The sequence below is a fragment of the Triturus cristatus genome, chromosome 9 (assembly GCF_964204655.1).
Source record: "Triturus cristatus chromosome 9, aTriCri1.1, whole genome shotgun sequence".
Taxonomy (NCBI): Eukaryota; Metazoa; Chordata; class Amphibia; order Caudata; family Salamandridae; genus Triturus; species Triturus cristatus.
This window is the reverse complement of record NC_140592.1, coordinates 655,465,618-655,537,706: the sequence shown is the minus strand read 5'-3', so window position 1 is coordinate 655,537,706 and position 72,089 is coordinate 655,465,618.

The window sequence follows — 72,089 nt, the reverse complement described above, 5'->3', positions numbered from 1 at the left end:
ATAAAGGGGTGGGTGTTGTCGCTTATTTCTTATTGATTTCTATACCCCGCTGTTCCCTCCCCCTATCAGTTTGTTGGGGTCCCCCTTGCTTGATTGGATAATTCTTCACAGCCCGGTCGCTGTGGGGGTTGCTTTCTTGGGAGAACAATTTTCTGAACACCTTGTCTTGTTTTTTTCTTTTTTCCATACCTTTATACCCAGTTATCTTCTGATTCTCAGTCTTTTCACCTACCCTTTTCTTGTACCTATATACACCTTTTCAGTTACCCCCTTCTCTCCGTTTAGTTGTTTTTTCCGAAGGTTCCTTTCATCTATTGATTCCAACAGTCCTGTCAAGAAATAATATACCCTGACCATTACTTCACTACTCTCCATATATATATCTTTTTCTTTTATAATATGGAAAGCATTAAAACGTTCGGTTTCTCAGATGAGGATTTTGCACGATTGATTGGTGCGACAGGAAGCAGTGATAAACATTTCTCGCTATCCAAGGGATTAGAAGGAGAATGGACCAAATTGCTCAATCTAAAGAAAAAATCTATTCGAACCGAGGCCCATGCTGACTTTATGCTCGAGTATCTCAAGGCAGGCATCATCCCCTTTGGACTACGAGTGCGTAACATCCCAGGCTTATTTATCGAAATTAAACAATTTCTGGAGAAATGGGCACTAATATCTAACAGATGCTCACGCGATTGGATGATGCTTATCATCGAGACGGCGAGAGAAGTTCTATCTTTAATGAGAAAAGAAATAGAAGAACTCGAAGAAAAACTCAGAAAGGACAACTCTGTTGAACTGGCCAAGAAAAAAATGGAAGATATTGTACAAGAACTTGACTCCTTTTCAGTCTACCTCCTTAAAAGAAAGACTGAAAAACTGAGGAAGGACATTAGATTGTTCTCCCAAGAGAAAACATACCCATATCTTATGTCCAACTTCTATAACACCTCAGATACCAATGGATCATCTTTTGGCCAGAACAGATGGAATAACAACAAAAAGATTACGACATTTTCGGATACCACGGATTCGGAGGGTGAAGGAGCCGCAGAATATGAAACGGATTATAACCCTAACTATCAACCACGACATGAACCATTTGATCGACCGATACTATCTGACCATTTTTTAGGCAGTCGCAGGGGGAATTACCGCCCAAGAACCCGTACACCTCGAATGAGGAATTACCATCAGGGTCAGGGACGCGGCCAACCACAAATGTATATCCAGACAAGACACAACCAATACTGGAAAACGTAACCAACATTCCAGTTTTTGACCTATCTCTGTCCAAGATTGACCCTGAGGCTATGACCCTCTTGTCTAGAGGTTTATCTTTTGTTCCCACTACTGTGTTCAACAAATTCGAGTTCATGAAAGATCTCCATTCCTTGTTCAGGAAAATAAGATTAAAAAAATTCTTCCTCAATAGACCTTCCCCCGATACCACTGAAAATCTATCTGGATTGAGGCCCCCATCTGATTTTACCCCCAGCTTGGACCTAGTTGGACCAGAGGTCGACATTTTTGAAAAAACTGTCTCCATGAAAATCGCTAAAATCATCAAATTTGTTCCTAAACCTGACAGCAACTTATCCCTTACTGAGCAAAATGCCTTGAAATCCCTGCAAGAGAACAAACTACTCACGATTAAGCCATGTGACAAGGGGGGTGGTATTGTCCTTCTGAACACCCCTACCTATATTGAAAAGATGAATTGTCTATTGTCATCTACTAGACATTATAAACGCATCTTGAGAAATCCTGAACCCAACCTTAAACAGCGGATTCTCACCATGGTTAAAAATGCAGTGGAGAGGAATTTCATCTGTGTCAAGGAGGCGGAATTTTTGACCCCACAATATACCCGTATGCCCATCATATACGGGGTACCTAAGACTCACAAGGACATCTGTGATCCTCCCCTTAGACCCATCGTATCTACGATTGGCTCAGCTCTGGAACCGCTTGCCAAATATGTAGATCGCTTCCTGAAACCGTTGGTCAGCAAACTCAAATCCTTTGTGAGAGATACTGGCCACTTTATCTCTAAAATTGAAAACACCCCATTTGATCAAGAAAAGGAGCTGCTGGTCACATTGGATTTGGAAGCCTTATATACCAACATACCCCAGAATGAAGCACTCTCCGTGATCCAGGAGATTCTGACTGCGGAAACCGAAATCACGAATGCCCCCTTCATCATACAATGCTTGAAAATTGTCCTGAACGAAAACTACTTTGAATTTAATAACAACTATTTTCATCAAATACAGGGCGTGAGCATGGGGGCTTCCTGTGCCCCTAGTATCGCATGTTTATACATGGGATACTTCGAACAAATTAACATCTACAACGAGCTCGCACCCTTCTATGAAAATGTTCGAGTGTGGTCACGTTTCATTGACGACATTTTTTTCATATGGGACGGCGATAATAGTCTCCTTGATGAATTCATTGCCTGGCTGAATGCCGCTAACATCAACTTGAGATTCACGGAACATCGTAGCAATCAAAAGGTGGAATTTCTAGATGTATGGGTCCAACATAACCAGAACACCATTTGTGTATCATTATATGTCAAACCCACTGCCAAGAACACCCTGTTAGAATACGATAGCTACCATCCCAGAAGTCAAAGGGACAGCATTCCCTTTAGCCAGTTTCTCCGGATTCGGAGAAACTGTTCTCAAATACAGGACTTTCTATTCCAGGCAGACATACTCAAGGAAAAATTACTCAATCGAGGCTACCCTAATAAGCTTATCAAGGATTCATTCAAAAGGGCAAGATACTATAACAGAGAATCAATGTTCGAACCAAAGATGACCAACTCTCTTGACAAACTGGTCTGCGTCACCAAACATTCCAATATCAATCATCGTATTCGACAAGCCATAAATTCATCATGGTTTCTTCTAAATATGGGAAATAATGAAGTCAAAATTCCCAAACCCTTGTTTGCGTTCCGTCGCAACACGAATCTTAAAAACTTTCTTGTTAGAGGGAAAATCATTGAGAAAAAGAACGCTTTCCAGACTGCTATCACTGGACTAAAACCCATCAAGGGGAACCATCACTGCGGCAACTGCCAGGCATGCCCAAATGCCCTAGTGGGAGACACTATTACCATCAACGATCGGATTATCACACTTCCCGAGATGACCAATTGTCGAACATCCAATGTGATATATATTATCACATGTCCTTGTGGCCTCATATATATTGGTGAGACATCTCGTGAGATTAGGACTAGGATGTGTGAACATAAATCCAATATCAGATTGAAGAAATCAGCTGCCCCATTAGTCAAACATTGGCTGTCGGCTAATCATTGTGACATGGACCTTAAATGGTCCATTCTTGAAAGAATTCGCTCCCCCCCTGGCAGAGATCCCAACTCCGTCAGAAAGAAAAGAGAGACTTTTTGGATCTTTTATCTTGACGCTGTCAACCACGGCCTTAACGAGATTATCCAATGGGAAAATGCTATCACCTAATCTGGCATCATGCCCATAGCTCGCTTCTTGTTCGTCCTTCTGTATGCTCTGGAAACTCTCCCTTGTATATATCAATGTAAACAGTGTCTCCTAACTGATTTACTTCATTTTACCTACCAAATAGGAATGTTTATATACTTCCGCTTACCATCTTTAATACTTTCTTTGATGGCACTTCACTATTTTTATTTATCTTTTGCTTTATCTGACCCTATTCCAATATGGCCACGTTTTACTCACTGGAACCCTGCTCATATGTGGCTTAGCCCCTTTTCTATTACGCTGCTTGCCCATGGTATACCCCATCCTTTGACATGATATTTGGATCGGCTCAGTCCACTTTCTATTACTTTACTAGCGTACGTCACGCATCTCCCTATCGGCGGGAGATTTACACTTGATTTCTTTAAAAATCTGAAAAATCCCTTACGGACTAAATTGATTGCAGATCGGCCCAGTCCACTTTCTATTACTCTGCTACCATACGTCACGCATCTCCCTATTGGCGGGAGATTCACCCTTGAACGTTTAAAACCTGAAAAATTCTTCACGGACGAAACTGATTGCAGACGCCTACCTGCTTGGATTCCGACGAACGTATGATGTTGCTCGGGTAGCACTGTGAGTATCCTGTCCTGTTCTTCCGCCGCGCTTACCTAGGCTACCCTTTATGAGCCATATAACAGCCATCAATAACGAGGCAGTCTTACTATCTTACGAGTTTCTAAAATAGAATTAGATCGTATTGACAAGTATTTCCATTTGGCTGCTAACCCTTACATCCTCTGTCTCCTTACCTGTAGGAAACGATTTATCACCAGAAACGTTCGCGCTGACACAGTGTCCTTTGACCCTTTGTTGCTTGATAAACATGTCTTGATGACTTAAGCCTCCAACCTATTCTCAATCATCATGATTTGCCGCTGTATTGTTTAAACAGGTGGGTGGTCACCCACTTCTCTTCAAACACGTGATTGTTTATCTTGCGTTTTTCTTTAACATGATCTTCCTGTCTCATTCTTTCTCCCCCTCTATCATTCCCCCTCCTTCTTTTAAACAAAACCCCCCCGCGCCCCCCCCCTCCCTTTCTCTATGCTCTAACTTAAATACCTTTTTGTATGTTTTCTTTACAGACCTATCAATACCTATTGCAAGCCGCTGCTGGTTGGAACTTACGCCTGCCTCTTCAACTAACAAAAATTTACCACTACATGTCCTGCGTTTATTTGAGCTTTTTTACCGGACATCTGAGTCCTGGTGGGTTCCCCTCCTCCCCTTTAAAACCCCCCCCTCTTTCCCCTTTCCTTTCCCTCCCGACCGCCCTTTCCCCTTTCCCTCCCCTGGTGCTACCACATCCCTGATTAGATATGAGTCTTAATGCCCCATGATTTCTCTCACCTTTACAGACCTCCTTAGTCCGGAGATGAAATACTAACTTAAAGTTACTCATCCATCTGATTGACGCCATTTTTAATTCGCTCTATCAGGACGTACGCCCCAACCCATACACGTAAGATTCTGCTGTACCTTTGTGCCTTCTCTGCGTTTAACAGCAGTCCTATTCATGCATTGTTCATTATCTATTGACGAGCGTATATATTTTATATTTTGTTTATTCTTTGTTTTTTCACGTACTCCTTTCTTTTTCTATCGCCTGTTCTCACATAGGAACCTCTATTTTGTTATATTGTTGGTATATCTCAATTGTGTATCCTTGAGATGCACCCGTTTCTATTGTTCTCCCTGGGTACCGTTTGGACCCTATTTTGTATCTTGATATCCATTTACGCACTCTGTTTTGAGCTGATTGCAATTAAAAAAAAAAAAAAAAAAAAAAAAAAAATGATATGTTTGATCTTCAACTCTGTAATTATCTGCACAAATTTGTTTTTGTTATTTACTAGAAATTTATAAACCTTACACGTCTTCCTTTGGATTAAATTTAGGTATCGTCCATGTCCCCCTCTATTTATCCACCCTGCGCCCTGATGAAGGTGTGACCCCGATTGGGGTCTTACTCCGAAACGTGCGTTGGCGCCCTTGTTTCTGGCACTCCTGTATCCCATCCAACCGTGTGTCTTCCAACCTGGATGATATACTTGTTCACCCTCCATATGACCTTTGTGAAGGAATTGTGCCAACTTTGATTGTTTTATATTAATTGATTTGTCCTGAATGATTGTTGGTATGTGTGTGTTGAATGTGGAGTGGGACATGTCACTTTTTTGAATTGATCAATCTTGTGTATTGTTTGTCTTTTATCTATTGGATTTCTGTATCCAATTTTATTTTAAAAAATTACACAAAAAGTATTCGATTATTCAAATCTTGTATCATATGCTATGAAAAAAAGTAAAAAAGAATCAAATAAACCAGAAAAATACATATATTTTTTGTTCATCACTCTATCATGTTACATATTGTATTGTTATACACCTAGTGTCATTTTGTAAATGCCTTCAGCCCAAATTGAGTGCGTTTTGATCTAGGGACCTATGCCTTAGGCCCATCTGTATATATATAAAGGGGTGGGTGTTGTCGCTTATTTCTTATTGAAACAGAAGAACACACCATCCACTCAGTTTTCACTATCAGCACTGCCGCCTCGACCACACGTTGTCTGCCACAATGCCAAGATCACTTCACCACAGCCTTGGTAGACACTGGGGTGACCATCAACATCCTGTCTGCAGAGGTTTCAACACCATGAAATCCACCCCAAAGTTACACCCCATGGATATCAAGGTGTTTGGTATTGGCCAAGACAAACCCCTGATGACGCGAGGCAAGTTCAAAATGACCATAACCTAAGGGTCCCACGGAGTGGAGTCCCATATCTATTTGGCAGAGGAAGGTCCCAAGCTGCAGAACGGCGGAAAATCTTGACATTGTGACATTCGCATTTGACATACATCAAGAAACCATCGCTCATATTCTGAGCAAATTTCTGGCTTTTTTTTAAGGCATCAGATGCCTGAAGGGCTAGCAGACCCACCCGCACATTGACTGGTCAGTGAGGCCCATCACTCTCTGTCATCGGGCCATTGCGTTTCCTCTGAGGCCACTTGTCAAGAAAGAATTGGACAAGATGAAACTGCAGGCATCATTGAGCAAGTAACAGGGCCAACTCCATGGTTATCGACAAATGAGGTGACACAAAATTCAAAGCAACCAGGGGAGATGAGAATACGTGTGGACATGCACATGCCCAATGTTGCAATAAAGAGAGAGAAACATTTAACACCCACCATTGATGATCTGATTGCTAAACTCAGTGGAGCCAGTTGTTTTACAAAACTAGATCAACGGTCAGGCTATCACCAGCTGGTACTCGACAAGGAATCCTGATACAACATGACTTTCTCGACCCATGTTGGCTTGCGACGCTACAAGTGATTGAGCTTCGGCATCTCCATGGCTGCCGAAGTATTACAAAACATCATTCAGGACCTCCCAAATGTCAATAATGTTAGTGATGACATTTTAATCTACACAAAAACTATGCCTGAACACAATACCCGATTGAGGAAGGTGCTCCAAAAGATTCAGGAGTCAGGTATAACCATTCATCCCAACAAATGTGAATTCCTGCAGCAAAAGCTAAATGTTTTGGATACATGTTTTCATCAGAGGGAGTAACTCCGGACCCAGACAAGGTTTACGATATCAAGGAGGCACCTGCCCCAGCCACGATGAGAGAGGTGAGAAGTTTCTTAGGATTGGTCAAATGTTGTGGCTGGTTCATCAGAGACTTCACCACCCTGGCTTAACCTCTCCGGGGAAGTGACCAAGATGTCTCTCAATTTGAAAAAGAGGCAATCACCATTCACTGGGGTTGTCGCCACTTCCACCTCTAAGTATATGGCAACTCATTCACCATGATGACAGACCACAAATCACTAATTCCCTTATTCCAGGGTACCGCTGCCAAGCCCACTCCCAGAATCGATGAAGTGGATGTTACAAGGAATACAACTGTCAGGAGGCGTACTGGCCTGTTTCCCACAACCCGGCAGACTATTTGTCATGCCATATGTTCACATTAAAGGATAAATGAAAAAAACTTTTTTTCAATACCTGGAAGGGTAGAGAGGTTACAGAGTTAGAGTAACTCCTCCTATTTATAGTCACTTAATCACTTAAATTACTCTAACAAATCAACCATGGTTGATATTGGTGCACTTCAGTGGGGAGAGATGTGAAGGATCTAGATAAGGTAAATTCTTACGTCTTCACCGAAAGGTGAGCAAGGAAAATCTTCCTTTTTGTTTATTTACCCTCACACACCCTAGTGGTGTCATGCTTCATCATCGGGTCACCCCGACGCCTAAAAGTCGGGGTGGGCTCAACCACAGTGTTGGGAGCTCTTGTTAGAAGTTTTTGACCTGGGGGGCTGAATAAGTTAAAATACCTCAGATAGATCCCCGGTATCCCTGTATTCTTGGGTCTGTCTGGGTAACTAAAAAACAAATATTGGGTCTTATTAGGAGTCTTATAGTCCTAAGACCCTAGTGCCAACATGTTTCAGTCCTATAATGGCCGTAAAGGTCCTGGACTTTCATCAGGGCAAGGTTGGGCCTCCCTAGGAGACAGGACAGACGGGAATTCCCTATCCTGTACGTGGTGCAAGGGCAGAGTAGCTGCTCCTTGTTTAAATGATTGATTATTTATCAATCATGTATTATACTCCATCTGTAAAGAGAAAAACAGACAACAAAGAAAAACAAAACAAAACAACATACATTTGTATGGTAATGTCATAGTATCTCTGTAATACTGTGTCCCACATTGCGTGCTCTGGAAATGATTAAAGAACCACACGTGCCAAATTGTGTCTATGACATAGTGGTAATCAATTTCTTCCAAACATGTGCCACTCATGTCCATATCTTCACATAATGCTATTACGTGACAGATGATTTGTGGGGTGGCAATTGCACTCAAAAGACTGACCAAAATTCATGTCAGTAAGTATTTATATTCACTAATAACACACTCCATGCCTCGCACTCACTCCACACTCATACCGTGTTTGTGAATAGAATAACGGTAATCTTAGTCATGTTCATTTATCATTAACCCTCCTCATCATGGTTTTGTGCATTAAAATTCAACGAAAAATTCCCTTACCCAATTCTTGAATGGTTTCTGTATCTCAGGGGACCGTAAAGCCTCTAGGGGTAGCTCTATAGTCAAACCCTAAAGTTATGACCCCAGGAGGTTAAGGGAAATTTAGGTAAACAGAGTAAGTGGTTTTTACTAAAAACCGCGTATCTAAACCCACGTATTCCCCGTTTAAAGGAACACGAAATGAAAACGTTGGCAATGGAACTCAAAATGCCTATCCGTAACTTACTTCTTCAAGAGTCCTGCCCCGCGTGCACACCTACTTGGCTTCGGTTCCCGGCTTTCGCGATAGTAATGCGAAGGAGCCGCGTTTTTGTACCTTCGTGTTGTCAGAGGCACTGATTGGTAGGCGACAGTCGGCGCGGTCAGAATGACGTAATGGCGCATATGACGTACAAGGAATCATGGGAATTGTAGTTCCTTATGATATTAGTGAGACACAACGGAAAATAAATGTATATCTTCCGACATATTGTCTTAATTTCTTATCTTAATGTAAACAGACAAAAGGTCAAAATAACGCGTAATACGTAAGCGTTAGATTCAGTCTATTGTACTGTGTGAGTAAGTTATGTGAAGCGCAGTATGTTTTCCTGCTTCTCCGACAGATGACAACGATATGTTATGCGAAGCTGTTTGTTTAAATAAAACATACACGGGTCCGAAATTTCGAAAAGGGATCGATACTAGTGGTAATTATTTGGCTCACGCTGTAGGTGAACCTAAATAGATGTATCGAGCCGGGTATGTAACCAATTTTATGTACCAAGGATTGTGGGGATTGTAGTTACCCAATTTTTGGAAAACCTTTTGATGCATTAAAGTCATTAATACTTATGATCAATTCTCACTTATCCCCTAGGGATAGCCATTAGGGGAGTGTTTATTTGAATCGTGGTTTTCAATGAGAGTTATTTTCCTCGTATCGGGACTGATAAAACGTCATAGAATATGCGATGGTCGTATTCATATTCCCTTCATGAAAGGCCAATGTACAAGCCATAAAATAATGTATTCTGGTACTGTTATTTTAGAAATGAATCAACGCTCGTATGGCCATCTTGTTAAGGTCCCTAAGTTGGATATACAGTTTTAGGGGGCATATTAACACTCAGATATAGGGCCTAGTTGTAATTGAATCCCTTTCCTTCATCTATTTAATTGGTTCCAGGGTATGCAGTCATTTAGGCCCCTTTCATGAGTTTTTAATCGATGGACCCAACGTTGTTCACGTTCCAGGAGTTTGCGTTGGAGGTTATTCACATGTTTGATTTTTTCTATAATGGTCCACTTTATCTCTGTGTCCTTGTGTTTTTTATCATTATAGTGTGCAGTCAGTTTAGTTGCTGTTATTGCACGTCTTATTGTGCTCCTATTTTCACTGATGCGCACTTTTACTTTTCGACTTGTCATTCCAATATACATTAGGTCACATGGGCACTTGATCATATAGATCACTGCTTCAGAGTTACAATTGGTATGTGATCTCTGTTCCCATGGAGAGTGTAATCCTAATTCTATTGTTTTGGTGTGTTCAGTAAATGGACATGCTACACATGAACCACACGGGTAGTGTCCAGTAACCTGGGGCATTCTCCAGAGAGTTAATTGATTGGTAGTTTTTGGTGTGTATGTGTCAGTATGTACCAGTACATCTCTCAGACTTGTGTTCCTTTTGAATGAGAACATAGGTTTCTCAAAAGATATTGTTTTAGAGGTCAAAATGGACCACTTTTTGTTTATTATCTTCTTTAGATCGTTAGAAGATGTATTATATGTTGTAACACATATCAATTGGTCAGAGTGTTTTTTTACATGTGTCTCCAATAGAGCCTCTCTTGGTGTGTTGCGGGCTCTCTTGTTTGCTCTATCTACAATCTTAATCGGGTACATTTTTTGTTTGAGTTTGTTAGTAAGGATAGCTGCTTCCTTTTTGTATGTTTCGAGATCAGAACAGTTTCTACGAACCCTTAAGAACTGACCTACAGGTAGATTTTCCCTTAGTGAGCGTGGATGTGCGCTATCAAATCTAAGTAGGCTGTTCTTATCTGTAGCTTTAGTAAACAGAGAGTTCTTAAGGGTACCTTCACTAGCTGTGAAGATTACATCTAGAAAGGATATTCTTTCTTTGTTCATTGTCATTGTGAAGTGGAGGTGGGGATTCAAACTGTTGATCCATGTCTTAAAGGTTTCAAGAACAGCCGTATCTCCTTCCCAGATCAGGAGGACGTCATCAATGTATCTATACCAACAACGTATGTTGGCAGAGAATGGATTATGTGTCCATATATGTTGATCTTCAAAATGCCCAACATATAGACAGGCCAAGCTCGGGGCGAATGTACTGCCCATCGAAGTGCCGTGGGTTTGAAGATATATCTGGTTTTCAAACTTAAAGAAGTTTTCAGTGAGTGCCAAATGGATAAGGGTGGTGATCCATTCAATTGGCGCCGCCCATGGCCATTCTTCTTTTTTGAGAATCTCTTCAACTACCCTAATACTCTCAGCCTGAGGAATGTTTGTATATAGCGCCTCAACGTCAAGGCTGACCAGGATGTTCTTATCTGGATTATATTGTATTCTATCCAGTCGATTGAATAGATGTTTGGTATCCTGTACATAGGATTTGATCTTCGTTACAAGAGGTCGTAGGAACCAATCTGTGTATTTGGATAGAGGTTCAAGAATGGACCCTATCCCAGAGACAATTGGTCTGCCTGGCGGTGGTATTTTCCCTTTATGTATTTTCGGGATTGTATAGAATAAGGGTATTCTTGGATCCTCCTGATTCAAGAAGTCATGTTCCTTCTTGGTAATCCACTCTCTGTCTAATGCATTTGCTGTCAGCGTAGAGATGGTCGTTTTAATCCGTTGTGTGGGATCTCTATTGATCTTTTTATAGTACTTAGTATCTGCTAGTAAATTCATACATGCAGTCCTATAGGCACTAGTGCTTTCGATAACCGTGGCTCCACCTTTATCCGCCGGTTTTATAATTATATCCGTCCTGGATTGAAGAGTGGTCAAGGCTTCTCGTTCTCTCTTGCTCAGGTTGTTGAATGTGTTTTTCCTGATTTGGAGTAGTTCTACCTCCTTCGTCACAGCTTCTTCAAAGGCGAGTACCTCCGGGGGCATCATGTTGGTTGGGGGATAAAAAGTGGATTTTCACCTTAAATCCGTATGGGTTTTATCCTCCTGTGGGTCCTCTTTGTCCCTAAGGAATGTTTTTAAGCGGATCTTCCGGAAGAAGTCTCCCAATTCACAACGTAAACGGAATTTGTCCAAGTGTGATGTAGGTACAAACCCTAGGCCCTTTTCTAGTACTGTTTCTTCATCTGTAGTGAGGATGATGTCTGTCAGATTTACCACTAGTCTCTCATGTTGCTCGTTCCTGGTTGTTGGTCCCTGGTGTTGCTCCGTGTGTTCATGGAGCTCCGATCTTCTTCCCATTGGACTCTTTTATTCCCTCTTCTTCCACGTCTGCCTCTCCTGCCGCCCTGTCCTAAAAAACGTTGGTTGAAGTCGGGTTGATAGTAAGGACCCATAGGGAATTGGGCAGGGCCATGGAATGGGATTGGTCCAAACGGGGCGGGCCATGGGTACATCTGCTGGTGTCCATATCTTTGATTGTAATTGCCTCTTCGTGGTCTTCTGCCCCTGCCTCGCCAGCTCTTATTTGATCCATCACTAGACCAGTTGTCATAATCAGAGTCCGATGATACCGTCTGTTCACTATATACAGATCCTGAGTCCGAATTCTCTTGACCTTTATAGTCGTCTCGGATGTAAGGGTAAACCTTTTCGTGACTAAACTTTTTTAGGTCTTTTTGTAGTTTATTGATTTTGCTTTGCATGAGATAATCTTTATGTTCACTTATCTCTTTATTCACTTCCTGGTCAGCCTTGACGTTGAGGCGCTATATACAAACATTCCTCAGGCTGAGAGTATTAGGGTAGTTGAAGAGATTCTCAAAAAAGAAGAATGGCCATGGGCGGCGCCAATTGAATGGATCACCACCCTTATCCATTTGGCACTCACTAAAAACTTCTTTAAGTTTGAAAACCAGATATATCTTCAAACCCACGGCACTTCGATGGGCAGTACATTCGCCCCGAGCTTGGCCTGTCTATATGTTGGGCATTTTGAAGATCAACATATATGGACACATAATCCATTCTCTGCCAACATACGTTGTTGGTATAGATACATTGATGACGTCCTCCTGATCTGGGAAGGAGATACGGCTGTTCTTGAAACCTTTAAGACATGGATCAACAGTTTGAATCCCCACCTCCACTTCACAATGACAATGAACAAAGAAATAATATCCTTTCTAGATGTAATCTTCACAGCTAGTGAAGGTACCCTTAAGAACTCTCTGTTTACTAAAGCTACAGATAAGAACAGCCTACTTAGATTTGATAGCGCACATCCACGCTCACTAAGGGAAAATCTACCTGTAGGTCAGTTCTTAAGGGTTCGTAGAAACTGTTCTGATCTTGAAACATACAAAAAGGAAGCAGCTATCCTTACTAACAAACTCAAACAAAAAATGTATCCGATTAAGATTGTAGATAGAGCAAACAAGAGAGCCCGCAACACACCAAGAGAGGCTCTATTGGAGACACATGTAAAAAAACACTCTGACCAATTGATATGTGTTACAACATATAATACATCTTCTAACGATCTAAAGAAGATAATAAACAAAAAGTGGTCCATTTTGACCTCTAATACAATATCTTTTGAGAAACCTATGTTCTCATTCAAAAGGAACACAAGTCTGAGAGATGTACTGGTACATACTGACACATACACACCAAAAACTACCAATCAATTAACTCTCTGGAGAACGCCCCAGGTTACTGGACACTACCCGTGTGGTTCATGTGTAGCATGTCCATTTACTGAACACACCAAAACAATAGAATTAGGATTACACTCTCCATGGGAACAGAGATCACATACCAATTGTAACTCTGAAGCAGTGATCTATATGATCAAGTGCCCATGTGACCTAATGTATATTGGAATGACAAGTCGAAAAGTAAAAGTGCTCATCAGTGAACATAGGAGCACAATAAGACGTGCAATAACAGCAACTAAACTGACTGCACACTATAATGATAAAAAACACAAGGACACAGAGATAAAGTGGACCATTATAGAAAAAATCAAACATGTGAATAACCTCCAACGCAAACTCCTGGAACGTGAACAACGTTGGGTCCATCGATTAAAAACTCATGAAAGGGGCCTAAATGACTGCATACCCTGGAACCAATTAAATAGATGAAGGAAAGGGATTCAATTACAACTAGGCCCTATATCTGAGTGTTAATATGCCCCCTAAAACTGTATATCCAACTTAGGGACCTTAACAAGATGGCCATACGAGCGTTGATTCATTTCTAAAATAACAGTACCAGAATACATTATTTTATGGCTTGTACATTGGCCTTTCATGAAGGGAATATGAATACGACAATCGCATATTCTATGACGTTGTATCAGTCCCGATACGAGGAAAATAACTCTCATTGAAAACCACGATTCAAATAAACACTCCCCTAATGGCTATCCCTAGGGGATAAGTGAGAATTGATAATAAGTATTAATGACTTTAATGCATCAACTGGTTTTCCAAAAATTGGGTAACTACAATCCCCACAATCCTTGGTACATAACATTGGTTATATACCCGGCTCGATACATCTATTTAGGTTCACCTACAGCGTGAGCCAAATATTTACCACTAGTATCGATCCCTTTTCGAAATTTCGGACCCGTGTATGTTTTATTTAAACAAACAGCTTCGCATAACATATCGTTGTCATCTGTCGGAGAAGCAGGAAAACATACTGCGCTTCACATAACTTACTCACACAGTACAATAGACTGAATCCAACGCTTAAGTATTACGCGTTATTTTGACCTTTTGTCTGTTTACATTAAGATAAGAAATTAAGACAATATGTCGGAAGATATACATTTATTTTCCGTTGTGTCTCACTAATATCATAAGGAACTACAATTCCCATGATTCCTTGTACGTCATATGCGCCATTACGTCATTCTGACCGCGCCGACTGTCGCCTACCAATCAGTGCCTCTGACAACACGAAGGTACAAAAACGCGGCTCCTTCGCATTACTATCGCGAAAGCCGGGAACCGAAGCGAAGTAGGTGTGCACGCGGGGCAGGACTCTTGAAGAAGTAAGTTACGGATAGGCATTTTGAGTTCCATTGCCAACGTTTTCATTTCGTGTTCCTTTAAACGGGGAATACGTGGGTTTAGATACGCGGTTTTTAGTAAAAACCACTTACTCTGTTTACCTAAATTTCCCTTATCCTCCTGGGGTCATAACTTTAGGGTTTGAATATAGAGCTACCCCTAGATGCTTTACGGTCCCCTGAGATACAGAAACCATTCAAGAATTGGGTAAGGGAATTTTTCGTTGAATTTTAATGCACAAAACCATGATGAAGAGGGTTAATGATAAATGAACATGACTAAGATTACCGTTATTCTATTCACAAACACGGTATGAGTGTGGAGTGAGTGCGAGGCATGGAGTGTGTTATTAGTGAATATATATACTTACTGACATGAATTTTGGTCAGTCTTTTGAGTGCAATTGCCACCCCACAAATCATCTGTCACGTAATAGCATTATGTGAAGATATGGACATGAGTGGCACATGTTTGGAAGAAATTGATTACCACTATGTCATAGACACAATTTGGCACGTGTGGTTCTTTAATCATTTCCAGAGCACGCAATGTGGGACACAGTATTACAGAGATACTATGACATTACCATACAAATGTATGTTGTTTTGTTTTGTTTTTCTTTGTTGTCTGTTTTTCTCTTTACAGATGGAGTATAATACATGATTGATAAATAATCAATCATTTAAACAAGGAGCAGCTACTCTGCCCTTGCACCACGTACAGGATAGGGAATTCCCGTCTGTCCTGTCTCCTAGGGAGGCCCAACCTTGCCCTGATGAAAGTCCAGGACCTTTACGGCCATTATAGGACTGAAACATGTTGGCACTAGGGTCTTAGGACCATAAGACTCCTAATAAGACCCAATATTTGTTTTTTAGTTACCCAGACAGACCCAAGAATACAGGGATACCGGGGATCTATCTGAGGTATTTTAACTTATTCAGCCCCCCAGGTCAAAAACTTCTAACAAGAGCTCCCAACACTGTGGTTGAGCCCACCCCGACTTTTAGGCGTCGGGGTGACCCGATGATGAAGCATGACACCACTAGGGTGTGTGAGGGTAAATAAACAAAAAGGAAGATTTTCCTTGCTCACCTTTCGGTGAAGACGTAAGAATTTACCTTATCTAGATCCTTCACATCTCTCCCCACTGAAGTGCACCAATATCAACCATGGTTGATTTGTTAGAGTAATTTAAGTGATTATTTGTCATGCCACACACAGGCTGTCACTTCATAGGAGGAGGGTGACGCTGACAAAACAGAGGAATATGTGCTCTGTGTGACGGATTGGTCACATCCCAACCCACTCTCTGTGGGTGACCTTGCCAGGCCACTTGCCATTATGAATGTCTTCAAATGGCTCTGGAGACTATGACGAGTTATTAATGGCACAAGTTCAAAAATAATTGGTCCTCGCTTACCCCAGGGGCAAAAAAAAGAGTTTGCACCACATCCGCCATGAGCTGAGTGCAGACCTGAATGGGTGCCTCTTGCGAGGACATCTCCTGGTCATACCCGCTTCCCTTGCTGACAGAGTCATCCAACTAGCCCATGCTGGACACTAGGGCATGGTGAAGACCAAGAATCGATTGCAAACTAAGGTGTGACTCCCTCTGATGGATGAGCAGGTCAAAGAGGTGGTCAGGTCAGGGAGTGCCAATCTTCCTCCGCCAGTAGTGACTTAAAGGGGGCCACGAAGGCCCGTGATATGTGCCGGCCTTGATTTTAGAAGTCTCCCAGATGGGCGTCACACTCCTGTGGTGATTGGAGACTATTCCAAGTATCCGGAGGTCAAGATCATCTAATCTCTGAGTGCCAGTGAAGTACTGCCCAAGTTGGAGAAGATTATGGCCACACATGGGTTAGTCAAAGAACTGTGGACTGACATCGGCCCACCTTTTCAGGGACAAGAACTGCCCTCTTATCTCACTTCTTTGGAGATCACCCACAATCAAAGCACCCCCAGGTGGCCCTTGGCTAATGGCTGAACGATTTATGAAAACTTTGAATAAGGTCATTTGTATTGCTTCAGCCAGTCAACAGCCATTGGAACTCACCATATACTCTTTCTTGCGAGACTATCGCCAAACTCCCCACTCCACCACTGGGCAGGCTCCCATACACCTGTCAAAGGGTCGAGGACACCATTCCTCATTATCTAATGTGGATGTCTGAACCAGTCAATGATTCAGTTGTGTATGGTTGATGGTAAAGGTCCAATGATTCAGCCAGTCATCAATAACGAGCAAAGGTGTCAGACCTGAAAGTGGATGAAGAAGTGCTAGTTCAAGACCGGTGCCCTGGCAGTAAGTTCAGGCTACTGTTCTAGCAAAATCCCTGGACTATTGTCTCACTTCATGGTACCAAAACCACTGCTTGGCGTGGACATGAAATCATCACTCTGAATGTTTCTGCATTCAACTGATTTTATCAGCCATGTGGTTGCCATTGGGGGAATGTCGATGAAGCCTCTGTCGTGGATGCATCGGAGAGGGTTAGTGATGAAGCCGATCTAGAATAGGGTTGGTGGATGCTGGTGAGTCTGGCCATGAAACTTCTAGTGGGGCTAACATGCCTTTAGTGAGCACCCTTGCCAGTGTTCCTGAGCACCAACCTAGCCTAGCCAGCTATACTCTGTTTGATCCCAGAAGCAACTTCATGCCATCCACCAGACTGAGAGATTATATGGTGTTAGTGGATATGTGGGTGGCCATTATCATGCAACTTGTATCCTTCTCAGGTATGTGGTTTGAGGTCGACATATTGGTGCCTTCAATAGAAAGAGGTCTGGACTACAGTAGTCTTTTTGTTTGTGAGATTGTTTCTGATATTGATACTGTGGATTTTATGTTGTTTCTTGTTTTGTTTAAAGGAGGAATGTTGTGTTCATCCAGTGACATCACTGGAATGACCAGAAATAGCGTAATCCATGGGGAAAAAATGGGGTTGAGGAATTACACCTCTGTTGGGATCGGGGGAAGTGGTTTATTCTGCAAAACATGGTGCCTATTTAATAAATACTTCCTGGCCGGGTGTGGCATCAGCTGTAGACCCGGGCCAGGGTTAGACAAGCAACATACCTGTGGCTCCTGGTCATTTATATATATAGGCCAATTGAACACGTGTATCAGGCCCCCAAGACCTCGCAGAGACTCAGCTCACACCTGACCCCAGCAACACAACAATCCCCTACCATCTCTCTTATAACGTCAGTTGACCACTGCTATCCAATCCCTTAACAATCTACCGTAACTCACATACTAACTGTGGGTTAGAGTACCCAAACAGACGCTTAAACCCAACTACCCAATCCCCTGACTTCTCTCCCTTAACACTCACACTACCCCTAACAATAGTAGTGACCATGCTCAATGTGACCACTGCCTGAATGGAGAATCCTTTTTGCTGGAGAGGACGAAAAGAATATGTATAAGTTGGGAGAGGTAGAGGGGCTGTTGCCGTCCTGTGCCTGAGCTGGTATGTGGTTGTCAATAATCCATTTTCACTCCAGTGTCACTTGCAAATGGGGAGAAGGGGGTCTGTGTGTATGAAATGGCCACCTGTTGATATGTCACTTCCTGAGTGGGTGATTTCATCCTCGGGGAAGGCACACTCAGTGCATAGTCTACATCAGCCTAGATATCTGACTTGATGTACTTCCCTTGGGTGCTGCTTTTTCTGTATCCAGTAAGAAGAGTGCAAATTTGCCTTCCTGCTACCCCACAATCACCAGCTCCGTGTTGATGTGCCTCATCTTATGAAAGATGGCCAAGGGCATGAAGTTTGAAAATTTGAATTTAGGTCGAACCTTCATAACCAAAAACTTCTGCTTCAACGTTGTATGTCCCCTGACCACTCGGTCCTTGGGTGTCCACATGTCAGTGCCAGTCAGCTGTATACTGATGATCATGGCCTAACAGCTGTACCAGTTGCTATAGTTGCATGGTAAGTTAACAAGATGAAACTCAGCGGGTTAAAGGAGTAGCATAAGCCGTGTCAATAAGAAGAAGGGTCAACAGCAAAAAAGGACATTAGAAGCAATCACAGCAGCACCGGGTAATAGCTGGTGGTCACAGCAACCCAAGGGTCACTTGAAATTATTTATTTAATAGAAATGAAGGCTCCAGCTCTGTTGCTGACATCCTCCTCCATCAGCCTGATGGGTTTCGGACAATCAGAAGTTAGCTGTGTAACCACCTACCTGATTTAAAATGGGGGTTTGAATTGGTTTTTGTGTGGTCCAACACTGTCAGGTAAATCCTGGCATTAAAGGAGAGTAAAAAAAAACATTATGTTCCTTAATATATCATAGGAGGAACCTCCCATGGTGTGTGGGGCATTGGTTTGCCATTTTTCAATAACAAAATCCTGCTTTGGGAGTTTGTGTTTGAAAAATTTAAAACTTTGTCAAAGTTTGACAGAGGGCCATCATGTTTGACAGAGCCATCTGTCAAACCTATACAACATGGACAGGAACCACCATGATGGCAGTTTCTGTCAATGTTAAGAGTTGTCTGTGGCCCAGAAGACATTTCTAAATGTGGTGGATGACATGCCCATCAGAGCAACAAAATATTTTACTCCATCACCTTGATGGATGTACAAACATCTGTCAAAGTATACACCAAGCACTAGGAGTTAAAAGGAGGGAAAATATGGGAATTCCATTACACGAAAGGTCAATACACTTCTGTAAAGGATGTCTAAGGCTTGTCTTTTTGTGGAGTCTATGTTTGTATTTTTTTGTAAGAGGCAGTAGCAATCAGTAAGATGCCAATAGATATGGTGGGAAAAGTAGCTTTCAGTAATGAATGAAAGATCTACGTCATGACTATTAATGAAGTCATCTAATTCATTTCGGGAGCAGCCAAGGAGGTCAAAATGGCAGATGCAATCGGATTGGGCTCCCAGCTGGGTGCGTCAGAAATATGTTTTTCGCTGCTGTACCTACTCACATCTCCAATGTTCATCCTGTAGAAAGCAGTAGGGGACTACATCTGAAGGTGGCAAAGTTTGAGTAGAGCTCTGAAGCAGGCTAGAGGTGTAGATTAAGAGTGCTGTGCTTTGTGACAAGGGCCTGAATGGAGCTCCACGGTTGGCATATGTCCTCCTGGAGAGGCGCCCCAGGAAACACAACTAACACATTACCATAGTGGGGGTCCTGGACTGCCCTGCACCTTGGGGGACAAACTGTTTATGTAGGGGGGCCTCGTAGGACTCAAACTGCACCCCAGGACTTGGAGGCCAAATGGGGACTCTGAGGCTTCCTGGACCTCTGGGCATACATCTCAAGCATCAGTGACGGTTTTTGGGAGGACTTGCTATCCTCCCGACCACTCTATACAATGTTTCCCTTGTTCAGTCCCAGGCAGGAGGGCCAAATCTGACCACCCCAGTTGTGACCTCACCAATTCAGAAGGCTTCTGTGGTGACAGTCCCAATTACGGTGTACCCAGCTATGCTAATTCCAGTAGTGATTACCCCTATCACAACAGTTCAGACTACAACTGTCCCCATTGTGACAACCCCAACCGCAATAGTTCCATTTCCTGTCGTTTCAGGTGCAACAGCTGGAGTCCCTGTTACTACTCCTCTTCCTGTGGCTCAAAACTTGCAAAAAGTTGCATTGAAGGTTAACCCATTAACAGGAGTGTTGCACCTGAACCCTCTTTAGTGTTTACAACCCCATTTGCTTCGGGTGCTCCTGGGCTCCTAGGAGCACGAACCCTAAGGGAAGGAATTTCCCCGGGAAGTGGAGAAAAAGTGGAGATTAATGTCAGCCCAATACCTCGATTGACTTCAAGACCGTTAGATATCCCCAGATTTGTTGTGGAGTTGGATGAATTTATTTAATGAAATTTGGATAGCAGATATCTAGAGAGTACAATGAAAGTGAACTACAGTTCTTGAGTAAGGAAATTACTTGACGGCTTTGAAGATCCACATGAGATTGATAGAACTAGTGAATGAATACTACGTTGATTTATCTAAGAGCCAGACATCACAGAAGAGCTTTAGAGTACATGTAGAAGAAGAAAAGATCACCAATATGAGGATTTCTGGGTTGAAAATACATATCAAGTAATTAGTTGTGAGTATACAAAAGTGGAATACTTTGGATAAAATAAGGGACAGGAGGATTAAGAAACAAATGAAGTAGGATACTGTGGGAACAAAAAAGGTGACCCCATAGAATGACACCAAGGCAAGTGCCTTCTCTCTTTGGGAAATGCACAGAGGTGGATATGTGCATTTGCCCTGGAGTCTTGATGATCTTGTCACAGATCCTTTCAGTCCAGGGTTGGCCATTGTAGCTGTATTCCGATGAGACCGATCCTTGCTTCCTGAGCTTTTTGATATACCTTGATTCCTGAGTTCTAGTTAATCCTTGTTCCTTGATTCCTGAGCTATAGCTATTCCTTGTGCCTGTATTAGCCCTGCCTTCCGTGCTACCTTGTTTCTTGAGCTCCTTGAGCTATAGTTGTTTTTGTTCCTCTTCCTGAGCTGCAGCTATTTCCTGTTTCTAGAACTAGCACTGCCTGCCAGTGCTACTTAGATTCCAGAGCTATAGCTATTCATTAATACTGAATTAACACTGTTCGCAGTGCTTCCTAGGTTACTTGATTCCAGAGCTATCGCTGTTCATTGTTCCTGAACTAGTACTTCCTTCCGTGCTAATTTTTTCCCGTGATTCCTGATCCAGTACTACTCTAGTACTACCTTGAGTCTCCCACCTTCTGTATTTGCCATTTCCCAAACCTAGCCTTTCTTCCCATTACCTTTGTTACAGTTCCTAGTTTGCTGTCTTTCTATTGCTGCTGTCTTGCATCTATTACCTTGTATGTTTGTTACTTGCTTTCTGCCAAGTGTGCCTTGTGGTTTCCTTATTTTCTTTCTTTTCCTGTTAAACATTCCTCCTTGCTAATCCTTGTCTTTCGTGCTTATGTTTAGTTCTACCTCCTTGCTGTGACTGCCTTGTGTGTTACTGTTTGATCGCCAGGATCCGTGGGCACAGCTGACAACCAAGGTAGTGTTTCTTGTTCACTGTGAATATTTTCTTTGAGTTACATTTATAACATCACCATAGGTATCAGCTACACAGACCCTGCCGATGCATGTATATCCTATATGTGGGTATTTGCAGTCAGTATCTATAACAGCAATTGTGGGTGAGGAACTTACTGAGCTTCAGTCTTACAGTGTGGAGCTCCTGTGTGCTTTACCCCACATTCCTTTTAATGTTAATGTTATTTTACATATATGTTTTGCACATTTATCCTAGGATGAGTTATTCAGAATGCTAAATCACCTCTTGAGTGCCTCTCCTTTCTGAGTTCTAGCTATATTGTTCCTTTGTGCAGGCTATCCCTTTGGATCCCTTTTCTCCTCTGACTTCATGTGTGATCCCGGACAGTGCTATGCTAATCTTCTGCTTACATTTTCTACAGAGTCATCAGCCTTGCCCAAGTCCCTGACTGTGTCCCAGACAGTTCCAGACAGTCCATGACAGTACCTCAGACAAACGCACCATCTCCTAAGGCGATGGAGAAGGATTAGCATATAATAAACTTTTTGAAGGGCAAGGTCGCATAGAAGGATGTGAAGTAGTTAGCCTCTTCTGTGCCCATGACGAGATGGTCTCGTCATGGAGCACAGTCGCGCTGTGCCCATGACGAGACTATCTCGTCATGACACCCACCCACGGGGTAAACGCCAGGCACAGGAGGGGGAAAAGGCCTGGCAGCGAAAGGGTTAAAGATAAACCAAACTACACAAGACACTAAGTAGTCAGTGGATATTTATTATGATTGACTTAAGTAGGTGTTCTGGCAACTTGGTGGGGTTTAAAACACCAAAAGTGGAAATATGAACAATTTTGTGTCCCAGATTGTTCTTGGATTACATCTGGAGATTAGCTTGCATATTCAGCAGAAAATGATCTGTTGGAGGAGTAAGCCATTTGATAAGATGTTCTGATATGGAAAGTATTGTAGTGATGAGCTGGAAATGAAACAGAAAAGGCTTAAGGAGAAATTTATGATGGCCCAAACAATGCTTATGCAGAAGGGATTTCAGTTTGAGTTTGAGTTTAAAATATTTCTTAAGCGCACGGACACCGAGCGGTTTCATGGCGCTGTGAGGTACTACGAAATTCCCGAGGAACAGAAGAACGGGGTCACCTTGAGGACATTAAGAAGGGAAGGCTTGGGTAAAAAGTAAAGTTTTGAGTGCCTTGCGAAAGAGTGAGTACTGGGTGCAGGATCTCAAATGGGCCGGGAGGGAGTTCCAAAATGCAGGAGCAAGTGTGGAGAATTTGGAGCCTCCCCATTTTTTTCTTCTAAAACGGGGAACCAAGAGCAATTGTTGGGTGGATGAGCGTAGCTCCCTGGGAGGAACATAGGAATGAATTTCGGAAGTGATATAGGCGGGGGCTGAACCGCACCGGGCATTGAAGATGATGCAGCCCAGCTTAAACTGGGCTCGTTCTTGAATAGGGAGCCAGTGTAGAGACTTGAGGAGGGGCGTGACATGGTGTGATTTAGGTAAATTGAAAACCAGGCGGGCCGCCTGGTTCTGGACCAGCTGAAGACATCTCACGATGTACGCGGGCATGCCACAGTAAAGGGCATTGCCATAGTCCAGGCGGGAGGTAACCATCGCCAGGACTATGAGTTTGAGTGCGGAGGGGGAGAAAAACCGAGAGACTTTACGGATGGTGCGTAGGGAAAGAAAAGATGAGGAAACAACAGAACTGACTTGGGAATGAAGAGAGAGTTGATCATTGAGGTTGAATCCAAGAGTTTTAACAGAGGAAGATGGAATGGGGGGGGAACCTAAGGAGGGGGGCCAGAAGAGAGAAGACCAAGGACTGGAGCAACCACCTGTCAGCACCAACTCTGTTTTGTCGGGGTTTAGCTTCAGGTGGTTGTGATTCATCCAGTCTTGGATGAAAGTCATGACTGAGTGGAAATTGGATATTGACTCAGGGGAAGAAGATAGGGAGAAAATAAGCTGGAGGTCATCCGCATAGTTGTAAACGGAGACCTCCAGCTGTTGGAGGGCGAAAATAAGAGGGGCAATATACAAATTAAATACCAGAGGGGAGAGGGAGGATCCCTGGGGAAACCCGCATTGAACTGCACGGAAATCCGCAGAATAATCACCCAAATGCACTGCTTGGGAGCGGTCATGCAGGAAGGAGGACAGCCAGGCCAGGGCCGAGCCCTCGATTCCCGCCGCTCTGACACAGGAAAGTAAGATGGCATGATCAACCGTGTCAAAAGTGGCGGAGAGATCGAGGAGGACCAAGGCCAGAGGATGGTTGATGTCCATGCCCTCTCTAAGTTTGTCAAGGACCGACAAGACTACGGATTCCGTGGAGTGAGCGGGGCGGAACCCGGCCTGCCTGGGGGCCAATACATTGTTCATCTCCACAAAGGTGCTCAGTGTTCTGGTTACATGACGTTCCAGTACCTTCGCCAGAAAAGGTAAGAGTGAAATGGGGCGGTAGTTGATAGACACCGAAGGGTCAGCACCAGGTTTTTTTAAAATGGGTAGGATAACGGCCGATTTAAGAGGAGAAATGACAATGCCCTGTGAAAGGGAGCTATTAAGAAAGGTAAGGGGTGGCAGAACACAGGTAGAGTAGATTTGTTTGAGGATGTGTGCTGGGCAAGGATCTAGAGGGGAGCCGGATTTAACCAAAGGCAGAAGAGATAGAAAGGAATCTTCTGTAAGAAGAGGGATGGATTCGAGGCCGACTGCAGCTGGGGGACACTGGGGGCTAACAAAGGACGGGGAGGGGAGGGGGATGTTGGCTTTAATAGCAGCTATTGTATCGAGAAAGAAAGAGTTGAGGGAATCACAGAGGTGCTGTGAAGGGGAGGGTTTGAGTGTGGCCCTGTCGGAGTATGCGAGGTCGTGCACAATGGTGAAAATTTCTCTAGGCCGATTTTCGGCGGTGTGGATTATGGACGAGAAATAAGCCTTCTTAGTTATCAAAATAGAGTTTTTGTAAAGGGCCAAAAGGGTGATATAATGATTTCTAAGGATCGGGCAGTAGTCTCGCCGCCAAGAGCGCTCAGCCCGGCGGACATTGAGTTTTTGAGCATTCAGTTCCTCATTGAACCAGCGATTCGCGTCTTTAGAACGCCTAGATGAAATCCGCCTTAAAGGGGCGACTGAATCGCAGCCTGCTCGAAGCCACGCGTTGATGGAGTCCGCTTGGCCGAGAGATGAACGCCCACGGAGGTCCAGGCTGGAAGCGGAAAGTGTGGCAGACAGGGAAGCCACATCGACACGGTTCCATGAGCGCCCAGATGTTTTTGGCGAGAGAGGGCTTAAGCGCTGGACTAAGGGATAAGGAAAAGGAAATGAGTGAAAGATCGGACCAGGTGCAGGGAGAAATAGACAGTGATGTTACCGGGCAGTTGAGGGACCAGATCTGGTCAAGGATATGACCCTGACTATGGGTTGGGGTGTGGACAGCGGAAATGAAGTTGAGAGAGCGGAGAGACTCCGAGAACTCTTTGGATGTTAAACATTCGGCCGGGTCAGAGGGCCAGAAATTGAAGTCACCTAGTACCACAAAGGAGGAATTGTTTACTACTAGTGTGGCTACCAGATCTTGGAAGCTCGGAAGAAAGAGTTGAGGGGTAGAGGGGGGACGGTAGATAAGAACACAAGTAAGTGGGGAATTGAATGAAAGTGAGCGGACCACTAGACAGTCCGATGATCCAATAGGGGGACAAACTAGGGTTTGAAAAGTAATTTCTCTGCGGGCAGTCAGGGCGACGCCGCCTCCTGACTTACCGGGAGGACGGTCGGCTCGAAGAGCGTAATAAGATGCAGGAAGCATAGCCAGTAGGGAAGGGAGGGAGCTTTCGCAGAGCCAGGTCTCTGTGAGAAATAGAAGATCTGGTTTGTGTGAATCGAGTAGGGTAAAGAGTTCATGGTGATGCTTGACAGCTGATCTGGTATTAAGGTAAAAAGCTGAGAGAGCGACGGGGGGTGAACAGACTAGTGGAGAAACGTCGGAACAGATGGCGGGAGACGGGGATATGGGATAGGAATAGGGGGAAGCGGATGGGGGAGACAGGCCCAGCCTGTTGATTCGTGCTGTAACGATATCATCCAACAGCCACGGGCCTTGGAGACTGGTCAGCTGAGCGGAGGAGTATTGTGTAGAGTGGGCAGAATAGCCGGCCCCTAGCCCCGTTCGGACGCGGACGGGCGCAGACGGGCTTTCCTTTGGCGCACCTTCGGTGCGCAAACGTCGCGCCCGCTGCGCTCGACCGCTGCGCGTCCGAGGGAGACACATGATTTATGGAAGGAGGAAGGGGGGCGGTGGGCGTGACTTCCAAAAAGGGGGTGTGGCCTGCGGCCTGGGCGAAGTGCTAGCAAGAGGGTGTCTAACTCCGATGTCGAGCAACGCTAAATCCGCTGTCAAATCCGGGAAGGTAGCAGAGGGTAAGTGGTTTTTAAAAACACAATTATAACAGTGACAATCCAATTATTTATAAACAAGATGACTCCCGGCTTCCGCCTCAGGAGTGTAGTATGCTGTAAATGGCGGCGCTAGCAGTCAGCGTCGCTTTATAATGTGTGGCGGTGGGCGTGACCTCCGAAAAGGGGGCGTGGCCTGAGGCCTGGTCGAAGTGCTAGCAAGAGGGTGTCTAACTCCGATGTCGAGCAGCGCTAAATCCGCTGTCAAATCCAGGAAGGAAGCAGAGGGTAAGTGGTTTTTAAAAACACAATTATAACAGTGACAATCCAATTATTTAAAAACAAGATGACTCCCGGCTTCCGCCTCAGGAGTGTAGTATGATGTAAATGGCGGTGCTAGCAGTCAGCGTCGCTTTATAATGTGTGGCGGTGGGCATGACCTCCGAAAAGGGGGCGTGGTGTGCGGCCTGGGCGAAGTGCTAGCAAGAGGGTGTCTAACTCCGATGTCGAGCAGCGCTAAATCCGCTGTCATATCCGGAAAGGTAGCAGAGGGTAAGTGGTTTTTAAAAACACAATTATAACAGTGACAATCCAATTATTTAAAAACAAGATGACTCCCGGCTTCCGCCTCAGGAGTGTAGTATGATGTAATTTCAGAATGGCATGTATGTGTGAAATGATAGTGCTGGAATGCATTGAGCTGGAATTCAAGGAGGAGGGACAGATGATGCCGGGTAGGAACGGTGTCCCACAAGGTAGAGGTTGTGATGTTCTGATTGATCCTAGCACTGGCATAGATGTGGCAAAATTGTAGCTGTCTAATCCATTTCAATATTGCAATAAGTTAGGCCATTCAAATAGGGGGTATAGGCTGAATCCTAATAGACTATCTGTTGATAGTCAAACACAAGGTCTCAAGCCAATGGAAATGCATATTGTAAAGATGCAGAGACCACAAAATCCTAATTTGTCAGTAGCCCCAGTATCACAGGTTCCCCAAGCCCCAATGGTCCACCAGAATATGGGAAACCCGAGGTTCATTGCAAACCAGATCTCGAAAGCGAATCCAAACCCATTCGAGAATCAAGTCAGTTTCCAACAGTTCCCAGTCTTTGACACCTCTGGACATGATGGCTCTCATCAATCACAATGATGGTGCCTGGGACGGGAGGAGAATTGCATAATTGGCGTAGTCTTGGAGGTACACCAAAGAGCTGCATTTGTAAAAGGTGAGGTGAATTGTCACCAAGTGTTATTTTTGACCAGCACTGGTGCTACCAGATCCACTGTTAGAACAGTGGAAGTCCCAAGCCTACCCCTCTAGGGAAAACACATCCAAGTTGTAGGTGTTGCAATCAAACCAATTATGAATCATGTGTCAGAGAAGGTCACTGTAAAGCTAGGCTCTTTCAAAGATCCTCAATTTGCAATATGCGACTTAAGTCCAGTTAATTTGCTGGGTAGAGACTTATTATGCAAGTTAAATTGTATAATATATTACACACTGGAGGGTGTTGAGTTTCAGACCATGATGAATATGTGGATTTCAAAACAGGTACACAGGGAATGGCTATTGGGTTGTTTACCATTATAACTGTTGATGATTTGCCCTTTGATCTGGAGGATATCATGAAACCCGAAGTCAAGGATTTCTCAGGCAATGATTTTGGTCTGATAAAAGAGGAAGAACCTAATAACAATGACTATTAAACCAAATGCAGAGTATCTCTGAACACCCAATTGCGATCTCTCACCAAAGACAATAGCTGGAATTGCCCCGTTATGAGTCTATGACACACCAAGGGCCATATGTAGGTAGCTAAATATCGGTCGGTAATGGCCGAAATTCGGTAAATATCACGTTACCGACCGGTATTTAGGCGATTGAGATGTAGGAGGCCAAAAAGCAGGATTCGGTAATTATGAATCGGTAAATACCGATTCATCTTTACCGAATTCTAAATTACCGAATCGGAATTACCTAATCCTTATTTACCGAATCGGTAAATAGGAAATGGTAAAATGAGAAAAGAGATGTAGGTAAATTCGGTATTACCGAATTGCATGAAATTCGGTATTTAAGAGTCGGTATTTAACACTGAGTGAAAGCAGGTAGTAATCAGCTACAGTGCATATAAGCAATCCCAAAATGCAACAGCGTGATCACCATGGCGGCTCTCTATGTGATTGCAAGGTGCCTACGTCTACAGGCAGCAGGAATGAGGATCTGGAGACGGGAGGAGCGCATTTACAGACAGCGCATCACACTCTTCCAACAGACTGAGGCTGAGATACATGACAGGTACAGGCTACACCCCCAAACCATCATGGACCTGATAAGGGACTTGCACCCACTCCTGGACCATCCAACAACAAGGGCGCACGCCATACCACCACATGTGCAGGTGCTGTGTAGCCTCCATCTACTCGCATCTGGCAGTTACCAGGGGTGATAGCTGCGGTAGGTGGGGTATCCCAGAGTTGCCTGTCCCGTTTCTTCAGGAAGTTCCTGGATGCTATGATGCAGAGAATGCAACACTACATTAGCTTCCCAAACACACAGGCTGAACTGCTGAAAACCAAGACAGACTTCTACCAGATGGCACAGTTCCCGCATGTCATAGGCTGCATCGATGGCACACACATTCCAATCTGCCCACCAGCAGCCACTGAGTATATCTACAGGAATAGAAAGCCCACCCACTCCATAAATGTGCAGTTTATCTGCGATGCTGCCAACATAATTACTGACATCGTAGCCAAATTTCCTGGGAGCACCCACGACTCCTACATCTTCCATAACAGTGGGATCTACACACGCCTGGTTGAGGGAGAATTTGGAGAAGGATACCTGCTAGGTAAATCACTGTGACACTCCCTCATACTTACCGCAGATGAATGTGTATTGGTGTATGTGACTAATGGCACCCTCTTTCTCACCTAGGCGATAGTGCATATGCCGTGCGGTCATTCATCCTCACTCCCTACCTACACCCATCAACCCTGAGTGAGAGACGATACAATGTGGCACACAAATCAACACGCAACGTGGTGGAGCGCACCTTTGGACTATTGAAAAAGCAGGTTCCGCTGCCTCCACAAGAGCAGAGGCGCACGCCAGTACACAACCATCATCTGCTGCAAGGTCATTGCTACTTGTGCAATGTTGCACAACCTTGCCACAAAGAAAGGTACAGAAGTGGAAATAACAGATTTTGAGGAGGATGATGATGATTTTGCACAGCCAGAGCCCAACGCAGCAGGAGTGCCAGCAGTATCAGATGGGAGAGAGTGACGGGCAGAGATCACATGCAACTATTTCTAAGTAAGTAAGGAGACACAGCCAGTTGTTGGATGCAATGACGTATTTTTTATTTGTGGGCACTACGCCACAACACAAACAGCCAAACTGGGCTTTCAAATTGGTGACATCCATTGTAGGAAGTCATGGGTTACTTCACCCAACTCTGTCCTGGCAGTGTGGCCTGCATCAGCGTCTGCGGCCAAGCACCACAGTGTGGGATGCCAGTGACTGACTGTCCTCACTGGCTGTGGGACCAGTGGCAGCCCCATGCCGTCTGCTGCTCCTCCGTGTGTCTGTGACAGGGGGGTAATGCTGCTCCGACTAGTCGTGTCCTCGCTGTCCACAACATCCACAGCACCAGTATTGGCAGACTGGCTCGTCAGCAGCACCTCAAGAGCAGTGGTCACCTTCACCAGCCCCCTAGATACATCAGTGCTGCAGTGCGCAAGCCCCTCCTGTATGGCCACGGAGCGCCTGCAGAGCAGAGAAGTGGCAGTAGCTAGTCGGTTCACTGCCCTCGTATGGTGCTCCTTTTTCTGCCTCTCCCTTCGCCGTGTTGCTCTGTCCTCCTCCATTTTACTGCACAGCAGCATCACAGACTGGGACATGTCCCGCATGCCCGCACCCATCACACTCATACCCTCAGCCATTGAGGAAATGCCCCTGTCAATGTTGCTCATTTTATCATTGAGGCACTTCATTTGTCGTTGTACCGACTGTATTGCCTTGCCTTGTAGGCGCTGCACCTTCACCATGGTTGCCTCCAGCCCTCCGAAGACACCATGGCTCTCACCCTGTGGAAGCAGACTGCTCACACGAGCCCTGTGGCGGCGTCTGGCACCTGTGTGTGCTCCCTCAACGGTGGACAGCACCCCAGCATTGCTATCATCCAGTGGCACAGTGGTTAATTCATCCCCCCTTGAGTCTTCTGAGGAAGACTCGGACACATGCAGTCTGGCAACAGCAGGCCTCCTAGGTCTCACCACTGCAGGTGGTGTTGATGCTGGTGAGGCTAGCAGTAGTGGTGATGCTGGCTGTGGTGGCGATGCTGGCTGTGGTGGTGAGGCTGGCTGTGGTGGTGAGGCTGGATGAGGTGGTGAGGCTGGCATTGGTGGTGTTGTGTGGCCTGCACTCGTGGTGGCCTTCTCAGTGATGTGCTTCCGGGGTGCCCTCTCTCCCTTCTCCTGAGCAGTCCTGCGCGATGTGTCGCCTGTGGATAGAAACTTTACATTAGCTCAGTGTACCTGCGGCCCTGCATTGCTCACATCATAATACATTTCTGCAACACTATCTCATTGTCCTGTGACTGATTATCGCAGATGTGTGTCACATGCCTTGTTGTTCGGTGCGAATCCTGTCATGATAGGGGTTTCCCTGACTACATCACCCATAATGCATTGCTGGTCTGAACAGAAACCTGTACTCGAGTGGGAATCACATATCCCAATAGGGGATTTGGGATAGGGGAAGGGGGGGCAAAATGCTGCGCATGCTTCTTACCTTTTTTGGTAGCAGCTCTGGCTGAGCTGTCTGCATCACCAATCCCAACAACACTTTCAGGCTCTATCGTGGACTCCACAAGCAGCTCCAGGTCTGTCAGGGCAGGTGCCCTGTTCCTTCCTCCTCCTGTCTGGCTGGCCTGTTTTTTAAGATCAGCCATCTTCCTCTTGGTGATGATTCGGATGTCATACCACCGCTTCTTCAGCACATCATTGTCCCGGGGGGTCACTCCAATGGCATTAACCTGCGACTGGATTCCTTGCCAGATCCTTCTTTTTTCAGACTCTGCAACTTGCAGGGACTGCTTTCCAAACAGCTTATTGTGCTGCTTCACCACCTCCTCCACAAGTACCTGCAGTTCCTTCTGGCTGAATTTCAATTTCCTCTTCCTTTCACCTCCATCTGTGTCCTGAGTGGCCATTGTGCAGTTTCAGTTAACAATGTTCAGGCACTGGCTCTGTTGCACTCCTCAGCACTCCCAGCCTCTTCAGAGGGTTCTGATTGTGTGCACCTGCCTGGGTGTGGCCACTTCCTGGTTGGGTGGGGTGTTGGTTGCACATGATTGGCTGATTCCTCAATTGATGTGTTTTTGAAATTCCGATTCGGTAAATTCCGATTCGGTACATACCGATTCGGTAAATACCGATTCGGTATATACCGATTTGGTAACTACCGATTCCGGAATACCGGTCGGTATTGTGGAATCGGTAACCATTTTCCGAATTTTACCGAATCGGTATTTCTAATTACCGATTCGGTAAAATTCGGTATTTAGGAATCGGTAAATTTCACTTACCTACATATGGCCCCAAGTAATTGCGAAGGAGATTTTGGGAAGTCCATGGAATTCCCCTATTGACTGAGACAATTGTCAATTTGTGCAAAGCGTTCTTTTCCATGTCAAAGCACAAAGAGAATCAGTTTCTCCTTGAGTTCTGCTTCCTGAACCAATTTATTTTGTGTGGTGGTGAGTTCCATGTTGGTATGTAGAATGCCCTTCGACCGTTAACCAGACTTTGAAGTTACTTTTAACTCATCCTTGTCCAGTACACTGATGATATGTTAGTGGCATCAATATCACAAGAGGCATGTAAAGAAGACACAATTGCCTTTCTGAATAATTTGGCTAAAAAATGGATATAAAATGTCAAAGAACAAATTGCATTATTGCCAGAAGAAAGTCCAGTATCTGGGACATCAAATTGAGACGGGAGCAAGGAAGGTGTGACTTGAGCAAATTCTACCATTTTGATAAATGAACCCTCCTACCATGCAGAGAGAAGTCACAATGCTTTGGGGAATGGTGGGCTACTGCTGCCAGTGGGTTCTCAGTTTTTCCCTAGTGGCAAACTCTCTATGTAGATTGTCACACAGGTGTAAGTCTTATCCGATACCATGGGACAACTTCTGCATGAATGTCTTCCTGGTGTTGAGGGAAAGTTCCTTCTGTGCACCGGCTCTTGGAATGCCAGACTGCAGCAAAGAGTTGTTCTGTTTCACAGGGAGAGGGAGGAGTGACCACTCTCAACGATTACACAAGTGCATGGTGATTTGCGAAGGCCAGTGGCCTATGTTTCTTTCCGGCTTCACCCAGGAACTGTGAGGTTTCAGGGTTTCCTAAAGGTTGTGACTAAGAGTAAGAATATTGTCATGGAATATCTTCTTATAGTGATGCCCATTCCATAGAAGTATTGTTCACTCGTACTAAGACACAACATTTGACTAGTTGTCACCTTACAATGTATGAACAAACCATATTGGTGGCTAACAACATAACAATAAAAAGTTACTGCATCCTGAACCCAGCCACATTGTTACTATTGTGAGAAAATTAGGTTGATGGGGAGGAGGTTCCTTATCACTGTCTCAATGTGACTGAACTGCCACAAAGCCAAGACCTGACATAAAAGATGAACCACTTGCTGAGCCTGATTATGCATTGTTCGTAGATTGCTCCTGCTTAAAAGATGATGGCGGAAACTTGAGAGCTGCAATTGCTGTCTGCACCTTAAAGGGTGTAGCACAATAGATAATAATTTGTAAGTTAAGAACAGAGGTGGTGGTTATGGCATACTATTGCATACCAAATATAATCACAAAAAGAAGAATTCAGCCAAGTGGAAGCATCGCAATATATATCTAAGTAGTGTACTTTATCAGTGTTTCATGTTCATGAATGACTTTGCAATAAACACAACAGTTTCAAGTTGATGCTCTATCATAAGCGAGAATATATCAAGGAAACTGGTTGAAGTGGGGGGGGGGGTTGAAGGAATATACCTACCAAATATTAGCTGTCCCTGTCGTCCAGGTTGAAGAGGGTATATATACAACAATGATAAATTCCCAAGTGGAGTGATGACGACAAAGGAAAATCTAGAACAAGTGGCCAATAAGCCCTAATGGCACCTACAGCATAAAAGGAACAAAAGAAAAACAAAAATACAATTGGTAATAATAAGTGAAGATAGCTGCAAAGCTATCTTACATATGTGAACAGAGCAAAGAGTTAAAAAATGTGAAAATGTCCCAGTGGACAGATGTGACAAGGTAAAAAGAGCCGGAAGCCCATAGAGGTCCCCGTGCGGAAATGCGTCACAATAGGAAATATACTAAACAAAGTAAAAACACGAACCGGTAAGGTGCAAGCAGAAGGGGGGCCTCAAGAAAAGAGGGGTGATGAGAGTTTCAAACGCACAGAATTATAGACCCCCAGAGTACCCGAGTACGAAGATGTCTAGGGCAGTAGAGGCTGTCATTGTGAGATAAACCCCCGGTGTCCTGTAATTCCTATAAACTTATTTAGGATCTGTGTGTTTAGACACCATAGACCGTGGAATCGGTCTCCAGACTGATTCCAGACATCCCCACTGGGTACGTTTGCCTGTATAACAGCTAGCCCACCGTGCAACTGTAAACTACTCTTACCAAGAAGAGAATAGTCCATGGCAACTATCGAACATGACAACCCTGTCCCATCAGGAATCGTGGAAACAGTGTAGTACTTGTGCAAACGATGGGCACATTTTCGATAAGCATTTATCGAACCAGCGTCATTCTAGAGTAAAATAGGTGCTCTGAAACAACCATAAGATAGAAACAGATATAAATGATTATAAGCCCCAACAGAGTAAATGGTTAGTAGATTCATGCCATGTGCTAAATCAATTAATACAGGCAGTTATAAAAATACATAACAATAATAATGAATACTCCTACTATGCAACCCTAACGAGATGTTCCTAAGTGTACCTAGCATGTATGTAGGTGTAGAGCCAAGAATCCCTCAAGGCTGAAACCAAACCCATTACATGAGGAGAGAGACTGTGGGACCCTGTCTTGGTCTCGAGAAGGACACCCCGCGAGGGATCTCAGACCACTGCAAGCTGGAGTGTCTGCATGCAGGAACAGCAGAGTCTCACGTCAGTGTGTCAGCATGGAGGTCTTTCTCCTCTACCTACCCGGGTAATGATATGATGTATATATACCCAAAAGGTACCCTCAGGGGATTCTAACTTGCTGTATCTGTTGGTCGAGGATGATGGAAGGGATGATCTTTATTGATAGTTATTATGCAGAAGATGGTAAGCCTGCTGTGAATCTGAGAATCTTCATGCATAATTAATGAGGCTAATTTTTGGGGAAACCCACATGACATTTATGCAGCATGAGTAAAAGGTCAATACCAAAACCCATTGTATAGTGTAATGGTACGGTAAATGTAGGTGAAAGGTTAGGGGACTACTCAAGCCTATATTGGGGTACCCTATGAAACATAACACCCACTTCTTGTTTATTAGGGTATTGTCTTTGTGGAGTTAGAGTAGTTTTTACTGGGATTACATGGTGAGGTGACTCAGCATCCCACCGTACATGGTTGCGATATAATGATGCAGCAAGTGCTACCGCCCACTCCTGCATGTATGAATGTTTTAAGTATATTGGAACAAGGTTGAAAAAAGCCAGTAAAATTACAGTTTCTCCCTTTGGGCACTCCATAACAATCTCAGGAGTCCAACCTTTTTCAGCCAAAAGGTTGTCATAGCCATAAGTCAGGTTCTCCCACAGAAAACCATTAATTTTTCTGGGTTTGTCCCTCTCCATTCGGAGTGTTATTTAATACAATGGGTGCGGGACACTTACCCTAGTATCAGGTGTCTCCATTGTGATGTGTTCATTTAATTTCACTGTCCCCAGAATTTCCATCAGGTTCTGGAGAGCTATCGTTACTTCAGCTGCTCTGTCTATGAATCCTCAGAGCTCATGCCCCGTTCAAAATGTGAGTCCTCAGAATTCTGGGCATGTTATATTTTAAGACCTGCTACCTTCTTTTTTATAATGGAGGTTTTGATTTTGGTTTATCTTCTTTTTGATATTATAGTCCAAAGTACGCTGTGTGTCTCTGGATTTTGTCTGTTCTTCTTGTCTGTGTTCTGACCGCCCTATCCTCTCAGAGTTTTTTGATGGACCCTAAAAGGAACGAGAGGAACGTGTATCCATATCCTGATACCTGTCAGTTTAAAAAAAAAAATATTATCAAAATTCCTAAGCTTGTATCTCCTTTCGGAGGGTTCCTGTTGAGGAGAACCACCCCTTGATTGTGATCTATTCTCTCTATTCTTTTGTTTTTTATTATCCATTATTTCTTGGAAGAATCAGGTGCTTGCTTGGTGTTATCCTTTTCAGGACCACCCATTAGTTGAGGTTTTGTTGCTCTAGCTCCCAAACTATCTCTACCTAATTCGGCATATGTATCTTTGATATTTTTAGATAATTCACGCTCCTGTTGTAAAGGAGTAAAATCCCTCTGGCGTTGGCATACTGCCACTGCTTCTGCCTTCCCTTTTATGCTTGCTAATATAATAGTTGATACCTGGACAAAATTTCCTGACAATTTCATCACTAAGTTCAGAGCAGGTTCTGCTCCATACTCATTCTGTATTTGTCTTCATACATCTGGTATTACTGCTATTGAAGGGATACCACAAGTTCTGGTATGTATGGCAGCGAAAACTGTACCCCAAGAGGCGCAATTCTCTATTTGGGTAGCTATCCCCATTTACAAGCAGATTGTTAACATTCTGTGTTTTTCTTGAGGGCTTGTATGTGGAAACATTGCCTCTAACTGTTATTTTCCGAGCTATCCAGAATGGTATTTGCTCATGTTTGGTGGGCATTTTACCCTTAATTGCATGTAGCGTTTGTGGAGTTTTTTTAGTTGCAGACCCCTGAATTTGTCCTGCTTGTGTAGCCCTTGTTGGCTGAGGTGTGAGTGTTCTCATCATGAACTGTCAGGTTTCTGTAAAGTTTTATTATTTCTTTGTGTAGTGGACGTAAGTCTGCTACCGGCATTGTGTCAATGTCTGGATGTGGTGTGTAAGCTGCTAGGACAGGCCAAGTCCCTCTGTCTATGCCGAGCAGACCAAGTCTTACATTATCTTTTGTGTGTGGGAGGGTACCCTTAAACCAGTTTATGTGCTCCTGGTAGGGGAGCGGAACTTCAATGTCCTCATATGGACAGTATTCCTCCGGTGTTTCATCTTCAGTGTATGAATGAAATGTATTTGTGCGTGCATCTGCTTGTGGGAATTTATATGATTTGTGTGCCTCAATCACACATGTTACTGTCCAACCCCTAGCTGTGACTCCATAGTCTGCTAGTTTTAAAGAAAGGGCAGTTCTGACATTTTCAGAAATGTTTATTTCACCTACTTGTTCTTTTTCCACTGCGTTTGCACACACTGCTGGTCTTTGTCAGCCATTGTTAAAAAAGTTTCAAGGAAACTGTGATAAGGTTTTATGCACAATAGGAACTATTTGTCCCTCATGCTTGAATAAACCTACAGTCAATACATAGGATATGCCTACTCAACTGTGGCAGATTTTCCCTTCCCACTCCAGACGTCTCTGGGTAAATGTGAGTTAGGGTCTCTGAGAAAGCACAGCTGAACTACTCAGCTTTGACCGATAAATAAGAACCAAACCAATGGTGGGCACCATGTTGTGTAGTTCCTATATAGGATCTGCGCATTTAGACAACATAGACTGTGGGATCGGTGTCCAGACTGATTCCAGACACACACACTTAGTATGTTTGCCTGTACACCAGCTAGCTCACAGTGCTTCTGTAAACTCCTCTTACAACATTTATGCAGTGTTTAACTAGCTAAAAGGTCAATGCCAAAACCCATTGTGTAGTGTAATGGTACGGCAAATGTAGTTGAAAGCCTTCATTCGGGTACCCTATGAAACATAACACCGGCACTTATTTTAAATGATTATATAAGGGAGAGAGAGCTGCCAATGCTCCAGATGTTCAATGCTAACAGCAGGGAATACAAACCTGAAGGGGTAAAGAGTACCATAGGTAGGTACTTACTATGATAGGTGCTGTGCAAACTCTGGCATGTAGCAGACAAACGTTTGTAGGAATTTGTCTACTTAGTCCGATAATTGTACTATGGGTGAGAGAATTCCAGAAATGATGGTTCTCCCTGGGGGAAAACCACCTTCCTTATGAATTTTGGGCAGTGGGTATAGGCACCTGAACCACGTCTTTTTTTATAGCGAGGTAATTATTTTCCTCATCCGAGATGAGGTAGCTCTCACGCCAGTCAGTTAGTCTCATGTTGATATGTGATGCCAAAGCCTTCATGGGGTTATGTGAGATAAGTTCATAGCAATTAGTGTCCGAGAGATGTCTGCTAATTTCTCCAATGGAGTCGCATTTGCTCATATTAACCATATTGCTCTCTTTGTCACCCTCTCTGATTATGATGGGCTCATCTGATTTGAAATCTTTAGGAACAGTTCTTTCTGCCACTGATAAGTTCTGTCATTTGTGTATTTAGTTCTTTGTTTTTTCTAGATATTTGTGTAAATTATTGGTGACCCTTTCCCTGAACAAACCGATATTTTGGTGCGCATCTAAAGATGTAAATTTAGAGCATAGCCTCAACCCACTGTCAACCTGTACATTTTCAACAATGGCAAGCTTTTTATTTTTATTTATTTTAGGGAGTTTTATATAGCGCAAACTTGACCCGAAGGTATTGGGTATCAGAGCGCTTTACATAGCACCAGTTGCGTTACATTGGGACACATTTATTTTTGTTAGGCATGGGGAGATTAAGTGATTTGCCCAGAATCACAGGATGTTCAGCGTCAATGCTGAGACTCAAACCCAGTTCCCCAGATTCGAGGTCGACCGCCCTAGCCAACTTCTCTCTCCACATCAATCAAATCACCATCTGGTACTAACATGAGTAGTTGTAAATCATACAGATCATCAGCAGTTTGTACAGGCAGGTCAATATGTTCAAAGGATGGAATAGCTCTCATAGGATTGGAGTTTAAATAATCTTTGAATTTTAACTATAGGGCAAATTTGTACAAATCTGCAAGGATGTCGACTGGGTTCCCCATCTGTGCAAGGCAAACACCCAGTCCCTTCCTAAAAAAACATTTTGGTCAGTTACATTCAAAACACATTCAGATAGATTAACAATCACCAATTAATTAGCATGGGAACAACTGTCTGTATTTTATTGTACCCCGTGTTCTGAGACCCTACAATAGAGGGATCAATTAGTTATTTTTGGATTGTGTCTGCACTCTTGTGGTTTCAACTGTTTTCTTTTTTCCATCTGCTAGCACCTATTCAGGATTTTGGTCTCTTCTTGTTGACCTGATGCCTAAATGCAATCTCTCTATTTCCACTTGAAAAGTAGATGGACATTGTGCAGTGGATGTGGATTGGGCACCCTCAACTGATGTGGTATTATCTATGGAGGCAAGTGAGCTCCTGCTGAAGAGATAATGAAGGAGCCTCGAGAGCTGCAACTGCTTTATGCACTTTAGAGGGTGTAGTGGAAGCCCCCTGGCTATGTTCCGTTACTTCTGCCCAAGTAGTCAAACTGGTTGCTCTTACTACAGCTTGTTATATCTCAGACTAATTAAAAGTGATAATTTTTACTGACATTCCGTATGGCTCTGGAGTCATTCTCATGTTTTGACAATTGTCATCATAAAGGGCATTTATGACATCTAAATGGGTCCTGTGCATCTAACTGAGAATATTAAAATGAACCTGAGAAGGAAACCAACATCAGTTTGTTGTTGACTGTTGCAGATACATGGGAGGAAGTCAAGAGGTTGCAATAAGAAGTGCCATAGATTGAAAAACAGGGTTGGATTTGAGCTCATTGTGTGAAGAATGGGGGTGTGACTTGGGTGTCAGCAAATAGGGAACCTGTGTTTCAAAACAGCTTTTGTCCTCAAATGCCAGACAGTTCATATATATATAAATAAGGAGGAAAGCGATGCTGATGGTGTCAGACAGAACTGGTTTAACCCCTGTTTTAGAGTGGTGGCTGAGCACCTTTTACACTGCTGTGCCACCTACCAGCAGCTGAAAGCAATGAGGAGCACTGAGTCACATAGGGAGATCAGGAGGTCCCTTAAACAGAATGCAGTGAGACTTTATCGAGATGCCTTGTGTAATGGACATGGATATGTCTTGGTCATGGTGTGCATCTTCTCTCTCTGGTTAGACGCTTATCCCACCTGAAAGAATTATATCCTCCCTGGAGCAAAGCTTTTTCTGCGTTAATAGATCCCCCAGATTAGATTTCTGATTTCCTTAAATCAGACTGTGGAACCGATTTCAGTAATGAGGTTCTGAGAATGCTGTGTGGAGCCTTGCAAGTTGAACAACACGTACTGCAGTTATCGACCTGAGGTACCTGGCATCATTGAACAAGTTAATGGGACACCGAAGTCCAGGCTGGCAAAATTTTGTAAGTCTACTTCCCTGAAGTGGCTGGATGCCTTACCTTTAATGTTGAAGAGTCTCCGAAGTACCCCTGATCTCCAAACAGGATTTCATTGTTAGTAGATAAACTGGCAACTAGTGCAGCTGAAGCCTTGATAGCTAATGATACTGAGCTTATAGCTATTAGATGTATGGTCTTGTAAAAGAGGCTTGCTTTTTACTCGTTAAGTAGGGCAGAGTCTGTCCGATGCTAAAAGTTCAGCAATGGTGCACTTACATCCAAGACAATTGTAAAGAGATTAGAAAATATGTGAATAATATCAATGAAGTGTTAACAGAACTGAAGGAGCTAGAAGCAACAGCTGTGCCTGGGAGCCAACTGGGAAAGGGATTTCTGCAGTATACAATTGGTTTAGTAATATAGGTAGTTGACTTTCAGGTGCTGTACTAATGCCAATTTTGATTGTTGTTTTTTGTTTGATTTGTATATTTGCTATGATGAAGGCATTTGGATATATGAGGATCAAGAGGAAAACAGAGGACGGAAAAGGTTCTAAGAGTAAGAGAGAAGAAGTCAGAATGGGGGATGATCAGTGTAGAATTTATGATGAGATGAAGGAGTTGGAGAATTCTAAACATAGGAAACAAAAGAGAACACATTTTTCAGCTGATCTCAGAAATGCTGATTGTTTTGTGTGATGACTGTTCTAGCCATCAGGAGGGGGATTGAAGCAGTTTAATATAGTGCTCCATACATTTATGCACTAAATTATTCACAGGTGCACTAAAATATTAATGTGCTGTGTATGCATCAGAAAGTTAACAAGTGGTTATATTTGCTTGTAGCAGAAGCCACTTTTATATGATTGAATTGCAATTAGTGATATTGCTTGTGCTAACTGCACTAATTATTTTCCCTCTTAATGTTATTGTGACTGTGGCTAGGTTTTAAGCCTGAACAGTTTTACTTTAAGCCTTTTCTCATGTTCAAAATAAAATGTTATTCTTGAGTTCTTCCCATGTTTTCTTTCAGTTTTGGATGTCCTATCTACTTTGTTAATAGAGTAGGCTTTTTTTTACAATGAGAACATATATATTAGAATATACTAATTGGAATTGTCCATGAACATTCAGTGCGTTAGGAAAGAAGAGAGCATCCTGTACCAGGCAGAGTGGACTGTTGCTACTTCCAAGGCTGTGCAGCAATGTGCTTCTATGTTTGATGATGGGAGCATGAGGAATTTACCTGGTCACAGGAATTGCTGTACCAGACTGGTTCAGCCAGAGGTATTTGGTAGAACGAAGCTTCCAGAACATTTTACTATGTATTAATTGTGTGGTTTTAGTATAGTTTATCAGAACTGGGCCTGACTTTGCTTAGGGGAGACATTACCCGAACACTGCTGATTTCTCCGACATGGGGTGTTGAGCTTTATGTTACACGCCTGTGCCGATTTCCCTTGAACCTTAACTTGGGGCAACAGATGCTGACACCTTCCTCTGAGAATTTCCCCTTGTGAACTTCCATGCTTTACTTAGATTAGTGAAGTTCGTTTATTGAACCAATCTATTTTCTATTTTATGCTTTGTTTCTTGTTATATATATTTTTTTTATTTTTATTTTTTTATTCTTTTTATTAAACAGCAACTTTGTTACATACAATTAATACTTGAGGAAAAAATTAATCAATTGCAATATACCCAAGAGTCAAGAAAGAACCATCAGATCATTTAAGGCAGTTACAAAACAATACTTCACTGAAAAGAAAATTAATTATTATTTTCAAACCTAGCATCGCATAAAAGAAAAATTATAGAACTACTCATTTACTATAAATCAGAAAAATCACCTGACAGCCATATCCTCTTTCCATCTATAAAAAGGAGCCCAGATTCGCCTACCCAGCATGCTCCCTCTTTTACCCTTTCTTTCATAAATCCCCTTTTCAAGATTATAGGAAGCTAGAAGCCTGGCAAGCCATTGCTGGAACGTTGGTGCTGCTTGATCCAACCAGGCCGAGGCTATACAAATCCGCAGCACGGCCATAGCTAGAAAGAGGAAGTAATAAAATGAATCTTGTATTTCATTACTATCTATCCCTAAGAGCATTAGTTCAGGGGTAGGCAGAACTTTCATATTCAACATTTGATCCAAACAAATGTCAATTGCTTGCCTCAAGGTATCTAGTGGAGGGCACGTTGAAAACATATGGATTATATCAGCATCCAAGCTATCACACCGGGAACATCTGATTCCCTCCCGTCCACCCCACTGAGCAATCCTTGCAGGAGTATAGTACAGTAAAAAAATTGTTTTGAAGTGCTACACTTGGAGCCCCACAGAACACAAAATAGCCTGTACCAGTTCTAGGGAGTCAAGGAATTTATTTTCATCTATTCCCAGTTTATCTGCCCATTTTTTCCCATATTTATCCAGGTCATCCAGCTTAAGTAATGATAGTTCTGCATATATTCTCTTGATGGTACAGTTCTCATTATCTCTCATAACATAAATAATTTTAACATCCCTAAAGCTGTTCAACCCGCCCTTTTTCATAACAAGAAAACTGCGTATCTGTAGGTATTTAAATAAGTCTCCTTTCTATACCAAATTTATCCTGAATTTCACAGAATGAACAAATTCCATCCTAACCTAAAAGATCTCCTATTTTCTGAAGCCCGCTCCCCTCCCACGCTAACATTTTTGCATCAGCGAAGAATCAAGGAAACGTGGGATTTCTGTACAACTGGGTATAAAAATGTATCCTCCCGATACCAATTTTCTTTTTAAACGCGGCCCAGAGCTTAAATGCAGCCGCCAAAGTTTTAAATCTTGCTTTTTTAAAATAACTAGGTTTGTTAAACTTCATAAAGCAGTTCACAGCATCCTCTCCTAGCAATAGTTTGCATGTATCTGGTAAAGCTATATTAGACCAGGGACCTGAGACATTCCCGCCAAATAGCCCGCTCATATATTGGAAGGCCGCAGCCCAATAGTACATTTTGAAGTCTGGGGCAGCCCAGCCCCCTCTGTCCCTTGGCATTGACATATACCTTAGAGCCCTCCTAGTTTTACCGTGTGTCCAAATAAATCTATTCACTATATTTTCAAGGGCTATAAACCAATGTCTCTCAAATTCCAACGGAATTGCCCTGAAGAGGTAAAGTACTTTAGGCAAAAAGACCATTTTGGCCACATTGCACCAACCCACCAGTGACATATGAAGATTATGGAATCTGTTGAAATCTTTTTTGGTCTTCGTAAGTATTGGCTCAATATTTTTTTCTCCCAGCTTCCCCAGATCTGGTGTAATATCTATACCAAGATAAATGGCTGATTCAGTCACCCGCGGGTCATCTAATACAGCCACACTTTTCTTAACTATCTCAGTCTTTTGACTATTTAATAAATACCCAGAGATAAGACCAAAAGCTTGTGCTTCACTTTCTATTGCAGCTAAAGCAGTTTGAGCATTGGACGTGACCACAGCAACATCGTCTGCATATGCCAACATTTTTGATTCCAGGCCATGATAGCTGTGAGGTATTATTCCATTACTAACCGCCAGCTTCATAATAAATGGGTCAATATATATGGCGAAGAGGAGGGGTGAACATGGACAGACCTGCCTTGTACCCCGTTTAATTAATAATGGTGCGGTATACCCCCTATTCAATCTTATACGAGCCGACGGTGGTTTATATAATGCTGAATTGCCTTAATAAAGCCGCTCCCCATGCCAAACCATTTCATAGCTGCCCAGAGAAAGACCCAGAAGACCCTATCGAATGCTTTTTCAGCATCCATAAGCACCAAAGCCATAGGGTCCCCAGAGACTTCAGCTGCATCAAACAGGGTGATAACCCTACGTTTATGCTATGTTGTTGCCCTCCCCGGTATAAACCGATGTTGACAAGGGTGAATTGTTTTCCCGATAATAAGATTTAAGCGGGTCGCTAGGGCCTTAGAAAAGATGTTTACGTCACTATTCGTGAGTGTGATAGCCCTATAGGAGCCTGGGCTCCTAGCTGGCTTACCCTTTTTTAAAAATACAATGATATCTGCCTCAGCCCAAGACTCGGGTACAGAGTTCCCTTGCTGAGCTTGATGCATTATATCTACCAGATCTGGACCAATTGCATCCAAAAACGTTTTATAAAACTCCAGGGGAATCTGGTCTGGTCCTGCTGCTTTCCCAGGTGAAAGATTACCCACCGCCGCATAGATCTCCTCCTGTGTCAATGGGGTCTCCAGTATATCCCTATCCTCAGGGGTAATACCCTATATTGGGATTTCCCTTAAGTGCCCTTGAATTAACCTTTGCTCTGCAGATTGCTCTTCGCTATATAGATTTTTATAAAATTGTTGAAATACATCCCAAACCCCAGATGGACCCTCAATCAAATTCCCACTATTATCTACAATTTCATGAATCTACCCCACTGCACTCTATTGTCTCAATCGAACTGCCAGGGTATGCCCCACTCTCTAGCTAAACTCGTAACAATGCTCTCTTCTGGTAAGAAACCATTCCGCTGCCTTAGCCGCTGCAATATCCCCTATTTCTGCCTTAGCTAAAGCCAACCTGAGCAGTATATCATCCAGAGGTTTGTCCAGTATTATTGCAGCTGCAAGCTCCTCCTCCAATTCTTCTGACCCGTATACTTATTTCCAGATGCCCCCCAGACCCCCCCCCAGGCCTTTAATGTTAAAGTCCCCACACAATATTACCGGGGTAGGCCACGATGCAAGCTCAGTGTCCAAAAATCCTAAAATTTCCAGATCATCCATTGTTGAGCCGTAAACTGAGCAGATGGTAAACACTTCATCATACAGCATACATTCCACCAATATCCAACGTCCCCATCTATCGGACAGCTTCCTCTTAAAAACAATATCACTACGCAAGGAAAGAACGGCAACCCCCCTTGTTTTAGTTTCTTGCATAGTGTTAACAATAAGTTTGAACCTGGGTTGCTCCATGATGCTACCTTTAGTGCCCTCTTTATGTGTCTCTTGCACGCATAATATGTCTATACGTAGTGTTTTCAGGGCAATTGCAGCTCTTTGCCTTTTGGCCTGATCGTTCAAACCACAAATATTTATTGATGCTACTCGCAGGCTCATTAACTCATATTAGAAAATTTCCCAACCCGATTTATGGCTCTTTTACATCTTTGCCCTCCAGAATAGGTTCTTTGATACACTGTTGTCTTTCTATTTCCATTTCCATGCTTATTTATAGGTTTAGACCTCAAATAGTGTGCTGTGCTGTTCCCTCCACCTCCACACCACCCCAGACCCCCCATCCTCCCCTTTCAGCCCCCCCACCCCCAACCACCCTCACGGGCAAATAGGTCAACCATGACCTATGAGAGGCAACAGAGCTCACATCTCAAACTGCTACGGATTCCCCCACCCCGAACCCGAAATACACCACTGTGTTTCAAATGATTTTAGCATTAACATAAATAGAACAAAGAAAAAAGAAGAAAGCAAGGGGAAGTTAACCGATTACATGTTCAGGAAGATTCCGCTAAGCTATACCCTCTAGCTAGTAAGGATTTCTAAGCCAACTGTGGGATCCCCTTGAGACAGTCTCATTACTCCAGCCCTCCCCTTTGCCTCTTTCAGCTCGGTCAAGTATTCTTGTGCCTAATTTCAGAAAAGAACATGTGCACCCTCCCATTTAGGATAACCTTGAGCCACACAGGGAACAGTAAAAAAGCTTCACAACCAATCTCCTGAAAGGGGGTTATCATCTGTCGAAGTCTCCATCTCCGCTCGACAGTGGCGTGACAAAAGTCTGGTCGCGCAAAAAAAGTATGGCCCTCAAAGGTCCGTTTTGCATGTGGCCATGCTCTATCCATGATACCTTGCCGAAGGAGAAAATTGCCAATATAGATTAAGATTGCTATAGGTCGCTCCCCTTGCCCTAAAATGTTGCCTTTCGTTTGTGTCATTGGGAAGCGAAGTGCCCTCTGAACCTCCGTTTCCCAGTTCCATTGGGCGAGGTCAGGGAATGCTCCTTTTAGAAGTGTTACTTCAAATGACAAGATGTTCTCTCCTTCACTGTTCTCGGCAAGACCCAGCAACCGCATATTAATTCTGCGTTGCCGATTCTCAAAGTCTTCTAACTTCCAGATCATATCCTCTGAGAGTTTCTCCTGTGATTCCTTATATACCTGCAGCTTTCCATCTTCCTCCTCCAGTGCAACAGTTCTTTCCTCCACGTGAGAAATCCTTTCTGCCATATCAGTGCAGATCTTATTGACCTTTCGCAGAGACAGCTGTAATTTTTTTGTGGCATGGTGCGCCCTGCAGCTCTCCAATCTGGCCTCACCCTGCATCTGTTTTAGAGTGGCATACATCAAATCTAGCGATGTAGGGGCAGCAGGTTCTATTGAGCCTGCAGGCTCTCCATGTGTCTCTCTTTGTGCACTTGCCAGTCCGTCATCCTCATAAACCTGACTAGTGGCTGAGTAATCCCACTGAGGTTTACGGGCTGTGGTCACTTCTTCCTCATGAGAGCCAGTTCTTAACTTGGACCTGCGTTTCTGAATAGTAAAATTGTTACGCAGCCCCTTTTGTGTAGCAAAGGAATCCTCTGAGTCTGACACTTCAGATGTATTACCATCACTTGAGAGCGAAAAATCTGTATCATCATTAAGCGAGAAGAACTTGTCCCCCTCTGGGGATCCTAAGGTTGCTTCAGGCCTTGGCACTTTTTTATTTTGGCCCGTTACATTTCCCAAAAATAGAGCCGATTTTGCAGTTTTAGGCATAATAAAAGTACTGTCATTACCTTTCACCTCGGGTTCAGACTCTAAGATCAGGCTGGGAGGATCTTTACTCCTATTGGAGTCTATCATGCTATCGGATGAATCCTGCAGCTCTGGTAAAGCCTGTTGTCCTGAAAGAATTGCAGGGTCTGCGGCCTACACCCCCTGCGGCACCAGCTCCAGTCCGAGACGTTGCTGCAACAATGTTTCATCGTCGACAGGTGGAGCCCAGCCAGGCTCAGCCGTTCCCTCCGGCCTGGCCTCAGCTGACCTGATGACACTCTCCACTCCACCCACTGCCGCTAAAGCAGAGGCGGATACTGACAGAAAGGCCTCCGCAACAGTAGGCTGTCACAGGGAGCCCTCCGTCCCGGCCAAATGGAGCTTGATTCCGCCGTCCTTCGCCTTGCCACCCGTCTCCTCAGTTTTTGTGGTGGGGGGCCTGCACCGAGATTGACCTGATCCTCGCGGAGCCATGGAACTGGCATCAACACCAGCAGCGGCCACGGCCTCCTTCGAGGGATCCCGCTGTGCATTCTTCACGGATCTGTTCGGCTGGTCGAATAAGGTAAGCATGGGATGGCATATCAATGACATATCAGCACATTTTCGATAATCCTGTAGAATCTCGAGTTGAGAGTCTCTGCAGCAGCTTTCACAGAAGTCAGTCAGCGGCCGTCTTGCCCTATCTTGTTATATTTTGCATCTTCTTTTTTATAATAAACAAATTTAGATTGCATGATCGCGTTGATATATATGCTTACTTGATAAAACTTGTTACTTTGACTAAATGTAATAATACACCTTCATGCTTTGGACACCATCCTCTCTATCTTTTTGCAGTGCCACATTGATTTTGCTGAAATGTACACATTGTGCATATGCTAGTTCTTTTCATACATTTACAGTCGAAAATCAAAAGGTCCAGATGACCAGTAGCGCCAGCTGATAGAGGATTATATTTAAGTATTGAGGTACAAGAAAATGCGCTGGATCAGTGCCCTCACTCGGTATATCTGGCGATGCTCTGTTATGCCAGTAGTTTGCCAAAGCATCTGGGGAGGCTCACTGATGCTGACATGTGACGTTGAGAAGAGGCAGGTTTTGCGAAGCTTGGTGATCTATTTTTTTATTTTTTTTATTTTATTTTTTATTTTGCAGAGTTTTATATATCGCGAACTTGACCGCTATTGGGTATCAGAGCACTTTACATAGCACCAGTTGTCTTACATGAGGACACATCTGTTTTTAGATGGGCAACTACTGTCCTTGCATTCGCTTAGAGACCACTTCAAACCGCATGAGGGACAGTTCTGATTCAAAGACTCCTGATCTACATTCTTCAACCCCATGGTCCATTACTGTTGGGGAGCCCCAAGTCTCTTATTTGAATCTTATTCCTAATAGGTAATGGCAGTACCATGTTGTTTTTTTGCAGCACCACACATATGCATTGTTGCTGCCCTTGCGATACTTTAGACTTCCAAATAGGAAGGTCAGATCATTAAAAACTGGGCTAACCAGTGGCATATCCACATAATGTTTCACATAATGTTCAATTCAAATTCATTCAGTTTAACATTTTATGTAGGGGCCTATCTACCCCTGGAAAACAAAAATAGAATATTTTCCAATGCATCTTGTGCACATTGTATGCCGCCTGATCTAACTTTCACATGTTATGGGATTGCTCATCATTCTTGCTCTCAGTGACTGAATGACTGACAGGTATGATGAGTGTCAAGCTACCTCAGTTTAACTCCTGGAAAGTCTGTTCTTTGGGATATACAAGACCGAAAAAGGATAGGGTGGTAGCTCGCTTCAAGAACCTATTGATGTTGTTGGCCAAGTGAGCAGTCATCATGCAATGGAAGAGAACAATTTCTCCTTAGTTGAAGTCATGGCATGGTGCTACTATAAAGTGGGCTGAGGCTTATTACAATGAGGAGGCTAGCTACAGGCCTGTGAAAGCATCCAGCTGCTGGAAACTGGGATGACATGTGGCTAAATCTAAAAGATTAACCTAAGCATGTTGCACTGCCACAATAGTCATTTCCACATCGCTCTTTCCTGGGCATCGATATGTTTGTTGCCTGTGGTTTATACATCTAACTGTGAGCATTAGGTCCTATTGCTGACTTATCTAATGTCCTGTCCTTGCCACTTACAGTAAATCAATTGCCTGTACTCCTTCAATTTCCTCAATCTATGTCTGGCCCCTTGTTGGGCTTCTGCTTCCCTGTCTACCCCCACGGCCAAGGAATTAAATGCTGTCCTGCCTCATCCACCCCCAAATACTCCTATTATCTCTCTCTGGCCTCCAACTGTCGTTTTGTTTGTTGGGTTTGTGTATCATTGCTCGCATCTGTAATGCTCATGCCAGAATCCCTTCTACATGTCTGCATCCATCTAATGCTTGGGTTAGGTAAAAGGCCATCCTTTTTGGTTGGGGTTACACTTATGGAGGCCAAGGGAAATAGCTAATCTACTGTCATTTGCAAAAGCCCTACTTACAGGATTCAGCATTACCATTACACTTTTTTGGGGAAACAACTTTGTTTTTTGTAAACTATCATATGTTAAATGAAAATGCCCATAAAAATAGATTAAAAAAAATAAGTAATCTATTTCACATGCAAGCACTTGTCAGACCTTGTGTTTATTAAAATGCATTTCATATGTGAGCTGCCTGTGGGTATCTTGTTAAGGGTTTAGCTGTTTTTGACATGTACTGGGTGTTTCAATTTGGAGGCCCTACTAAGCTTTGATTAAAAGAAGTGTGTGCCTTTTTGTTGCCTGTAGAATGGAATTCTGAGTGTTTTGAGAGGCAAATCTTCTGTGTGTATATTGAGTATGTGTGTGGGGGGTGTAAGGGGATAAGGCTGCAATGCAAAAATGTGCAATATTAGTTAAGTCTAGCATTCTATTTATATTGAACTGATGAATGCATTTATGGGTTTATCACAATCCTTTTCAGAGGGCCAAGGGGCAAGCAGGAGCTACTGGGCTCAAACGTTTTGTGGTGTCGGCCTTTCACTGCTGATATCTCGGTGGTCTGAGCAACTGGGCCAAGTACCCCTACAACACTTGACTCTCAATAGTGGAGTGGATCAAGCAGGCCCAGGCTTCTCGGGCAGTAGGTAGGTGTAATAGGGGCACAGGCTCACAACTCAAAATCCATCAGCAGACCACAATAAATAATTGTCCAGTCAAATATGAGGTTTTATGTAAAAAGGAGTATTTATCTACTAACACAAAGTGCAGTACAACAAACTGCAAATAATATACATAGTCTTTTTGAAGGAAGCCAAATAGCATTACCCAGGTCAGCTTTCCAGTCCCCGTTTATAGCTGATTGTTATTCCCCATTCATATGTGTCGACATTCAAGGTAGGCACCACTAAGGCATTCAAGTCTTAGAAGTTCTATAGAGGATATGCTGCAAAGATCCCAAAGTACCTGCTCTAGAGTGCATTAATCAGAGATAGTTCCCCAGGGCCTGGTGGCCTGATTGTTAATCCTACCTGCTCTCACAAAGTGGCTGTTCAGAGTCCCCAGGAGCACCTCAACAGATGAACTGTGCCTATATGGTAGGAGGCTGCAATTACAGCAGCCACCAACCTCAGCACTCCTCCAGTGCAGTAAGTTCCAACAGGAAGTGATTTCACAATTTTATCTTCCCCTCATAACTCCTTCTCAAGCATCGATTACATTTTGTTAGGTGCTGGCTTATCTCAAGATATTCTAGATTCCTCAATGGAACCCATTTTGATATCTGATCACACTGCTATCACAGTATCTTTTACATTTTCCCTCACTCTCCCTGGGCGCAGTACGTGGCGGATGAATCCAAGGATGACAGAATTTGGTGAGCAAAGAAATCTCCCAATTTCCAAAAGAAAACTCTGAAACAGTATCCTCTCCAGTGGTCCTATGGGATGCACTGAAATGTGCTGTTAGGGGCTGCTGCATTAGTCGAATGGCTAAAAGAAATAAGGACATCAAAGCTTCTTTAGTTTCTCTTGGTAAGGCAATTCAAGATAAGACACTCTTTACAGGCATTCTATAGACACTTCTTTATTGGTAGCAATTAAGAGGCTTAAATATGAATGCAATTCTATTACCAATAAGAGAGCGTACTTGGTGGTACAAGCTCAAAATGTAAGAAAATCTTTTATTTAAACAAAGTCTGCAAATCTCTAGAAGCCAATCTCAAGTTCAAAAATAACAATTCTATAATATCAGCACTTAAAGACCCAGAGGGTATCACTAAGACTGGAACAGTGGATGCACTGGAGAACTTTAGAAATTTCGATGATACTTTCTATACTCCAAAGATCGGAGCCAAAATGCTCGCTTGTGCGTACTTTCTTAGACGCTCACCCATTAAATCTCTTTTGGATGACGAGAATATTCCCCTTACCAAACCTATTGATGTAGGCGAAATTGTTCAAGCAATTAAACTTATTCCCAGGGGCAAGGCTCCTGGTCGGGATGGTCTTTCAATTGCATTTTATTAGTCTATCTCTGATTCAATTATGCCACCTCCGACATCTTTTTTGCAGCATTTTGTCACTTCTGGTGCTGTATCGGGAACATCAGCGTAAGCCTATAGTTGTTCTCCCTAAAGAATGGTAAGATCTTCTTGATACTAAGAATTTTTTACCCATATCCCTCTTCAATAAGGAATCAAAAATGTATGTGAAAATTCTAGCTAAACGCCTACAATCTTTGATTCCTGAATTGATCAATCAATCATAGTCCAGGTTTGTCAAGGATTAGCAGGCAATAATACCCATCTCTTTTGCTTTGTAATTGAGAATGCGGCTCCCCCCCCCCACTCTCCTGCTTCTATGGCTATCGCTCTAGGTGCATAAAAAGGCTTTTGATAAAGTGTACTGGCCAATTCTTTAAGCAGCCTTGGGGTGCTAAAATTTGGGCCTATCCATTACCTCGATTGCAATGTCTCTTTATGCTGCTCCCACTGCTAAAGTAAGGGTTAGCTGGGCTCTTTCTTCTTCCTTCTCATTACAACAAGATACTCGCCTGGCTGTCCTCTATCTTCTTTTCTATTCCTCCCGGCAATACACCCTTTCTTCATGTAGATGATGTTGATTGATAAATCCCTGGATATATTAGTGGTGTCACTTTCGGCTAGAATACATTTAAAACAGCCAAATATGCAGATGACATACTTATGTTTCTGAGAACCCTGGTACTAGGATCCCCCTAAGTTCTTACTCTAATCCAATCTTTTGTGGAAATCTCAGGCTATTTCTTAAAAAGAGACAGGAGAGAGGTTATGCCTCTCAATGTCCACTGTCATCCTGCCTGTATTGGTCAGTCTGGTCTTCACTAGCAGCCGAAAATAATAAAGTATCTTGGCATTTGGTTCTCTACAGCCACAATGGAATCGATTGCCATTAATGAGCAGAAAATCTTAGATAAAATGAAAGACAAATTATCTTCTTGGTGTCCTAAATTTATTTCATGGTGGAGAAGATTGGAAACTTTGAAAAATTATGCTGTCTTACGACTGTCTCCAAACTTCTTCTTCACTGTAGATAAATTAGCATCCAGTTTTTCTGTGGTCAAATAAAAAGCCTAGGGTAAATCTTTAAAAACTTCGACTTCCGCTATTGATGGATGGTGTTACCTACCAAATTGGTTTGATTACCAAACAGCTTTTCTTGTGGCACTTGGAGTGATTTGGCTTGACATCTCTCCTCATATAGCTGTCTCTTTGTTCTTGATAGAACACCACCTCATGTCCTCATACTTATTGCTTGTGGCTTTAATGATGAACTCTCTGGAGCTACCACATTCCTCTGTATCTTTCTCGACACTATTCAAACTCTTAAACTCATGGACAAAGCTTTATCTAATTTATCTAAATCTTTGGCCCTCTTCTCATGGAACAATCCAAATGCATCTTCCACAATTTCAGACAATATAGGCCTTGTTTGGTCTGTGAAGGGTATCAATGTTGTATCTGATGTGATGGAGGGTGGTCGACCTCTATCCTTTGCCCTACTATAGGCAAAATAATCCCTATAAAATTTGGACTTCTATAGTTTTTTAAAGATCAAATTGAAATTCTCAAAACTAGATACAATGTCTCCCTTAAACCTTTCTTCTATTATGCAGCAACTGATGAAAGGGGGTCATCGAGCGTCAACAGTGTGTAAATCCCTGTGCAGTGCTTTGGTGTCTTCTTCACCCCTTCAAAAACGATGGTCTAAATATTTTCTTGAATCACATATATCCCCTATCCCGGATGCCAACTAGCCAGTTATTTCTTCTAATCTCCTTACTAATAAGTAATTTCCTTCTCTTTCTGAGACACATTTCTATACTGTGCATTATCTCCATTAGACGCCATCTAACATGTTTAAACTGAACCTACATGAATCTGAACTTTGCTGGTCTTGCAACTAAGTCACTGGTACTCCTGATCATATGTTCCTTACTTGTAAGCACCTCTCCACCTATTGGACTGATGTTCATGAACGACTTACCAGTATCCTCAAGGTATCCTTTTTCCCCTCTATCCCCTCATCATGTTGAGCCCAATACATCAAGTGGGGCTCTTATGTATTGGGACCCTCTTTGGGTGTGTCTGATACCGATATGGACATTCTGGACCTTCTTTTTACGGTGGCAATTAAAGTCATTTTGTTAGAATGGAAAACATTTAACAATATCTCCTCACACATGGTGGTCATGGATCACATACCTTATAAGTTTACATAAAAGCTTGTCATACTTCCCTTGGACAGCTGTTCCCTCACAATCACTCTGGCACACAATTGACACTGTTATGGCATAGCATAATTTCAACATTATTAATACATTTATCTAATATGTATTACAGGACGTAATCATTCCTCTTACAAAAAATACATCCCCGTGTCGCTTACCTCTTTCCCATTTCTTATTTTCTTCCTTATCCCTTGTCTACTATCTTTTGTCTCTTTTCCTTTTTCTTTCTATTTCTTTTAAATTATATTGTACATTTACTCTCGGGCATAAAAGCCCATGATCAGAGTATTCTCTTTTATGCCTTTTCTCTTAGCCTCATGATTACTCTTTGTTTCCATGATGCCTGTGCATTTTTATTTTCATTGTTGCTTGTCATTTTGGTAAACACTATTATATTATATCTTTACGTTTCAACCCTTGTAATATGCTTTGTGGCATTATTTGGTCACCTCATGTTATGTACATTTGACTGCATACTTTTGTTACTACTTTATATATGTTGCATACTCATGTTGGAACAGGCATTTGTGCCTTCTATTTATGACTGTTTTCTCTATTTTCTCAAATCTAATTAAATATTTGGTACAAAAAAACCTTTAAGAGGTTCTACATGGCTGCATTGCTGGTTAATATGTTTTGAAAGAGCCACATACTCACCTTAGGCCTAACATAGACTGTAACATTTCCCAGGTATTGTGAAATAAAGTTTAAATTCTAATAATGACACAGAGGCGAGGATTATCCTGTCCACTGATTTGAGATAATCAGGCTTCCTTCCCTACAACTACACATTCATTCCCTGCATGTGTAAGAGGCCTATAGCTCTCACCTGAGGTTATGATACATCTATGGGTTCTACCCTAATTAGGGTTATTTTGGTGTTATGCATGTCTGGTACCTGGTGCCATCCTGTGGTCACACTTGTGTTAAGGTACTAGCACCACCCCGAGCTATAGGCCTCTTACACACACAGAGAATTAATGTGTAGTCGTTTCAAGCAGGGATAGAACTTTACCCTGATGAAGGCCCCAGATCCTTTTTGAACTTGTTGTGAGGGCCAAAACATTTTGGCATGTGGTTGATTCATGGCTAATTGAGTAATAACTCTCAAACTATCACTTACTACAAATATTTTTATCGATATACCCAATACACTACTAATAAAAGACCTTCTTTGGGATATACTGTAGGGTATTTTTAACTCGCTACCTAACAGTATTTTTTGGATCCCTGCTTTGTCCAGCTTCATTTTATCGAAAACTCTCAGAGACATTCTTCTGGTTGAGTCCACCTGGTGGTATTATCCTACCAGCGTGTGGATAGGTGTCGATGATGAAGCACGTCACGATAAGTGAGTGAAGCATCTACTCCCATATTTTTGGATACCCTAGGAAGACTAGTGAGGTTCAACCAGTAGGCTTCTTATCCTCTTTTCTCTTTTCTTTATTATTCATGGCCCAGTTGCCCTTTTTAGCTGTGCAAGTACTGGTATGGGTGACTGAATACGTTTGCGATTGGTAGTGAGGAAGTTGGAGTGGTTGTATGAAACGTTATATGGGGGTATAAGTGGGTACGTCAGAGAATCTGTGGATGATGTCACCAGTGATATCATCAGTGATGTTATTTGAGATGTCATCATTGATGTCACTGACCATGTCATGAGTGATGTGATATGTGAGGTCATAAGCAGTGCATTGTGGGGGCGCGAGTTATTGTTATCTCAGCTAACTATAACTTCTGAATTTCTCTGGTTTGGTATGAGTGAAACCTGGGCCTAACTATAAAATTTCAGTAACATTTGTTTTTTCAGTGAATATCCATGTTTTTGAATCCATTTACTAACTATAATGTCCCTGTAACCTCTGTTTTTTCAGTGAATTTTTAAGGTTTTTTTAAATGCTTTTTCCTAAATATAACATCCCTGTATCCTTTGGTTTTTTCAGGGAATTTCTATGGCTTTTTAAGTAGTAGTCACGTTTGCAGAGTAGTGGAGTAAGGGGGCTGGGCCTCTGACTCGCTCTCAGGCACTTTATATTTGGGCACTGGGATTTAACTGTAAAATGCCAATTATTATGGGCTGGTTACTTTGTGTCAAGAACTACATTGTATGCAAGTTTAGACGAGTGGTTAAAAAATAGCACTTGTTAAAAAATTGCCCATACCACTTCAACAATTTATTTTGCACTGTTACTTTCATATTTTTGAAACCTCGTTGTGAGTATAAAAGAAAAGAAAATGGCAACTTACATGGTTTTGAAAAAGTCTGCATCACCTGTAGCCACAATAAAACCTTTGAAGTGAGCCCAAGTGTGTTGGAGCCTGTTTTGATTTAAGAGCAGGGAAGCTGTAGATAGATAGATAGATAGATAGATAGATAGATAGATAGATAGATAGATAGATAGATAGATAGATAGATAGATAGATAGATAGATAGATAGATAGATAGATAGATAGATAGATAGATAGATAGATAGATAGATAGATAGATAAGTTCCTAGTATCTAACTCAAAACTCCATAGGAATCTTGGAATGCTTGCTATATTGAGGGTCAAGTACTGAAAAGGTGCACTTCATGCTTGTTTTTTGTGTCTGACGTAGACCTTGGAGTGTTGAATGGCCATATCCATTCCAGTTGTGGTCTGGTATACCTTGCCTGCCCCACCAGGTCCCCCAAACCATTCTGACTAAAAAAAAGGGAAAGGTGGGTGGGTCTGAGACATTGTAATAGGTTGTACTGAGGCACGAGAGGGCCTGGTTAAAACTGATGAATGGGTGGAGATTACAACAAAGGAGAGTCTTAGTTATGCACAATAAAAAAAGGGAATGCAGGGAAAGGGAGAGGTCAGAGGACGTGACGGGTAGGGGCCAATGTGTAGCATAGTCACTCCATTAGGCAAGAGTCTCTTGTTCGGCCAGTATGACATGGTGCTAGATCCTTCTTATCTCTAACCAGTGGACTTGAACTATATCCCACCTACCATCATATACTGTGGTGTATGTCTGTCACCTCATCATGTTGCCACATTCTGCACATTCTACACAAGATTTTCAAGTGGCTCCCACTATAACACCAGATGAAAGGTCATCCAGGCTCAAACAACAAGTAGACTTGAGTACAGAAATACCCTCTACATCGGAATCCCAGCCCATGCCCTACGTCGAATCCAAATCACCCAGAATTCTACTGTCAGACTTATCCCCAACTTCTCGTGAAATAACCACATCTCTCCACATCTTAATAATCTCCACTGAATCCCAGTCCAGGAAAGATGTAAATTCAAGCAACTCACCCACCTACAAGCTTTCCACAACACCAGTCCAGCTTACCTCAACAACAGTCTCAACTTGTACAAACCCACCAGACTCTTTCAATCTGCATCCCATGTATGATCTCCTCCTCCCATCTCAGGCCTGCCTTACTCATCACCTGGATACCCTCGCTGGTGATTAGCTGTGCTCTACAAATTCACTTAACATAACATACATTTTACACCTCACACTGGAGTAGCCACCCAACCACTACACACACAGACACTAGCAGACCTCCTCCACCGTATACACTAGACTGCTGAGGTATCCAACCACAATAAACCTCAGTATGGAGCAGAAATCCCCACACACCACATTATGTAGCATCCTTTCTATCACCACTCCCCAGAATTCAGCAGCCTCCCCACTTACGACTGTGAACTTCATACTTCAGTAGCAAACCATGTTGCACAGCGGTATGTGGCAAACCATCAATATTTACTCTATAATAGAGCCACCACACAATGCAGGATTAATCCATCACCCTCCCTGTACTGTAAGGGCAGCGCCACTCTCCCTCATAATATGATGGTGTTATGTATTTTAAACCCCAGAGATGAACTTCTCTAATTTTCCCTGGAATCTACCCCTCCCTAAAAAAAACACAGACTGGAACTCCTTCATGGAAGCTATATTTCAGATTCCCACTCCCTACATAATGCACTCCAATTAAAATACTCAAGAACAGTACCACAAATAATGCACCTCAGAGAGCTGTCTCATTCTGGTTCTTGCACATGTCACTGGGTCAGGCAAAGGCTCTAACAAACGTTGTTGCCAAATCCCCCCTCACTGCCCCCCTTCCAAGGAGTGCCACAAACTGGAAGGGTAGACTAGCACTCGACTGCAAATGTGAAAGCATGCATAATAGTTTTCTCCTTAGAACGAATCCTGGATTTCAAACCCTGGGGTTTATTTATGAAAGTCCCATATCACTTTTGCACCACATAAAGTGGTACATGCATGACGCAGGGCTCTCATAAAGATTTCTGAAGCCACGCAAAGGTGGCTCATAAATCATGAGTAAGGCGAAGCAGCACAAATTGCTGCACCACCTTACTCTGCACGTGAGAGACGTTGCATGGGCATTGTGGTGGGTTTTCCCACTCAACACCCATGGAATTTGATGCTGCCCCACATTTACAAAGTGATGTATATCTAGTGAAGGGTCAAATCTGTATGGGTCCCGAGGTGAAACCTAACATTGCAAAATGTGTTTTTTTCCCCTCATGTTTTTCCTCTTTCCATGTGTGCTGCATTCTGCAGCACACATAGAAAGAGGACAACACCTCACAGGATTGTTTTTGTGCAGGAAGGTGTCCCTTTCTGCAGAGAAACAATCCTGCCTGCAAAGGAAGCACCCTTGCATCATGGTGCAAGGGTGCCTAAGTTGGCGCTAGGCTGCCGAAACGGCACCAGCACAGGCAGAAAGGACAGGAATGCACTGCATTGCTTAAATACACTGCATTTCTGCCCTTTCACTATGGCATAGGGCAGCACAGCAAATGCCTTGCTGTGCTGCCCTTTGCCAAAAAGCCATAAATGAGGCTCTTTGAGTCCAGCTACTTACCCAAAGAAAGAGAAGATGCAATGACTCTAGAGTCAGATGCTGCCTAGACTCTAATCCTTCCAGGGTAACTTCCTGGTTCATTTTTGAAAGATGCCACAGTAATCCACTTAGGTTCATGTGAACATTAGCACTTTCAGCGCAAAACTATCAAGCCACTCAAGGGCTACTATATGACCCTTTCTTCAAATGTAAATGTTTCAACGGAGAGGGCAGTAAACAGTTACGTGTGTGAAAAACATTTTAACTCTTCCCCCAACCAACAACCCTATTGCTACCTGCCGTGCTGATAAGAGAGACAGAAATAAATGGAAATTATACACCATGCCACAGTGGTGGGACCCCGAGGCAGAGGTTGCAGCACAGTATGCCTGGTGTGCCGGTGAGTGACATCACTGCCTCTATCACACAAAGCCAGTGGGGTGAAGGGCAATAAAGTACATCTGATACTTCATTGGAAGTAGCAATGTCCCCTGTGCATCTTCAGAAGCCAGAGCACAGTGAGGATAAGAGGATACTCCACTCCTCCATGCATGAACTCACAAAACCACAGCACCATCGAATTGGTCAATTACATTGAAAAGGGAAACGTCCACCAATTGTTCATGACCATTGCCACCTGTCACTAGTTTATGAATGTGGCTGATCAATATGTAAATTAAACCTACAGCAAATATGAGTGAGGGAGTCTGACCTTTTCATCAGTATTGATTATGTGAGCTCTGAAAAAAGTGCTAACGCTGTCTCTGTCCATATCTAGAAATCAATCTCTTTGAAAGAGTAGGAATACATTAAAATTTCTATAAAAGAAACGGTTTAGGTTTTTAAGTTCAAGTATTTTATCTCCTTAATAAGCACTTGCCAAGAATGTGCTTGAAAAGAGAAAGGGCTGCGAGTTTTTTGACAGGAGGACATTCATCACCAGACATAACTATCTCGGCAATTTAGTGTGGAAAGCAAGATCTTTCATTGTCTGTGAATATCAAAGTACTTTCAGATGTGACACCCATGCTGGTGAATGGATGACATCCCCTCACTTCATAGACAGCAAGAGTGGTTGCCGCTTCATTAGGTGATTTCCTAAGTACAGGGTTGCTCGCAAAAAATAGGGGTAAATAGGCTGGCTGTCATCCCCTACTGTAGTCCCCTAATCCATCCTTCTCCGCTTCTGCAGACAATGGAGAACTGTTTCGATATTTTTTCGGAGTGCATCTGCCAAGGTATATAACTCAATCCACCCTTGTGTTGTATTAAAATAATTATTCCAAGGGCCACACTTACCATTGACCCGCAATATCCATTAAATAAGGAGCAGTTGGCAACGTGGAAGGTTCAAACGTGGCGCCCCTAATGAGCTCATGCCTATTTCTAGTTTCGGTTACACATACAAAGGGTTACTATCTTTACAGAGAAGGTCGGAAGGGTGACTCCCTTCTCGTCCCAGGTCTGGAGGAATTCGCTTGATACTCCCTTTTAGCAGATGTGACCTTGCTTCTCAGCAACTCTGTCTGTCTCCTAATTATTACCGTGAAATGGGAAGGCAGATGGTGTGTAAGAGGCCACGTGACTCCTAAGAGCAGGAGCCGCAATCTAAGATGGAGGCAGTTTGGTTCTCGGCCCTTTTGTCATGCTAAACGTAACGGGAATTTCGATCCTTCCAATGCACCATGGCTAAGCATACCGTTATTAGATATACTGCGCTAACCATACCATAATGACCTGAATACCTCAGAACGGCCCTTTTAGTGCAGTATAACTAATAACAAAGTCAGTCTTCGAAAATACCCTCATCAATCTGCATTAAATCATGCGTCTCCTTCTGAGTCCGCTGGGCATCGATCCTGGTTTGGTTGGATGTGGGCTTAGGGATGGATCGGCGAACCTGAGTAGCACAGTATGCACAACAGGCCGGCCCGCATTGTAGACAAATGCAACAGGTGAAAAGGAATCCTACCACCCCCAAGAGAATCATAAATAACTTCCATCCCCAGGCGGTCACCAAATCCCAGAACCACCCGGACAAGGACCAAGTACCAGTGTCAGTGTGAATTTCAGAGGCTAGTCGATGCAGTTTCTGGATAGCTAGATGGACGGAAGGGGCGGAGTCAGGTATATATACACAACAGGAACTGCCGATGACCCTACAGGCTCCACCACGATCTGCTAGGATAACGTCTAAAACAAGACGATTTTGAAGGGTCACGAGCCGGGTCGCCTGGAGCTCTACTGTGATATTAGTTAATATCCATGCGGTAGTATTAATCACCCCTTCCACCACTCTGGATAACCTCCTAACTTCCTTACTATTGAGGATGGGTCCCCATATGGGCAACGCTCCTTTTATAATATCAACAAAATGTTGTGCTGGAGTGTCGGTTTGATCAGTGGCATCATTACGGGCGACTTCAGCTGTTAGGCTCCGCCGATTTAAGGAATGAGACTTATGATAATCAGAAGGAGCTATGTACACCGGTGGGTAAAGGAAAGACAAATAACACCTACCCATCCACCCTCTGGGTAACCAGGTGTAGGCGTTTTCACCGCACACAAAATAAACATTGGGAGGGGTGAGTGTAGGGGGGCTACTGTATGTCTGCAACCTATAAGTGTAATTACATCTGCTATATCCTACGAACAAATGCCCCATCCCCTGCACACAGAAAGAGGAGGATGTATTCAATACCGGGACTGGAATGATTTTTTCATTTGAGACATTTCACTCTTGGAAGTATTTGAAATATTCAGTAAAGTTAAAGGTCATGAAATCCAGTACTTCATCCCTCAGCCATGTATCATTTTCATGATCGGTATATACATTCATGCAAGCGGTGGGGTCAAGGGTACCATCCGTTCCCTCAGCATTAGGGGTAAAACCTTGGTGTGTCTCTATATATGCTAAAATCAAGGCGTAATCCTTCTCTGAGAATCGACGTTCATCTATAGCGTAGTGTTCGTACAACATGGATAACATTTTAAACCAAGCTTCGCAACTACCTAAGTAAGACAGAGGCACTGATATAAACAAATCTTGCTTATGCATTACTGACGGGAGAAGCCCACAGACCCAACAATCAGTAACGTTGGTGGAACTATGAGTCTGATGCAGCATTTCAATAAAAGCATTATGTACATATGTCTGTCGGTGTCTTTCTTTATGAGGAGCAAAAGTCTGGAAATGATGTTCCTTAGGGGCAGGAGTAGACATTATCAGGGTGTGCACAGGATGACGAAACTCTAAATATATGAACAAACTTAAGCATAATACAAATGATGCCATCAGTATAGAAATAAAAACAATCTTAACACGCAAGCTCCATGAAGAGAACATTGGCAAATGCGGGGGAACAGCACGGGGTACTATGGGACGCCCGTCTTCAGGGACAAAACGAGCAAAAGGGTACATTTTCCTCACTAAAAGTCCAATATAATCTCGGGAAAAAGGGGTCTACAAGCAGTCCGTCCTGCCGGAGGGTGCTTCTTTCCTGTGTCCTTTTAGAGCCTCACAGGCAGACTCCTATTGTTCAGGAAAAACAAAAAGGAAAAAGGTAAAAACTTCTCGCGTTGGAGTCACACTTGACGCAACTCGTGTTGAAAAGAGACCTCCACCTGGGCCCCTCCATTCGTCTAATCAATGTCTCTATCTTCGTTCTGAACAGAGCTTTACTTAAAGTTCCATGCTCTCAACGAGTTCAGTCCAGTGTTCCGACAATCCTCAGGCCTCCAGCTGCACTTGCCGGGGCTAGACCTGGGATTCGTCTATTTCCGGGGCCGCAGGTGATATCGATCCCGACCAGGGGTTTCAGGATTCGTGAACAAGGTGGGCACAGTGGGGTCAGATGAGGAGCTGGGCTCCCAACCAGATGCTTCACTTTGGACGATTGGGTTGCGACAGGAAGGGGTTTCAACGCCCACAGCACTCCCCCCTTGCCCGTCAACCTCTCTGCGGGTGTCCGGGGAAAGTGACTCTTCCGTGCTGGGCTCACCTTGAGTCGGCTGACCTTCCTCCTGGTCCAGTTGCTCCCTTGGCAATGGGAGGGGAACTCGCTTAAGATGGGAGATATGGATCCAGTGCTGCTTCCCTTCGACTTTCACCGCTGTTCGCGTGGCCAGGAGGACCTGGTATGGCCGGGACCAGCGCGGATCCAAACTCGATTTCCGTTGGTAGTTTCGGACCAGGACCCACTGTCCTGGTTCTACGCCGTGTCCAGGAGCCTCCGGCAGGGGCTGCAATGTGGCAGATATCTGTTGATGAATGGAACGAAGATCTTTAGTTAGGGCATACAAGTAATCAGTCAACATAGGATATTCAATGTCCCTGAAAGATTTGGGCTGGGGTACTCCCCATACGTTGGCAGGTCTGCCAAAAATGACTTCGTAAGGGGAGATACCGCTCCGTGAATGGGGAGTAGTTCTTACAGACAATAGGGCCAGGGGCAGGAGATCGGGCCATTTAAATCCCGTCGTCTCCTGAAGTTTAGCCAATCGTAATTTTAAAATTCCATTATATTATTCAACTAGACCTGCTGACTGGGGATGCCGGGCTGCATGAAACTTCTGCCGAATGGACAAGCCCTTGCATACATACTTAACTAGGTTAGCATTAAAATGGGTCCCATTGTCACTCCAAATTACCCTTGGCAACCCATATCGAGGAAAGAACTCTTTTACCAGGGCTTTCGCAGTTGCCAAGGCAGTGTTCTCCTTCGTGGGGTACGCTTCTACCCATTTGCTAAAGGTACAAATCACCACCAGCACATATTTCAGATTGTTAACTCGTTCTAGCTGTATGTAATCCATTTGGAGTACTTCGAAAGGCAAGGTGGGCGGTGCAAAACTACCTGCTAGGACGGGGATGCTAACCCCAGGATTATGCTGGAGACAAATTATACAATGCTGGACCAAGTTCCTAGCTGTCTTGGGGATATTGACATTATACCAGACAGAATCCAATATGGCACAGATGGCCTGAGCACCTACATGCGAAGGTCCGTGTGCCATAGTTACCACCGCATTTACAAAGGCGTTCGGCAGCAACCATCTACACCTCTCTGACAGATCGGTCCAACACCCATTCTCATCAAGCCTCCCCACTTGCTCTTGCCAGTATGTCAGTTCTTCCGGGGTCACCTCTTTTTGCAGCTCTTTCACACTATCTATGGTGTTATCAAAAACCTCTGCTTCTATCATCCTTGTCACTACAAGCATGGAAGTGGTGTCAGACCGGGCTGTTTCTTTCGCAATCTGGTCTGCAAAGGAATTCCCCCTTCCCACATCATCAGTTATAGCTTTGTGTGCACAGCATTTGACTATAGCCAGGGTCTTGGGCAATGTTAGTGCGGCTAGTAACCGTTCAACTAGTGGCCCATTCTTTATTCTCTCACCGTGGGATGTCAGGAATCCTCTTTCCGCCCACAACCTCCCGAAGCTGTGCGCTACACCGAACGCGTACTGGCTGTCGGTGTAGACGTTCAGCCTGATGCCTTTTCCTAGCTCGCAAGCCCTGAATAATGCAACCAATTCGGCTGCCTGGGCCGACCGGTATGGTATCTTCGCCGCCTCAACTACCGTTTGAAGAGTAGTGATCGCATAAGCCGCAGCTGTCTTACCATCCGGTAATCTGAAGCATGACCCATCTACATATAATTCCCCTTGGGCATCAGATAGTGGGGTGTCAGTTAGGTCTATCCGACCCTTGGTTTCTTCTTCCGTTCGAAAGATACAATCATGTGTGTCTTGTCCACCTCCTTCCGAAGGGAGGGGTAACAACGTGGCAGGATTCAAATTAACACATCTTTTGATCGTTATGTGAGGTGCAAACAGGGTCAATTCGTACCCTGTAAGACGTGCACTAGTTAAGTGCTGCGTCTGCGTCCTGTTCAATAATACGTCCACAGCGTGAGGCACCATCACTGTCAGGTCCGGATTCAGGACTAGCCCTTCCGATTGTCTGATTGCTATGGCAACTGCCGCTACAGCCCTCAGACAACTGGGAAGCGCTCTGGCGACATTGTCCAAAACCGCCGAGAAGTATGCACAAGGCCTTTGCTTACCACCAAAGTCTTGTGTCAACACTGAAAGAGAACAACCGTCCACCTCATGCACGTAGAGCACAAAAGGTTTCCGGTAGTCAGGGGTGCCAAGCACAGGAGTAGAGCAAAGAGCAGTTTTCAGAGCGGAAAAAGCGGTCTGACATTCATCAGTCCAAGGTAAAGGTTCATGCACATCCTTCGTAGTTAGATACAGGAAAGGTTTAGTCAAGAGGGAATAGTTAGCAATCCATTGGCGACAGTAGGAGGTTATACCAAGCAAAGCGCGGACATCACGTTGCGTGCGGGGAACAGGCATGTTAGTTATGGTTGCAATACGCTCAGAAGTTAACCGTCTTCCCTCCTTCGACAGGAGATGACCGAGATAGGGCACCTCCGGTCGACAATATTGAAATTTAGAGAGCGATACCTTGTTACCGTGAGTGGCCAGATGTCGTAGCAGGGTAACCGTGGAATCACGGCAACCCTGTTCTGTATCGGAAGCCACAAGGAGGTCATCAACATACTGCAATAGGACATTACCTGGGGGCAATTGCAAAGAGTCCAATACCCTCTTCAGGGCTTGGCTATAAATGCTAGGACTTTCAGTGTACCCTTGGGGAGCGCGACAGAATCTAAAACTGCGGCCTCCTAATGAGAAACCGAACAAATGTCTACTATCTGGATGAATGGGAATACTAAAGAACGCATTCTTTAAATCAATCACCGAGAAAAATGTGTCAGTGGGAGGAATCATCGTTAAGATGGAATTAATGTCCGGCACCACAGGATACTGGGGTACCACAATTTTATTGATTTCTCGTAGGTCAATCACAAATCGATAGGTATTAGCATAATCAGGGGACTGGGGTACAGGGGCTCGTTTAAGAATCGGGAGAATCGGACTGTTGCAGGTATTGGACGCCGTTTCTTCCACCACCCCTGTTTGAATCAGGTCGGAAATAATGGCCAGTAGGGCACGTTCACCTTCGGGGGCTATTTTGTATTGCGGAATCCTTGGCAATTGAGCATTCTGTTTTAAAGTGATGGACACCGGTGGAATTGGTAAGTACCCCACATCAGTGTCCCCCAGGGCCCAAAGGTCCCTCGGGAGTGTCGCAAGCTCAGGGGGTAAGGAGTCGGTTTTTGCAAAACATTGAATGGAGGGGACAGAGGGATTCCTAATGGTTAGGTAAACTCCATCGGGGGAGCAAAAGATGCGTGCATGTAATCTTTTTAATATATCCATACCCAGGAGATTTTCCCCACACTGGGAGGTGAGGAGGAAAGGTGATTCAATCGTTACTGGTCCCACAGTAAGGGAAAGTGGTTTCGAAATGGGGCTTACCACCGGAGTTCCAGAGAACCCCACGGACACATTAGTCTGGCCAGACAGAGCAGCCCCCGGGACCAAGGCACGTGAAACAGAACTGTTCATAGCCCCTGTGTCAACCAAAAACTTACCTGATGCCTCCAGCAATTGTGCATGGACATAAGGTCCAGCCTGATCTATCGGGATTGACACATGCCCCTTACTCTGCCCTTGGCTACCCTATGCTTGAGTGTACCCAATGTCTCCATCCGTCACGCGTCCATCATGGTAGTATTGTTTACCCTGACTCTGATCGAAATAATTCTGACTGTTCTCACCTCGTACCGCCTGTTCTTGTCTCGTGTATCCACCTTGATGTCCACTTACTCTACCCCTTCCACGTCCCCTAGAAGCAGCGTTCTGTTCATGCAATAATGGGCATTGAGCTCTCCAATGCCCCTCCTCCTTGCAGAAAGCACATTGATTTATGCCGAGATCCGTTCGCCCAGTCGGGTGCACGGGTCCCGCCCCTCTCGGAACGAAATTCTGTACCCCTCTCCCCCTTCCTCTACCCCTCTCCACCTGCTGTAACAATACTCGTGTTTTCAGATCCTTTGACTTTCTTTCTGTCTTATCCTTGCTCTCATTTTCCCGATGTTCATAATACTGAGCCATGCTTAATATTGTGGAAGGCGTGGTGGTCGTCCAGGTACTTTCGGCTGCTTGTAGCCTAGCCGATACCTCGGGTAGCAAATTTGTTACAAATCTATTAACAAATAAACGTACACCCCCCTCCGTAGCCAGGTCCTGCCCGCTGAAATCAATGAATACTCCCTCAAACCTTGTGAAGAAGTCAGATACACTCTCATCCTTCTTTTGTTTACAGGCCGTCAGCTTGTCCCAATCTACTTTTCTGGGCGAGATCAATGAATGCATATATGTTATTATTCTTTCAGGTAGAGCCAATATCTCAGGTCGGGGTTTATTCCCCGGCTTACGATCTCTGTCCCAGTTTCTCAATTGGTCCCATGTCCCACCAAACTCCGTGACATGGTCCTGGTCATGTACCTGGCGCCAAATATCCACCGGTACTAGTAGGGCGAAGAATAATTCAATATCCGCCAACGTCATTACTGCTGACGAGGCGGCTTCGGTTAGTTCTTTATAATAGGTAGTGGGGTTTTATCTAGGATCGGGCAACTGGCTTTTCAAGGATAATACCTCACTCCGCTTCCAAGGGGTATAGACCCATTGTTCCTGGAACCGGGCATCTATTCCAGGCCGGGTAACGACACCGTGGTCATGCACCACCGCGGCAACTTCCGGATGGAAGATAGGGTGTACCTCCCGCATAGGGAATTGGGAGGATCCGGCGGGAAGGGCGGACTGCAGACGAGTTCTATAAGAAACCAAAGTCTGCACCTTCCCATACACGTCTTCAGGTGTCAATTGGGATTTGTGAATCTGATCAAGAATATCATACAATATGGCCGGAGCTTTCCCTTCCTGGTGTACCTGTTCCCATACAGAGATGAGACGGTTGGCCATATGTTCCAGGGCATGCTGTTGCATTACCGGTTCGTAGTCCCTCATGGTACTCCAGATATCAGCAAGGGTATAAATAGAATGTCGCATCCACTGGGATGCTTGTGTGGCAATAGCTGCCCTTTCTTCCGTTCCCAAGGCAGAACGAGTGAACAACCTCCTCCCCTCCGCTAGACTGGTCGGATGTACCGGAGTAGTCACAGCTGCTACTGGTGTTGTGGTAGCGGAGGAGGAGGGTAGAACAGAAGGGGAAGACATTGACCCCGTCGGCAGCTGAGGGGTCCCGGCTGCAGCTGTCGAAAATAAATTAGGTAACAGGGCTATAACGTCGGACACAGATGCCGACAACTGGGAGAGGTTTGGCAGGGAGGGAGAGGTAGTGTTGGCCGGGGGAGCCGAAGCCGAGGCCCCCAGGGACGTATCTGGGGTCGGGGCTGAGGCTCTTGACACCTCGGGGTATAGTCTCTGGGGCACATAAGGGGGCGGTGGCCTGGTGTCCAACAGATCCTCTATTTCATCTTCCGCATTCGGGCGGGTCACATAACTTTTATCAACTCTTAGCCTGAAATCGCGATTCATGCAATCCAATCCTTTCTCTACTCTTTCTCGGTCATAGGCCATAGCCTTCTGAGTAACATTCTGTCCTGCCTTGGCTCTAGCTACTTTCTCCTCCCTTATTCGTCGCTGTTTAGCCTCCTTCTGCCATGCGATTAGAGCATCGAACATGGCTTGCCTGCTTCGCCTAGAAAACAATTGTTCCTGTAAGAACGCAATTTTCTTTTCATCAAACGAACCAGTCTTGGGCCACCTTAATTCTTCATTACCCTTAGTATACTTATGCCACAGAGTGCAAAACAATAAAGGAGAGATTCCATGCTTAACATACATGAAATGGCTCGGACTGCCTTCCGGTGGGGCGGGTTGGCTCTCAGCTAACCTGGAGTCACTTGTGCGGCAGCAGCAGCCAAAACAATTCAATTTACTGAAACAGGACATTTTGGTTAGTTTTTAGACGTGTACACATAAAACGACAATCAGACACAACATACAATCAATATCCGAGAACCAAGCCCGTCGACTCTGGTTCACGATCCAGGTTTTCAAACTGCACGCGGGGATTCCGGTCACCCTCCTGGCTCACCACTAAGACCGACCCCTCTCCAACAAGGACTTGCCTCGTCGGGAGTATGGCCTGTGGCTACCCAGTCCAGGTCACAGGTCCTTCCGCGTGCAATCCGTCTATATTCCTCCGGCGCGCTATTTCTAACCAATCCAATATCATCTGTACGTACTTCGAGTCAAACCACTGTAGTGCGAACCTAATCAAACAAGACACCACCCTCCGGTGCGTGTCTTCGAACCAACGAACCGCTGTCCAGCGCGAACTTCAAACAAATGCAACCAGTGTTCAAGTCAAGACAAATGCATCGTTCTCAACGAATGCTCTCAAAATCGATCAAACAGCACACCGTCCTCGACGCGTGTTTCAATAAAACATAATGCACCGTTTACAACGCGTGCGTCAAATCAAATCAAATCAATCTATACTCACCGGGTGCACCCAGATACGAATGTTCGTTCTCCGCTGCCAACTCCTCCTGACCAACTTAGTCCATTCTTCTGGGTTAAGCCCGTAGGACCCCGGTGAAGGGTGACTAGCAGCAGGGGACGTACCGAAAAGTCGCGCAGGGTGGGAGAAATCTTCAGGCTCCTTCTCCCGTCGACTGGTCAGGACGCCCCCAATCCCACCACCCGAATACGGGGGGGGGGGGGTTTTGACCCTGTCACGGGGTCCCTTCGTGGTCGCCAACTGTTGTATTAAAATAATTATTCCAAGGGCCACACTTACCATTGACCCGCAATATCCATTAAATAAGGAGCAGTTGGCAACGTGGAAGGTTCAAACGTTTATTGTCATCATAGATCTCTATATAGAGGAGCCTCGTCGATCCTCACCCATCAGGTGCGCCGAGGAAGACTGCTGGCTCCTTGACAGTAACACACTTTTATACATTTATCAGCACAGCATACAAAACCTTATATGTGGAAAAGTACCAGTTAGTCCTGGCGCCCCTAATGAGCTCATGCCTATTTCTAGTTTCGATTACACATACAAAGGGTTACTATCTTTACGGAGAAGGTCGGAAGGGTGACTCCCTTCTCGTCCCAGGTCTGGAGGAATTCGCTTGATACTCCCTTTTAGCAGATGTGACCTTGCTTCTCAGCAACTCTGTCTGTCTCCTAATTATTACCGTGAAATGGGAAGGCAGATGGTGTGTAAGAGGCCACGTGACTCCTAAGAGCAGGAGCCGCAATCTAAGATGGAGGCAGTTTGGTTCTCGGCCCTTTTGTCATGCTAAACGTAACGGGAATTTCGATCCTTCCAATGCACCATGGCTAAGCATACCGTTATTAGATATACTGCGCTAACCATACCATAATGACCTGAATACCTCACTTGTTTTCCAATGAATGGAGGTGCCAGTTACTTAAAGGATACAACTGAAACAGACAAAACCCATAAGATTATATTATGGATTCAGAGTACTGTCCCAGTCTGCTGTATTAGAAATACTTGATACGGCTGCAGGCTGGTGTAGTGCGGGATTACGCCCACCTGCAGAGGGATCTCTGGGGCATCCATGGGATCCCCTTTACTCCCCTTCATAGGGAGACCTTGGGGGAAACACTAACTATGCAACTTCAATGTGGTACATAGTGTGCCCCCGACAGCTGCTTTGCCTCAGCGAATGCATCTGTTGTATGGCACAAATGCACAGTGATTCTTCATTTACATGGGTCCAGGCCTCTGTGCAAACGAGGGAAGCCATGCTTGAGATCGCACTGGTCCCACATGGCACCGTTGTGATCTGTATTAGAGAATGGACCCCACAAGCGCCTCCGGCCCCTTCCTTGGTAACAAAATTCCCTAGGGGTGGAGAAAGCAGGAGCAAACACCCATTGCACCCCGGGGCACTTAATATAATACAGCCACAGATCTCGTTCTGAGGTCACCTGTCTTTTTCTCTAGTGCCATCCCTCTCCCAAGCTAAACATGTTGTGAATCTTCCACCAAAACTCTTTTTTGTGTACCCAGATTTCTGGGATTAGCTGGGAGCTACTCTGGTTGGACTTCTTGACTTGCAGACAAAATCCCCTGTTTGAAAGGTGATATTGAGATCCTTGATGTAAACTATCTTGCTCATAGCATATCTAGTGAATTTTTGGCCAATGTTCAAAAATCCTCACAGCTGCGAACAACCACAAATCCCCTGATTAATTCCCTGCCAGCTTCTGTGATCCTTAGAAAAGCCAGCAACCCACTGCACGGGTTTACAGCCTACAGAAGCACTTAGAGGGGAAACAAGGATGGGGACATATCATTAAGCTAGTGTGGTTGTTTTTGAATGGTGTGCCCTCAGAGGCGGAAGAGTAGCCATACTGACCTCTATCAGACCAGACACTGAAATTCTCATGTGCAACACTGTCAGCATACTTAGAGAAATCAGATGGGTAATACAAGTTAGTGGTTAGAGTTGAGTTTCATTATTAGAGGAAGCCCTTTGTACTACAGTGGAAATCACTGGTTGTGTCCCACCTCACTGTGAATACCAGGACATCCTTTTCCCAAAAGAACTTTGCTCCAGGAGAAGAATTTACGGTTTGTGTCCTACCATACCATAGATGCCGGGCCATATTTTACCCAAATAAAACATTAGGATATTCTGCTACCAGTCAAACGTACTACACTAGAGGAACATCACTGAAAAACTGCACATATTTACTGAAGGAAAAGCATGGTAGTCACCCTACTGATATCGGGGAGCTGCTCCTATTAAGCTGCAATCCCAAACAAGCATTTGCCAAGCATATAGGCTTGGCCTTGACAAGCTGGTGTCTTGGGTATTTATTTATTTTAGCTTTCATTGTAAGCAGATGACTAAAAAAAAATAAATATGCTGTCACCCAAAAGAGCTTTATGCATGTATTTAAAAGTTTAAATTTAAATATTATTCATGAATGCAACTATTTAACCAGGGCTGTTTTTCAAATAACAGACCCTTTAGCGGCTCAATGCATTTTATGGTAATAATATTAATTATTATTATTATTAATAATAATAATAATAATTGTGTAGGAGAGTTGGATAAATCACCATCTATATAAGGACTCAAACTGCCAGCAGATGCAACGTTACAAGGCCACCAAAACACTTTTAACTTTAAAAACTAGTGAAGGTAAAATAAATAGCTGGCAATTAAAGTTAATATAGCCCGGTTTTGCAAGTCTTCGAAGCAAAGGCCCTAAACTCTGTCCTTTATGGGGCGGAGCTCTGGGGCTTTGAACAGCTAGCGACTTTAGTAAATGTGGAGCAAAAATTCCTGCGCAAAATTACTGGTCTCCCTCAGAGCACTCCTTGATCCCACTTAGGTACGATCTGGGCAGGAGGTCCATTAAGGATATTGCAAGACTCCGCCCGGTTCTATACTGGCGGAGGCTGTGGACTACTCCTGAACTTTCCCACTATGCCAAGGGCCTGAATGACATTATAAAATCAGATGTTTTTCATAAAATTGGGTGGCTGAGGAATCTACAAGCGTCTTTAAAGGATATGGGTATGGAAGGGTTGTGGATCGACCCAGCCTCTGCCCAGTTTCCATCCAAAAGTTCTCTTAAAATAGCTTACTGGGAAAGAATAGATTCCCAGGTACTGAACAAGGCAACTGGGATGTCTGAGAAATTTTTGGAGTTCAAAGATTCCCCCTATTTGGAACTATATTGGGATGTGGTGACTAATGTGGGTGACAGGAAACTTTATTTCCAGTTTAGAGCTGGTTCCTTGCCCCTTAGATTTTTGACTGGAAGGTGGGCCACGAACTCGGAACTGCAA